This window comes from Diadema setosum, chromosome 21 (genome assembly GCF_964275005.1).
Source record: "Diadema setosum chromosome 21, eeDiaSeto1, whole genome shotgun sequence".
Taxonomy (NCBI): domain Eukaryota; kingdom Metazoa; phylum Echinodermata; class Echinoidea; order Diadematoida; family Diadematidae; genus Diadema; species Diadema setosum.
Genome location: NC_092705.1, coordinates 23345790 through 23409657, shown reverse-complemented (window position 1 = coordinate 23409657; position 63868 = coordinate 23345790). Strand labels below are relative to the sequence as shown.

Here is a 63868-nt window from a genome sequence, read left to right as displayed (position 1 = left end):
AATTGTTGCCAGCTCAAAAATTTCTGTCCATTTTTAGAATGCTCGGCTTCCTGCGTGAAGTACAGTGGAATTTTCCGCACGAAGAGTAAACAATGGTCGCTCTCGTTTGTCCAAATTATTCATGAATATATTGGTCTAATCAATATGGTCCACTTGATTCCAGCTTTATGTGAAAACAAATTGCAAATATTTGCAGCCTAACACCTTTGCATTTGATCGATAATTCCCACTGAATGTACACCCTGTCATATTACAGTATCGACGATAAACGTTTCGCCAATATATCTGATATTGCCGCAGCTCGCTTTATTAGATAGAGGTGGCAGATAAGCGTGATAAATGCAGCACAAAGAGTAAGGTGTGATGTAATAGGTTAATTGAACCAAAGTCCATTCTGACTTTTGTACAGAGGTTGGACAATCATTGGCGTCATAGTGGATAATTAGGCTGGAGTGTTATGTGATGTGGAAAGTGTTCCATTCTCCCCCAAAGTCCTGTGCTCTGCATACTACGCAAATAGATATTTTGTGGGTTTTTTGAATATGTATATGAACATAATATCATATATATATATATATATATATATATATATATTGTGAAAGGTGTGTTTTCAGTTGCTAAACGCCTCGGCCGTCGCATCTTAGTATTCTCATATATATATATAGGTGAGAATAACTATAACGCATATATGGTTGCCTAGGTATAGAAAGTATTCTCCTGTAAATTTCTATGTGCATTTTGTGCAATTCATTTCTTATAGAACGCATTGTTTTGACCAATTCTGGCTTCATGTTGTGCCTTTACTCTCTGAAATCTATTCATATCTGTATCTGGTTGAAATTTGTTTTAAACTGTTGCTATTAAAACTGCTTCTACGATAGGTACTACTAATACTAATACTATGACGATGCCGTCTATTTGATGTTTCCTCAAGCCGCTACCATTTATATATCTACATATATATTCTAGCACCATGAGTATTACTTTTCCCATTGCCACTGATCGTTCAGTTCAGCTCAGTTCAATTGAGATTTATTTCTATTCGTTCACCAAAAAAAAAAGCGTAATAAATATATAGCATTTATAACATAATTATTATTTCATCAGTTTCTAGAAATACATAATAAAAGTATACTCAGTAATGAAGCATGATAAACTTTACATACGTTGTACAATGCCATTAGATAAACAAATATATCAATGTACACTTGGAAGACCGACAAAAAAAAAATATTATAATGGCAAAAAGTGGCCCACTGAAAAGTAGAGCTTGTAAGATGTTGGTCACTTTAGCGTAATAACCATCCGAAATTAATTCATGTATAACAAAACAAAATAATCATAAACGTTTACATGTCGATGGAAATACGGCTTGGGTATTTTATTTTGGTGTGTGTGTGCGTATTTGTGGGTTTTTCTTTTACCATAACTAGAAGACTGTTGTCTAGAGCAAGATTATGTCTTTGATGATGAGCAGGTACTAGTAATTATGTTTGAAGATCACAAGACTACGTGTGTGGTGTCAAAATGATAGAAGTAAATCGGACAAGGGGAAAATTCTAGTGGCAAGAGATATACAGAAAAGAGAATAGTTACCCCTTCACAGCCTTCTTAGGCACAAGAATGGAACAACCACGTCTATATCTAACGTAGACAGTAGTGTTTGGGTAGCAACTCGGTGTAAGCGATCTGGAACGGCCCCGTTTTTATCAAAACTTACTGTTGATTGTAAGTACCATAGTAGCTACCCCAAATCATATATCATATTTCATACCTCCACAATCAAGCATAAATCCTTATTAACAAGAGATTCAAAATTGAAATCAATTAAAAGTCTCTTTTTAAAAATGAGATTTATATTTGATCGAAAGTTATCATGTCATGTTTGTTAGAGTCGAGATCAATTTCACTATCAATCATAACGCTCGCGTGATAACAGCTACACGGCCCTAATATGGATTAATAAGATTAGTAAGAATTCAAATAGTTGGGGGTTTTTCTGTGAAGACTGGTTTGGTACTGGAATTGTTTTCTTTATTTGTGGAAGATCTTATGAATACTCCCCACCATGGCTATATGATTAGAGATAATTCTTGATTTTGATATTTTAAGTAATGATAGAGAGAAATATAAATCTTTCAAAAAAAAAATCTCTCGCCCATGGTTAGATAATAACCATAATGATCTCATTTGACATTGCACTTTCAATTTCCCAATAGTATCAATTTCAACTTAAAACAGCACTAAATGATGCTATATTATCTAAAGAGAGATGAATTAGCTCTTCGTTTCCCAAAGTAGAGAATCGAGTCTGACACTTAAAATAAAGACAAGGTAACTTTTTTTGTTTAGGATAAAGTCTTTTACGTTACATGATATTATAGATCTGGGCAATCATGTGTATATTACATTGTTCTGGATTATCTTTTCCTCTTCTTTTTTTGATGCATTAAACCTTCAGAAAATAAAAATAACGCAATCTGATGTAACGAAATGTCTATTAGCTTACTTGCCACATTTTGGACAGATAGTCCCTATGACCAAAAAAAAAAAAACAAAAAAAAAAAAACAAATGAAATAAAACTTCTTTATTCAGTCCTTATTGTGTGGGCTTCTAATATCCAATTTAACACATAAGAATGATGATAGAAATTTGTCGGTTTGCGGTATAGCATCAAAGTGGCTTTCAAGAACACTTTTCGCCTTTTTTCTAATCTTAAAAGGAGGTTTGTATGTGGTCCAGTGCAGAAGACTCTCGACTTTCAATCGAAGGCCCCGAATCAAGTGGCTGCATCCTTGGACAACATGTGTTTTAATACCTACCACGTCTCTGTCGAGCTAGGTGTAAAAATGAATACTTGAAAGTATTAGTAATGGCAAAAACCCTCTGGGAGCGAAGAGGCAACACAAAAGACTGAGAATACCCCAGATCAACAAAGAAACATAGGAGAGTGGATCGTATCACCGGAAGCTTATTCTTTGTGGCTCTGAATTCCGTACTCAAGAGCATGAAATTTCGGCCAGAAATGTACACTGGACATTCAGAAAGTCCTGAAAACAATTACGAATTTTGCAAGATTACGCAAATTAATTTACTCCATTTGAAAATAGACGTTAAGTTAACCCCTCTACAAAAAAGAGGTATCTTTTAAGGCAGTGTAAAATCGCATTATAATTTCGGACACGTCTTTCGTAGTGAAATGTAATCGACATCTTTCACATTTCATTCACGCACCAGAATCCCACTTTATACCCACGATTCACCGCACACATTCGTACCCAGCGGACGACAAAGGGAAAGTCTGCAAGTGAGGCTCAAATTTCGTATTTTACTGTAAAAGGTTAAACATGAGCATTTCGAACTATTTACGCGCTAAAATCCTGTGATAAATCGATATCTTCTTCTAAATCTGAGGTGAAATGTGTATTTCTTTACCGTTTCTACATTTTTGAGTCGCATTTAGGCGGTTTCGGTCCATACAACGCTCTGTAAGGTAAGTCTACGAAGTCCCGCGAGTATTGTAAATGTCATTATCACGCAGGGATGTGCGCGTCCGGAATTACCTTGCCATTCGGTTATATCATAGTTGTATATGATCATATCACGGATTCAACACTTTTTTTTTTACAGAAACATTTGTATTTTGAAAGGTTTCCATGGTGTCCCGGTTCTTAATCACTACATATTATTTATACTGTTTTCCTTGTTTTAGTCTTGATTTGGCATCTAGTGTACTATTCAGTTACTATGCTCAATTATTTCTATTAACTATTCTCAAAAAATCCCCCCCCCCCGTTGCTGAACAATAAAATTGATATGTGCATAATATTAAAAAAAAGAGTCTTTGTAAGCACGCATTGATAAACCTGCATCAAAACTAAAATGCCGAGCATATAAATTGTTATATTCTGTACATGTTCTATATGAGTACTGTTTGGTTGTTGGGTGGTTTGTCTGTAGCTGTTTATGGGTGGGAGATTTGATGATATCTTTTTTTTTTCTTGATGCGAAAACGTAATCAGATACTAAGTAACTGTGTTTTACCCGTTGCCAAGAGACCCAAATTACCTCTACATGGTATCGTTTCAATGACGTTACTGAAACCTATGTGAAGCTCCATTGAAGTCATGTTAAAGTCAATGAGACGCATTTTTAAAAACACCTCCACAAATATCATGTTGTTAACGATTGAGTACGAACAACAATACCGCTTCTTCCTTTACCACAGCACAGCAGCTGTGATCGCAGTGATCACTTTTATTTTTCTGGTACGACTGCAATAACGTGCTATGTTACTGATACGCACACTGGAGAATAATAATGTCATAACTGATCGCATGATTAACTCATCAGTCTTCTATACTATGTGTTGGTTTGCCGCAGGTTTGCATGAATTGCACATTTTAATGTTCATGTATGCATTTTGTTGCTACTGATTCAGGTGGAATATGCGCATTGGCTGCCTCCATCCACTGTCGGATCAATTTCAATTGCTTCCGCTGAGGGTACCTCTTACCCCTGATGCACCCCATTGGATGCACGAAAACTTGCGTGGACAAACGACCCATGTAACATTTTTTTCTCTCCTCCTTCTGAATTCAATTACGACCAAACAGAGGGGGAGGGGTGGGGTGGTGAAGAAGGATGTTTGATGGTAAAGAGCATTGGGAGGCGACGGCGCTGCAGCTTGCGGACGAGAAACGGGAGCTCAACTTGATCGATGCCATATCATTGCTGAAACGTCAGACGTGTAGAATTTAAACGACACTTAATACCCTCCACCCCTCCCTCCCTGTTTATTATTTATTATCCAAATACTACGGGAAATCAAAGTGTGGAGTTTGGTGTAAATGATCGGTATTGGAGAGCCGTGACTAAGTGAGCTTTCCGTTAGTTTAGGCAAGGTGTGAGCGTTGTTTGCCCATCTCATAGTCGCTGGACGATTTTTAGTACCTCGTACTGGATCGCTTGTATTTCATTTGTCTTCTATCCATATTGCTATCGAAAGAAATAAAACAGCCATCGATGAAAAGCTTCCCAGCTGTTCTTCTTCTCTTTCTACTCTTTCCCCCTCTCTCTCTTTCTCTTTCTCTTTCTCTATATCTCTCATACAAGCAACACTATATGCTTGTTTGTTAAAGCTGCCGTTATAGTTTCCGTATACACCAGAAACGGATACATCCGCAAACAAATCAGACGCGTGTCGTCTGGTAAAGCGCTCATAGAGCACGCTCCCAACCTCATCAGTCCCAGTGGGATACCGGTTCATCACTTCTCCATCGGTGTCACCCCCCACCCTTCCACCCCAACACATCCTCCTTCTCCATGTCCTCCTCCTCCTCCTCCTCTTCACCGCCACCTCCAGTTTCCCCTAAAATGCATGCATCCTCGCATGTAGGCGAGAGGGGAAAAATTGAATAAAAAAAAGCCCAACAAAGTCGTTCGAGGAGGCGCGGTGAAAATCACTTCAAGCCCCAACACAAACACATACAATTATGAACTTGCATTTTGTCACTGATTGCATTTAGGCAGAATTTACCCCGTGTGCCTTAAAGAAAAAATGGAGGCACTTGAATAAACACGGGGGTCGATAGCAATCGTGGTGGACTGGCAGGGATTTTAGGTAACGCAGACCACGAGTTCCCTGGAGGAATATTTGTGGCGGGTGATATTTTTGAATGCCGTCTTTCTTATTTTCTCATTCGACAAACGCGTGATGGAAAGCCATGAGATAGACTTCTATAACTCTGACGGACAATCACTGCAAATTGTATGATCAGAGCGACAGGTATCCGGGTTAATTCCCAGATAATTATGCATGAAAAAAAAAAAACCGCCAGATCGTCGGTGATTATGTAACGATGATGTTTAAACTGCAAAGTGTATTGTTTATACGTTATCTACATCTTCATAGACGTTATCTACATCAGTGTTACGCTGTGGATTTTGAACGTCAAATGCAAAGATGGATGTATAAAACGTTTTACACGCTTTCCCGTTGTTAGATTAGATGCGGCGGTGCATGATTATATCTTGACGGCTAAGTCAGATTTTGTCCTATACATTTTTCTTTTTTTTTTTATATGATTTACTTCTAGTTTTTGATGAAATGAAATTAAAATGAATGAATTTTATACATTGATGATTACCTTAAAGGAAGAGGATTGTAATTCTTGAATGTTAATGACTTAAATCAAGATTTGAAAAACCATAATGATTCGATGGATATCATTGTGTCCTCACGTTAGCCTCCTCTAATATGTACCATAATACTGTAACATAACATCAATACACATTGAGGTTCTCAAAATCAAAAATCTTGCCTCAAGACATCTAGAAATAAGAACAATCATGTCAATCCTTACAATGTTTTTTTTTTTCAAGTATCGAAATGCATTCTCTACCAGTTGCAAATTGACTAGATTGTTATCAGATCCACAGGGAGGAAAGTCCATGAATTTGAATGCAATTGAATGCCCGCTATCAGTATCCAATTATATCTGTATTTTCCCCTCGTTGAGCAACATCCCAGCGTGAGTTTCAAGATGATCGCTTTCAATTTACGTAGGGTCATTATTTTCCCCCAAAACAACGTGTGTAATGACCACGGAGAGGGTGATAGAGGGTGATGATAGTTTTCCATGATGGAAAGTTGATATGGGAGGGGCACATCCAGACCTCGCCTTTACGTCTCAAACATTATTCCTTTAGCGCAAACGTTGCCAGATTTGTCAGCGTTGTGCGAGTTGCTGCTTACTTTGGCTAAATGCTGTGTTTTTCTTTTCATTATCAATCTCATTTGCTTCCAGTCTTCGCCTTCTTTCTCTCTCCTGTCTATCTATCTATCTATCTATCTATCTATCTATCTATCTATCTATCTATCTATCTATCTAAATATCTATATCTTTCTATCTATCTATGTATCTATCTAAATATCTATCCATCCATTCATCCATCTATCTGTCTATGTATAAATGTATGTATGTATGTATTGATCTATCCATCTATCCATCCATCCATTCATTTATCCATCTATATGATCTATCTATCTATCTATCTATCTATCTATCTATCTATCTATCTATCTACCTATCTATCTCATAGCTCATTATAACACAGGCTGTATATGGATTGCTTCTGGCACTTTTACCATATTATTTGACGTCAGCTCTCGCTCGTCTCTTTTTTTCTTACACAGGAATATTGTGAAAATAAACGAGGCGACTCACAAAAACTTGACCTAGCTGCAAACCGGATAGAAAGAAAAAAAAAATCCTTTTGAATTTAACAAATATGAGAAGAAAAAAAAAACCGAACAATTTCATCTCGATCTCTATCCTGTAGGCATCTGATAAGCCTTAAAATTTCGATCTTGAATGAAATTTCTCTTAAGTTATGGAAACTTAACCTGGTGTTTTATAGAATACGCGAAAAAAAATTTAACCGTTTGCCCATGGAAACCTACGTAGACTAGATGCTATTTCAGAGGTTGGTAGGGAAGAGCTTAAAGGAGAATCCAATACCCTGGAAAAACCCAAAATAAATTACACTGTAAAAGCATATGACGACCCAGGAGGTTCAAGAATATTACAGTAATGTAGCATGTATACCATACTGTTATGGATACATGTGCATTGTATTGTCATTTCTGGGCACTTTATTGTTCCGCGGAGGAATATGTAAATAAAGAGTTCGACAAGATGACCGAGATCGACCAAACACCTTGTTTGAGAGTCTGGGTATTTTTGGTGGTTATGATGGTTCGCTAGGCCAAGTTAACTCCCGTAACAAATTGGGGGCACGTCACAGGAGTTTGGCAGGGTTTCTGCGGACTTAGGTGATTTGGTCGGGCTTGATATGATCCCAGGAGTGTTTTTTCGTTCTCGCTTGGCCGATGAATTTCGGTGAGTAGCGTGGTGTAGCACTCTATGCTATGTCGTGGACATGGGCGATCGCGATACAGTTTACGTCGCGTCGCGCAACTACGTACAGTACTGTATGTAGTTTGCATCGTGATTGTTACAGTTTACTGTATGTGCAGGTGTTACGATTTGAGAAAGCATGATGCGTTTATGGCGTAGTGTGTGTGTGGACGCGGAGTGATATGTTATACATTTTGATGTAAATCGGTCGTCTCTCTGTGTCTGCGTGAGGGAAGCTCGCTCACGGTCGTATTTCTTTCGGGATCGAAAGGGTTAATTTGGCACGTGCATAGTGTTGAGGATGGTTTAGTCCAGTTATACGCTGCGCGTGTGTAGTGTGTGCGTGGAAACGTTGGTCAAACGGTGGTCGTTGGTCCCGTACGTGGTGGTTCGTGTGTGGTTCAGCATACGGGTTATTTTACGGCGGTTCGTATGTGGTTAAGCATACGGGTTATTCCACGGCGGTTTGTACAGCTGTATGTGGTTTAGCATACAGGTGATTTCACGGTGGTTCGTGTGTGGTTTAGCACACGGGTTATTCCACGGTGGTTTGTATGTGGTTTAGCATACAGGTGATTTCACGGTTGTTCGTGTGTGGTATAGCACACGGGTTATTCCACGGTGGTTTGTGTGTGGTTTAGCACGCAGGTTATGCCATTGTCGTTCGTGTGTGGTTGAGCACACGGGTTATTTCAAGTCGATTCGTATGTGGTGTAGCATACGGGTTATTCCCAGTCGGGTCGTGTGTGGTATAGCATACGGGTTATTGTTTATAGTGCAACTGGTTTTCTTCAGTTGAAAAGAGTTTTTCAGCTGGCTGACTGGTGAGAAGTCAGGTTTTCTTGTTGCACTATTAACTGTACATTACTGGTGCATAATGGAGAAAGATCAAGATTTTTCCATTGAGAAGTTTGTGGATTCACCCACAGTTGAGGAGTTGCTAACCTTGAAAAAGGTTGATTTGTTGCGTGTTGTAGAAAACTACAAGGTTCCTGCTGTGAAGAGTACAATGAAAAAGTCAGAGATTACACAGCACACAATCAAATTTCTTGTAGATGAAGAAGTATTTCCCCTCCAGGCATTGCGTAGCATATCAGGTAGTCCCCCTGGTGATGTGCAAGGGAGTGTAGAAGTACGTCTGAAAGAGCTTGAACTTGAGAAAGCGAGAATTGAGTTAGAGAGAGAGAGGGTTTCTCTAGAAAGGGCTCGTCAAGTCGGTGAGAGAGAGTATGGTGTAAGCGTCAGTGGTGGGCATTTTGATATCGCCAAAAATGTCAGAATGGTCCCTGAGTTCGATGAAGGAGATGTGGATAGATATTTCCTGCACTTCGAACAAGTGGCGGATAGCATGGAATGGCCGAAAGAAAAATGGCCTCATCTCTTGCAGACTAAGTTAAAGGGAAAGGCATGTGATGCTTATGCTTCACTTTCGCGCGAAGAAGCTCAGGATTATGCAACAGTAAAAAAGGCAATCATGAACGCGTACGCCTTGGTTCCTGAAGCGTACAGACAAAAATTCAGGAATAGTAGAAAACTAGATTCACAGTCATTCAGAGAATTTGCAAAAGTGAAGGAAATTGCCTTCACTCGTTGGCTGCAATCAGTAGGCGTGGCTACTGTTGAAGATTTGCGGGAACTTGTGCTACTAGAGGAGTTTAAGCGTTCACTACCTCAAGAGGTGCGTACACATATTGAGGAACAAAAAGCAAAAACTTTGTTGGTAGCTAGTACAATGGCTGATGAGTATACTTTGTCCCGTAGTCATGGAAACAGGTATGTAGGAAGCAAATATGCAGCTCCTAATCGTCTAAGTGTTGGCAAGACAAATTCTAGCAGTAAGACAGAGGTGAAGGCTGGTCTAGTGGTAGAAAATGAGACTGACAAGAAAGGTAGGAACACTGAGAAGCCTATTGTGTGTTTCCATTGTAGGCAACCAGGGCATGTGAAGTCTAATTGTCCCATTCTGAACAAGAAAAAACAGGAAAAAGACAAAGAAAAGAAGTCTCATCCAAATGGATTGGTGAGTCGTTCAGTTGAATTGACAGGTGATTGGTGTGAACAAGTTCAGAGTGTGATTAAGTCAGCTGATCAAGACAAGATTAAGTCTCAGTATGAACCATTCACTTCTGTAGGCTATGTGTCATTGGTAGGGTGTGATGAAGCTAGAAAGGTTACCATCCTGCGAGATACTGGTGCATCCCAGTCATTGATTCTTGACAGTGTTTTACCTTTCGGGCAAACGTCGTCCACAGGCACAAGTGTACTGTTACAAGGAGTAGAAGGAGGTTACGTTGAGGCCCCTCTTCACACGGTCGATTTGCAGTCAGGCCTAGTTTCAGGAAGGGTGAGCCTTGGTGTTAGGAAGTCACTTCCTATGGATGGTGTAGCATTGATATTAGGCAACGATCTTGCAGGAGACAAAGTGACTATTCCAGTGGTCAGTGCAGTCCCTTTGGATAAAGAAGGAAATGAGACAGCTGCATTGGTTCAGGAATTCCCTGAAGTTTTCCCAGCTTGTGTAGTCACACGTTCCATGTCTAGAAAATCAGAGGAGTCTGAAATGAAGGCTAGTCCAGAGGATATCAGTCTAGAAGGGAGTTTCGTCTGTCGGTTGGATGATGTAGAAGTAAGCAAACCCGCAGCATCAAAATCACATGAGATAGGGGATGAGTCTCAGCCTGTAGATGAAAATGAGATTGGGTTGAACAAGAGCTCTTTGATTGACGCACAGAAGAATGATCCACAGTTGGTAGCATTGTGTGATAGTGCTCTTGCTGAAGAAGAAGCACTGAGTGAAAGGACTTGCTACTATGTGAAAGGAGATGTGTTGATGAGGAAGTGGATGCCAGTTGACTCTTCTAGTGATGAAGAATGGCGAGAAGTTCACCAAATTGTCATTCCAAGAGTATTTCGTAAACATATCTTGAGTGTGTCGCATGAGTCAGCTCTTGGTGGTCATCTTGGAGTCAATAAGACGGTTGACAAGATTTTGAAACATTTCTTTTGGCCTGGCTTGAGACGGGATGTTTCAGATTTCTGTAGAACTTGCCATGTTTGTCAAGTGGTGGGGAAACCTAATCAGAAGATTCCTCCTGCTCCCCTGAAGCCCATACCAGCATTTGATGAGCCGTTTAGCACAGTTATCATAGACTGTGTTGGTCCTTTGCCAAAGACAAAGGCTGGACATGAGTACTTGCTCACTATGATGTGCGCTTCTACGAGATTTCCAGAAGCTGTGCCACTTCGGCGTATTACTGCACAGAACGTTAGCAAGGCGTTAGTGAAGTTCTTCACAACGGTTGGCTTGCCAAAGGTGGTGCAATCAGACCAGGGTTCCAACTTCACTTCAAAGATATTTCAGCAAGTGATGCGTGAGTTGGGTATCAAATGTGTTACCTCGAGTGCCTATCATCCACAGAGTCAAGGCGCTCTGGAGCGTTTTCATCAGACGCTGAAGAACATGATGAGAACATACTGCTTTGAGGTCGAGAAGGACTGGGATGAAGGCTTGCCGTTGTTGCTTTTCTCGGTGCGAGAGTCTGTGCAAGAGTCCTTAGGATTTAGTCCCTTTGAGTTAGTGTTTGGACACGAGGTTCGTGGTCCATTGAAGGTCTTGAGAGAGAAGCTGTTGGGTGAGGATGAGTCACCTGGTTTGTTGAACTATGTGACCACGTTCCGTGGTAGGCTGACTCGTGCACGTGAATTTGCAGCTGGACATTTGAGAAACAGTCAAAAGAACATGAAGCAGTTGTTTGATAAGAGGTCCAGGGAAAGAATGTTCAGTCCCGGTGAAAAGGTATTGATACTGTTGCCCATTCCTGGTAACCCTCTGTGTGCTCGCTTCTCTGGTCCCTATGTCGTGGAGGAGAGATTGAGTGATGTGAATTACATCATTCAGACGCCAGACAGGAAGAAAAAGAAACGGTTGTGTCACATCAACATGTTGAAGAAGTATGTTGAGAGAAGTGCAGGTGAAAGTGCGAAGCCAGTCATGTATGTGGTAGGAGCAGTCCAAGATGTCCCTGTTCCCAAGACGAGGAAGGAGCTGATGAGATTCATCGGCATGGCCGGATACTACCGTCGCTTCTGCCATAACTTCTCGGATGTTGTGGCGCCCTTGACTGATCTCCTGCGGAAGAATGTGAAGTTCCAGTGGTCAGCAGCATGCCAGTCTGCCTTCGACCAAGTGAAGGCGATCCTGTCGAGTGGTCCTGTATTGGCAGCGCCGGACTTCAAGAAAGGCTTCAGCCTAGCTGTCGATGCCAGCGATGTCGGAGCAGGCGCCGTGCTGATGCAAGCTGATGACGATGGAGTGGACAGACCGGTCTGCTACTTCTCAAAGAAGTTCAACGCGCACCAGCGGAAGTATTCTACCGTTGAGAAGGAGACCCTAGCGTTAATTCTTTCGCTCAGCCATTTTGATGTCTACGTGGGCAGCACAACTCAACCGATTGTTGTGTGGACTGATCACAACCCACTGACATTCGTCAACAGAATGAGAAACAAAAACCAGAGACTGATGCGATGGAGTTTAATCCTACAGGAGTATAACCTTGACATTAAGCACATTCGCGGAAAGGAAAACATTGTCGCAGACGCCCTTTCTCGTGCTTAATTGAGACATCTCAGTATTTTGTCTTGTTGCCAGATGCAACATTTGTGCAAATGTATTTTATGTTTGTAACACTTTCAACAGGTGTAATTTTGTTTTGCAAGTACACAGGACAGTGTGTGTACATCATGTATATGTACAAGTGGTACATGTATGCATCTTGCATATACTATAATTGTGATGCCAACAGCATGAATGGCACTTTGAATGTGTAAATAACAACATGGAAGTATCTTCAGACATGTTTGTGTTAATAAGGAAACACAGCAAGCTATATTTGTGCTTTGAGTCACTCAACAAAAGAAGACACTATGAAGGTTGTTTTAAGTTATGCTAGCCATCAACAGTTGTCAAGAATGTGAGTTGTTGGTAAATTGATTTCAAACAGGTAGTGTCGCTGTTTGTATAGAGAATGTGGTGTATCGAGTAATGTAGGTACAGTTCAGGTACTTGAAGTTTCATACTTGTACATGTACAGGTATTGGTTAAATTTGTTGTGGCATACACCCTAAGTTTATTGGATGTTGCTTTTTGGATTTAATTAGCATGTATACTGTATTAGGTACAGAAATTATATAGTTATACATGTACAAAGCTTTTGCTCATTATTATAGCTCAATCATAGCTTTGGCAAAGGTGTTCAGTATTTCACAGTGTATCCAACATACCAACAGGCATGTATTTAAGCTGACTGTGTTATACCAGGATGTATACAGGCAGGTATACACTCACTTATTAAGTTTAGGTGTACACACAGGTTGTCATCAAGTATATCTCATTCAGGTTCATTTGATGTTTTGTCAGGCAGGTCATACTCTTGGTGTTTTGTATGTTGACAGGAAAGTTTTCAGACACATAAGTAGGATATATGACATTTGTTGGTGTTTAAACGTTTCAATAGATGCTGACACAACGTGTACAGGTATATATATGTAAGTCGCATATCATGGAATATGATGTTTTGGTTGTAGGTAATATGATGTATATGATTACAACAGTTGGATTTTATGCAGTTGCTTGTGGAAGAGATGACGTGTTTTATAATCGTTGTACACAGGTTAATCATTTAATAATGACAGTGTAAAAATTGACATGTTGCATGTGTGTTCTAACGAGGAAACCACATGATTTTGGTACAAGTGTATTGTTTGTGCTGTATGCATGACATGATTGCATAAAGGTTAAGGTGTTGAGAAAGTTAACATTGCAGTATTCAGTGTTGCACAACTACATGCAATTCCAGTATGCTGTAACTCACAAGCAGCAGTATAACTCACGAGAGTGTTAGTTTGGTACACGTTGAATGGTACTAAAGTCATACATGTTTTATCACAGGTTGTGATAATGATATACTAGTAGCCATAGCATACTTCGTTTATGTGTTCTTATAATGATGCAACCATGGTAAACTCATGGAGTTATAAGAGTGAATTGGAAGAGGAATGTACAATGCTGTTCCAAAATATTGTGCCAACGTACATAGAGTCCATTTGTGTTAAAACGTTAAATGCACTCTTTTAGGGGGGAAGTGTTATGGATACATGTGCATTGTATTGTCATTTCTGGGCACTTTATTGTTCCGCGGAGGAATATGTAAATAAAGAGTTCGACAAGATGACCGAGATCGACCAAACACCTTGTTTGAGAGTCTGGGTATTTTTGGTGGTTATGATGGTTCGCTAGGCCAAGTTAACCTCCCGTAACAATACCATTTGCTAAACAACGTTAGTTTATATTTTATGCATGTTTTCTTCTTTTGTTCTGCTTCCTTGAGCATCAAGGCATGTATTCTTTTGTGAAGCTGCTGTGTCGTCATCCTCGTTCACTGTGATTTGTTATAATTTTGAAAGCATTCTAGTACCTCATCCCGATCACTACCAATTATGTAATTCTATAAGTAGTATAACCAATTTATAGATGTTCAAATGCTAAAGTCTCAAAATCGTCCGTCACCGGAAGTTTTCCCTGTTTACTGACGCTACCTAATATCTATGCACCGAATCACAGGTGTCTTCACGTGCTTCTTTAACCCACTTGAATTTCCCAGGTACATGAATGCAATTACCATGACTAAAGACGAATTATGCAAAGTTCCTCTCAGATCTAAATGGGTTACTAGAGCCAAAAGCCTGGAGGCTCGCGAGAGATTGAACCAAACAACAGACAAACTTATACCCTGCTGTGAAGCCACAACTGTGTTGCATATCTGTTAAAGTCTAATTGCCTTGCTGTCACTACAATACATGGACCCCGTTGTGTTGTTAAAGTGTTTCTTTAGAACGCTTACCAAGCTATTTTCATTTGGCCAATAATCAATTTTTGAACATTTTGACCAATCTTCAAAAGATGCTTACCCTGTTTCATGCTATAATCACTCACTTTATTAAATTTCTAAATTCATCACAATGTTCTTCTTGATTTAAAGGTTCACTCCACCAATAAGTAAAACGAATTTATTGGATAGTAATTCGAGTATCAACGGTAGAATGTACAGTTGTATGGCAGTCGAGCTTAGATATTAAAGATAGTCAACATACACACACATGAGCCGTCATTATGTTTGTATACACCCGAATATAACTCCCCACATATACTCATAATACTGGAAGCTGTCAATAATTGCTCAGAAGTTGACATTTATTTTGAACTCAAACTCTAAGAAAAGGTTGATATTTTATTTTTATTTGTATATTTCATGAAACTTTGTTAGCTTGTTTATTCAAATCCGAAAACATTTGAATTCCACGGTCTATTTCTCATAGCCGTTATCATCTCGGTATTGGTTATTTTCTTAAAAATTGGTTTTAGTTACATCACCGAAAATGTAGACATTGTTAGACTCCCAGATTATCACAGATAAGAAATGGTTTTTGAGAATCTATCATCCCCTTTTTGTAGCGAGGTTATTGTACACACACGCACACACACACACACATATATATATATATATATATATATATATATATATATATATATATAATTGCAAGGGACTGAAGAGTGTTCATAAGCTTAAGTATGGGCATTGTCAAGAGGACATGTGAACAGTGGATACGCAGAGGGTGGCCCAAACATCTGCTCTATCTCCTGTCCAAATATCATCGCATATCATTGTAAGAGAGGCAAGAATAAGAATAAGCAGGAGGAAAAGAAAAGGCATCCTTTACGCAAGGGTATATATCGCAATCACGTGAATGGCTGCTCGATAACGTGTGCGATGATATTTTTTGCTCAGCCATGTGCCGCTTGGCGCGCGCGGGGAAACAATACTCATCGCGTGCCCCGTGGGGGTAAGATTGGCTTCCCGTTTGACTGCTGCGCGGACCAGTGAGACTGCGCCCGGCAAGAAGAGGTGTGCACGTGTTAGATTGCACGCGCGCTCGCGATGGATACACCTGCAATATTACGCCATCATTTGCCGCTCGCAGATGATACCAGAACAAAGCAGCTTCAAGAGAGAGGCTGAGCAACAACAACAACGTTTCCCTTACTCCGTTTCCGCTGCGGTTTTTTTTTTTTTTTTTGTCTAAATTGATTCAAAACAGTATTTAGCATTCCAAATGATAAGTACCGAAGGTATAAACAGAATACACTAATTCTGCGACCAGGTGTAAGGGACGTCCACGTGAAAATGTCTAGGTCGTTCTCACGTTGCATACAACCCGTGCATTTATTAGTCCTGATGTGCAAAAGGTATATTTGATTTGCTTTGATAATTGAAACTACACAGGTCTCACACTTGAGACTCGATAGAGAGTTCCAGCACATTTACTTACATATTAGACTTCTATAATCGAAATTATCCAGTACTACAAAACAAAGAATATTATGCACACACAAAAACACACACACGCACACACACACATATATATATATACATAATATAGACATGTATTATATATTTATGTATATATTATATATATATATATATATATATATATATATATATATATATATATATATAAAGACAATCATCTACAGCATGAAATGTAACTTGCTTACATGAGAAGTCAACATAGAAAGCGATCTTACCAAGATGTGAACTCATTATGAAAGAACCGCACAAGCTGAGCCTGTTACTGCGTTTCTCGGAGATCGGACACAAAATAAAATACTTAGCACAAATCTGTGTCGAAATACATTCGTCATTGTGCTTTAGGCATTCATTTTAATCGATAGCTGTTATTTTAATACAGCACAGAGACAGAATACAATGCAGACGAGAATACTTTCACAGTTGCGTAGACATCGAGCGTTTAAGTGTTGTTGTTTTTTCGGCTAGGCGACGAGGACAATATCAATATGTTTTACACACGACACAAATTTCCAAATAATGTAATCGCAAAAGTCGTCGAAAAATGCTGCTTATCAAAAAGCTGCACTTTAAAGGGATGGTATAGTATTGGTGGAGATGAGATTTGGATTTTGACTTTCTTCGAGATACCAAGAAATCACTTATGAAATAGTAGAGAGCATAGAGTTCTAATAGGAATTCAAATTTTATTTGATGAAAGTCGGTTCTGGAATGGCCGAGATATCCAAAAACTAAGTAAAGCAAAGCCATCGTAATAAAAGGTCGGTCTCACTTTTTATTGCGATCGCTCTGTTTTGGATATCTCAACCATTTTAATGCCAGTTTCCATCAAATAAACGTTGAATTCCTCTTGGAATTACATGATCTTTCATATTTCATAAGACATTTTTCATTATCTCCCCAATAATGTTAGAAAAGAGAAGTTAGGTCTTAACCAAAACTATACCATCGATTTAATTAAAGTCGACGAGGCGGTTCTCATTACAATTTAACATGACTAACATGAAAATAAGAAAGAAAGTGTGTAGTGAGTTTGGAGCAAAAAGCCTCTCAAAATTTGCCCACGTAAGGCGGTCATGATGACCTGTACTTATCGTATTATTATCGCCTACTTCCGAAGTGAGCTGGTACCACTCAATACATTTTGTGCGCATGTGCAGACCTACGTAAGTGAAGATTTATCCAGCACTCCAACGTGTATCCCGCAATGTGAAGCAAACAACACTAAATCATGATAGGGGTGTTTCTCTCTCTCTTTCTCTCTTGTCTCTCCCCCATTCTACAACTTAAACATTCTGTGTGTGTACCATTGAGTGTGTGTGTGTGTATGTGTGTGTGTGAGGGTGTGTGTGTGCGTGTGCGTGTGTGTGTGCGTGTGTGTAATAAGATAATCACGCTGTTGGTTGATACTACCTGGTGCCAATTTCTCGTCGTGTATGATAATTTGCACGGGCTTGTTGAGATCGTTTACCTATTTGCATTTGTCTTTAGCCAATTCTCTCTATCTATGGTTATTTTCCCTGCAAAGTTCCTCTTAAAGATTCTAATCTGGAAAAGAAATAGACTGCTTTCCCCTTTCGTTTGGATGACAAAGTGTAACAGAAGCAGCAAGGTTGTGAAAAGGAGCCTTAATACGTGAATGTAACCATGCAAAGACATTATTTTCCGATGTCATGGGCCGTGACCATTACTGCTTATATGATGCCTTGCCCTCGCGCATTCAGCTAAGAAAATCAATGATGGCCTAAAAAAGTCTTGCAGGAATATTCAAGAATTACAACTTATAAATTTCCCTTCAACGACGTAATCAAACACCAATTATTTTAATGTTTGAGTAGTAGCCAGGTTAAATATCAATGGACATATATATTCTGGTTGGATTCGAACCCACGACCCCCTGATTGCTGGACAGGCGTTATATCCTCAAGACGACCAAGTCCGATAGCCAGTGGTAATTCTGACTGCTTGTAGTAGCGGGTACTTCGTATTTATTCAACTTAAAGGGACATTCCTGACGATTTTCATAATTTCACATCATGTAGTACATAAATCGACAACTCCATGTATATATTTGTGGAATTTATAGTGGTTCCTGAGCAGAGAAACAATACTGCCCTACTTTGGCAAAAGGAAGCAAGTGACAAAAGTGACATTTCTTGAAAAAGAGCAAAATGTGTCTATCATTTACACTGACGTCAATGGACAATCATGACGTCTTATCTAACATATCTCTTAGTAGGATAAGTGTTTCTGCATGAAATTTGGCCTGGAAGAAGAGCTCATTATGTGAATTATGAAAACATCAATAACTCAAATTTGGATGGTATGTCACTTGCTTCCTTTTGCCAAAGTAGGGCAGAATACTTTGAAAAAAATTAAACAAATTACACTGAACAAGAATGATGACATAGAAGGTTCACATATTTCAGAAATGTAGCAGTGTAATTCCATTACAATATCGCTTGCTTGCGGGTTCACCTGTGTATAATCTATGCATGCCTTCTTCTTTTCTTTTGCTTCCTTGAGCCCCAACTCATGCATTCTTATGGTGACTCTGCCATGTCATCATCCTTGTTCATTGCAATTTGTTCTAAATTTTGAAAATATTCTTATTCTTCATCCCAATTATCACAAATTCTGACACTCTGTCCTCAGCGTAACTAATTTATAGTTGTTCAAACGTAAAAATCTTTAATGGTTCGTGCGTCGAATTGCTTTTGTTGCAGCTAATTGACAAAGTATTTACGTCAATGAAGGGCAATCACTTGTCAGTTATACTTTCAATAAGAACAACTCGACGCAGGAGCCATGAATTGAATATCCAAGTATATTTCAATGCCCACCAAGACATTTTAAGACTAAAATGCAATCGTCACATTGTTCTTGTTATTTGTCGTTGTTGTTATTATTCCTGCTGCTGCTGTAGTTCGTTATTTTGTTTTCCTTGTTTTCGAGATAGTGATGACAAATAGTGCTAACGGATTCCATAGAAGTCTCTTACACGCATTCCCTTATGTTTCGCCCACTAGATTTCACATCGCCATTTTATCTCCTTTCCAGGCTAAATCATTCAAAGGAGACAGTCTCTATTACGAGTCTAAATGACATCTGCGGGGAAATTTGGAATATTCCAAAAGTGCATATCAAATATTGATTAACTTTCCCTATAGGCAGTTTTTTTTTTATAAAGTGATGATGGACGTTGATGCAATTGTTCAGAAAGCTTCAAACTTCTCCCAGTTTAGCACTCTTCTTATATCAACGTTTACTCTAAAGGCAGGCACGGTCGAAAAGGGCATAATATTATGTCTGTCCAGTTCTGTCATGTTTCAAAGTATACTTAGACGCTGGAAAAAAAATCCGATCATTTGAAGAAAAAAGAAACAGAGTTGTTCTGTGGGGAAGGAAAGAATATGTGACTAGACAAAAATAGAGAGAGTAGTAACGATTTTCAAAGTAGGAGGAAGACGCTAAGAATAGGAGTAATTAATTTCGAAAAGCCCGTGAGAGTGTGTTTGTGACGTTATTGAATCACCTGCCCCTTACCAAGACGGACTCTGTTCGCTGGAAATGTGCGAAGAGCGGGGTCATTGGAGGGGTGAATGAAGCGTTCTTAAGAGGACACTTCTCTTCAGATTCTTCTCCCCTTCCGGCGAAATTCTTGAAGAGTTTGTCACTCTATTAAAAAAGAAGCGAGCCTGATTGTTATCATTCGTCCGCAGCGATTTCGATTAGTGTTTGATTTTCATATATAACTTGATCCGGGTTAGATATATTAGTATGCCTTTCGGCTTCTCGGCTGACTGTATTTTGATGTACCGATAGATTGATTACAAGACGTTTGCCCGCCGAGTGCCCGCAAGGCTTTGGAGTGCTTGTGACGCAGAGTAGAGCTATGTATCTTCATCACCATCTCCCACAATTGAGAGGAGATTTCTCTCCTCTCGCGAGACATTCGCAGAGCCATTAAACCGGCCTTTGCACTCATTAAGGAAAAATTGTTCAGAGTTTCGGAAGTATTCTTCGATCATCTTGGGAGACGTGAAACGAATACGACAAGCAAACTCTCTTTCTTTTAATAATACAGTAAAAGTAAAGAAAAGAAGAAGAAGAGGGATATTATAAAGGTTTTATTAACACACGCTTTTGGGAATATAGATATAAAGAAGATTACTTCAATATTTGCCACCAACACAGGTGATAGAAACATATGCGAGATAGTTTGTGCTACAAAATATAGTGGGATACAAAGGCGGAATTGGACACCTGTGTCAAAACTTAAAGGAATGATGTCATATTGATTGAGGAGAGGATTCAGCTTTTAACTTTTGGCAAGATTTTTGAAGGACTTTTTTTTATAAAATGTTAAAAAGCATATCATTATGATAGGAATTCAAGGTTTATTTTATAAAAAATCGGTTTTGAGATTGCTGCGATATCCATAAACAAGGTAAAACAAAGCTACCCTGATAAAAGATTGATCCCGTCTTTTATTAGGATCGCTTTGTTTTGGATATCTCAGCCATTTCAAACGCGATTCTCATCAAATAAACCTACAGTTCCTTTCAGTATTATATGCTCTTTCATATTTCATAAGAGGTTTCTCATTATCTCCAAAAAAAAAATCGTCATCAAATAAGTTAGAAACCAAAAGCCCTATCTAAATCGAAACTGTACAATCCCTTTAATGCATGTTGTAATATACAAAAACAAATAGGATTTGTTGAGCATCCTCACAAAGTTGTTACAGTCACGCAACTGTAGCTGCGTATACCCACTACTGGCATTTTCCTACTTCATGAAATGTCATTAAAAAAAAATCGCATTTCCCTCTGAGGCAAACTTTTTTTCTTCTCATCATGCTCATTGCGTACTCCTCAAGACACAACAATACAGATCTTCTCAAACAGGACAGTTTGGCTAGTCCATACTGCAGGTAATTGTTGCTGTGGGTAAGTGGTCTCTTTTCAGTACGTTGAGGCACCTATAGCGGATTCTACGAGGAGGATATTTCACACATTTCAGACCCGTAAAACTACCAATCACTTTGAGAGATGGCATGCACATTATGACATCTCAAATAGAACTGACAGAAAGACTTCTTTTTTTGCGACAGCCACCCAATGAAAAAAAAAATGTATACAATATATACAATATTGTTATATATATATATATATATATATAAATATATATATATATAAGTACAAACAGCTTGGAAAGATTTCTACATAATGATGTTTTTTTATACTCTAGACTTATACTTGTATACGCTATACCAGTCATAACAATTAACCTGTGGATATAAGCTATATAGCAGGGGTATAGTATAGTGTAGCGTGACAGAAAACTAGTGTGGGGCCTAGCCTAGCGTGATGCGGACCCGGTGTCCTAGGGTGGCGCGACCTCGAAAGAATCGCCCTCTTTTAGAATGTTGATTAGAGGTATAATGGATCAATTTTAGGTAGCTGTCGCAAAAGGAAGGCTTTTAGAATTGAATTGACGAATAAATAATATTTGTAAATGATGTATGATGTATTTCTCTTCGTCATCACCGCCATTCCCACAACCACATTGGGACCCACATTCTACAAGCTTCGCTATTCAGTGGGACCCCATTTCTATCTTCTGATTGATAATCAATCACTATAATGCCTACTTCAATGGTCCTCTTCTAAAGTATAATCTACGCCCCCTTTATGTATTCATCACTTATGTTGAAATTTCCTTACTTTCACGCACATTGTGCGTATAAGTTATTGATATATTGAAATGGAGAAAAAATAAAAAAAATAACTTGAACTTGACAAAAGCAAGGTAATGTATCCATTTCAAAGAAGATAAGGACGGGTATCATGTAGGCTATAGCATATATGGTAGTGTGAGTTAATATCTTAGTATATACGGTATAATTTAGATATTTAAGGTGAAGCCCCATCTCAATCAAGCTATAATGATGATGGTCTCGTGTACAGATTTTTTTCTCCTTTACGTGTTATCGAAGAAGCGATTCTGCCCTTGTATGCTATAGTATAATATCGCCATCATGAATAGTGCTGCTACGGAAGATACATGTCCTATTTTGAGTATTGTATAACGCATTTACCTTGCCTAGTTTGGATCTGTTTTGTTTCTCCAATGGTGCCCGGGAATTCACCTCTCTTTTATTTATTTATTTATTTATTTTTTTGATTGTATAACGTATTTTCCTTGCATGCTTTGTATTGATTTGTTTAGTGTGCCTGGAGCCCCGGAATATAGAAATAAAACAAATAAATAAATAAATAGATAACTAAATAGATAAGGCGACATCAAAGAGACATGGATAGGTTGGATGTGCGTGTGTGTGCGGGTGTGCGTGTGTGTCAAGGAGTAATAAAAAGAACTCATAGATGTATAAACAGATCCACGTAAACAGATTAATAGTATAGAGTCCTTTTTTTATAGAGCATGGGCAGATAGGGATGCTCATACATTGGGAAAGACAAGCTACTTACCTACTACATGTATCATGCATTTTATAATAGATAAAGACAGTACAGACAAAGGAAGAAAGACATCAAGGCGAAGGTCGCCTTTAGCAGCTACAAGTAATGAATTTCAATTTGCGCTCCATCCTCGCTTTCAGAATTTTGCCATGGAAGCATCGACTATTCGCGGCGAAAGAATGTGAATGAGTGTCGGTTGTGGCAGAGAAGGCGGTGGTAGAGACCCAAAGACAAAAGAGATAGATAGAGAGGGAGGGGAAAAAGAGATTGGGGAGGGAGAGAGGGAAGGGGAGATGACGAGTTGACTTATAGCTTCCTATTGTCATTAGGAAGGTGTATAACGAGAACCACGAGGAATGAGAAGATGCTAGCCGAGATGCTAACCCCAGTTCGGCTGCGCCACCATCTCACGATATTCGTGTCGCAACCTCCTATACAATCCCTTCCGATACGTAGATAGAAACGTCTACCGTATGTCCCCCCCCCCAAAAAAAAAAACAAACAAACAAACAAACAAACAAACAAACAAACAAACAAACAAAAAACACAACGGGACTTTCTGCAGTGATACCTTTAAATATAGTGAATCAATCAAAATGCAATCTCAAGGAATGAAACTATAACTTATAACCGACATCTTACAGAAAACCATCCGATTTGCTTCAGTGGTCACAGAGAAATGGGAATCCTTATCGAGCATGTCAGGAATCCTTTTTCTCCAAGTTAAGTCTGTTGTGTTATGTATGCCAAAAGCATCCAAGTGCTAAACTTCGAAGAGACAGATCCACGACATGCTTTACAACAATCTGCATTGCTCTGTGACCACTTAACCAAATCGAATGTGGTCTTCTGCAAGATGTAGGTAAGAAATTACATTTTCATGTTCTGAAATAACATTAAGATTGCTCAATTATTTTGAAAGTTATCAATGCGAAAATCTGATTGTATTCTTTTTAATGCTAGCCTCAGTTCTACTACGCCATCACCTCACGATAATAGTGTCGGCACCTCCAATGCAGTCCCTTGCAATACGCTGATAGACAGCATCTATGATCCTGGATGCCCCCAGTCATGGTCAGAAGAAGACTGGTCAAAAGGATACTAACACCTCACCTCATTGACCATGCAGGTGCCTTTCATGAAGCTCTATTGTACAACTCTTCCGGATGAAATTACAGTCGTTCATGGAGCAGTATTAAAATTGAACCAGGATGGTGATTAATTCCGTGTGACTGTCCGCACACAGAGTGGGGTGTCTAGCGAACTATGCACAAAATAATTATTCCTCCCACTACATCGACAACGGTGTCCAGATTAGAACACTACACCACTCATACCACATCACAACACTTTATACACTGCACGCCAGTAAGGAAATGTGTATGGAAGAGTGAATGTATAGCTGTAAGAATGATGGCTGATGTGTTGTACATAGTGAGGAAGTGTATGAAAGAGTTCATACACAGCAGTGGGCTAGCTTGTGGGGGTAACGGAGGATGGACAATACACTGTAAGAAAGTGTAAGGACAGATTGAATCGCAGTCGAGGTCATAAAGCTGAATGAACTGCGCAAGTGTATTTAAATAATCGTATCGGACTCTCACTTGCGGCTTTCAAGGCACTTGATAAAATGTTAACATCTTTAAGAAAAAAGTGTGATATACTAGTTCCCTGATAGCAGAGACTGGTAAAAATCACGTCAAATTTACGTCTTTTTTTGGTCACGACATACGTCATATTCACGTCATATATTTACGTCTTATAGTAGACAGTTTGCACCAGCACAAGACGTAAAATAAGACGTCATATTCTGACGTCTTATTCACGTCATATATTTACTTCTTATAGTCGACAGTTTGCACTAGCACAAGACGTAAAATAAGACGTCATAACCTGACGTCTTATTCACGTCATATATTTACGTCTTATAGTCGACAGTTTGCACCAGCACAAGATGTGAAATAAGACGTCTTCTTTGTTTAAAAATGACGTCATTATGACGTCTTTATAGTCTTGACGTCTGACGACCAGAATTTTGCGTTCACCATCCGGTAAAAATCACGTCACATTCACGTCTTTTTTGGGTCGTGTTGCCGTCATATTCACGTCATATATTAACGTCTTTTTGACGACAGTTTGCACCAACGCAAGACGTAAAATAAGACGTCATATTTTGACGTCTTTTTTTACGTCTTTTTTCATATTCCATGAACAAAAAAACCGACTGGTAAGTGCCACACGTCATATTTACGACTAATTTCTTATCGTACCCTTTAGCTAGATCTATAGTGCACAACCAATGATGATGTAATGTTGGTTCCATGACATTTGCTCCGGCGACATATGCTCCGACGACAATTGCTCCGAAAAATGCGACAAATGCTCCGCGACATTTGCTCCGCGACAATTGCTCCGCCGAAATTTGCTCCGGCGACTAATGCTCCGCCGACATTTGCTCCAACGACAAATGCTCCGGCGATATTTGCTCCGGCGACAAATGCTCCGGCGACATTTGCTCCGCCGACAAATGCTCCGGCGATATTTGCTCCGGAGACAAATGCTCCGCCGACATATGCTCCGCCGACAAATGCTCCGGCGTCAAATGCTCCGGCGACATTTGCTCCGGCGATAATTGCTCCTACGACAATTGCACCGGGGACATTTGCTCCGGCGACAATTGCTCCTACCGCAAATGCTCCGACGTCATATAGGCCTAATGCAAAAGTCTTAAGGTACGACATGTACCTTCAGACAGGTACGACATTTGCTCCGGTGACAATTGCTCCTTCGACATTTGCTCCGACGTCATATGATGCAAAAGTCTAAATGTAAAGACAAGTAGGACATTTGCTCTGGCGACATTTACTCCAGCGACAGACGAAATTTGTTAAGAAATTGAGACAATTTCAAGAGTGAAAAATGCCCTCCTCACAATTTCTCCGGCGGAAAAAAAGATCTTCCTGGACTTCTCCTAAGAATTATACATGTTTTTGTTTCTTTGTTTGTTTTATTCATAGTTATTGCATATTGACTCTTTTTAAATTACGTTTGAAAGATCAAATGGAGAATCCTTAATAAAGATAACGAACCAATGAAACGAAATAACACAATAATTAAACAAGGAAACGCATGTCATTTTCTTCTTCTCACAATATAATTAACTCAAATTACGCTTTCACATACAGATCCAAGTCTCTGGAACTTTCCTGAAAGTGACACAATAGATTGAAGGTCAAGGTTTCAAGAAAAATGTTAGATCGTATTTTCTTGGTATTAATAATTGGTATTGCAGGAATGTAATCTTCGTATTTTGTATACTCCTTTACCCATAATCATATATATTGCATTGTTTTAAGCTGCGTAACGTGATAATTCAATCTTGTGATATATACATTTCCTCCATTATTGTTCGTCGTTGGATATTCAAAGTGTGTGCTTGTCAAGCTTTTGTTTCAGGACATTATTCGTAACGGTGTGGAAAAGACTATACGATTGTAAGATTGTAAGATCTTATTGACTCTATCGACGCCCTCTCGGGGTATGAGAGTACAAACATTTTTACAATTATATGAATACAAAAATATATTAAGTGATAATGTACATGTACATGTACATGTACATGTGAAAATAACAGATATGAATGAATATGTTTACAAAACAAGGCGCATAAAGGACGTTTAACTACTCTACCACAGCGTGTACAAACATTCGCATCTACTTTACGTGTCCCATTTGTCCCTCATTATAGCATTACATGTAAAACAGTTCAAATTTTCAAAATGTTTCCTGATTCTGATCAATTAAAAAAAAATGGGACGGTGTTGGTAAATGTGACATCCTATAGAAATGTCGGAAATGTCAAAGTTGGAAGGCGAAATGAAACATTGGCAATAAAAACAGTCAAACGGTAGGAGCAACTGTCGCCGGAGCAAATGTCCCCGCGGTGCAATTGTCATAGGAGCAATTATCGCCGGAGCAAATGTCGCCGGAGCATTTGACGCCAGAGCAATTGTCGCCGGAGAAAATGTCCCCGGAGCAATTGTCGCACATTATATAATAGGAGCAATTGTCGTAGGAGCAACTATTGCCGGAGCAAATGTCGCCGGAGCATTTGATGCCGGAGCATTTGTCGGCGGAGCAAATGTCGGCGGAGCATTTGTCGACGGAGCAAATGTCGGCGGAGCATTTGTCGCCGGAGCAAATATCGCCGGAGTATTTGTCGGCGGAGCAAATGTCGCCGGAGCATTTGTCGCCGGAGCAAATATCGCCGGAGCATTTGTCGCGGAGCAAATGTCGCGGAGCATTTGTCGCATTCTTCGGAGTAATTGTCGTCGGAGCATTTGTCGCAGGAGCATATGTCGTGTCACCGACTTTTCACAATGGGCCCAAACAGGCCACACCTCCTTTGTATAAATGCATATTCATGACAGTGTTGATTTATACCCTCAACATCACTTTTGCGGTGAAACGAATATCTAGAAACATTCCATATATTTTTAACGATCTTTTCTTCTGTTTTTCTTCAGATTACTTGGGAACGTCCACAAAAAATCCATCCAAACCAATCAATATTAATATTCTTGAGATGACCTCATCTGTCAATCATTGCTAAAGTACTGAAATGTTTAACAAAAGACATTGGAATGCACCTTCCCTTCGACTCAGCATAACTTGCATGTTCCCTCGCCATGTCTTTTGTTAGTCACATTAATATGACAATTTCTGTCATATTAATGTGACTAACAAAAGACATGGCGAGGGTGATGTTGAGGGTATCATAAATCAAAACAAATCAATGTGCATTTGGATTTCAGGGCCCCTTTAACTCTGAATTCTCTCTCCCTCTCTCTCTACCCCTTTCTTTGCCTCTTCCTCTCTCTCTCTCTCTCTCTCTCTCTCTCTCTCTCTCCCGCCTACTCTGTTCATTTCCGTGTAAGCACAGTTATTAGTAACTTCTCGCATCGTTCAAAACTTTCAATACTGCAGTTTTTAACTTACTCCACTTTAAGATCTTACCTGCGTACCACTGTTAACTGACGTGACACCATACAATACTTTTTCAACGATTGCACACTCTTGTGAACAGTACAGTCGTTTTGATAGATAACTACTATCACTGTGATGAGTCCAGTCTTGAATGCTAAGGGCTTAATTCCGGGATATCAACTAGCATATCAACCAGGGTATTAGCATCACCTCTGGAACAGCATTAAGCTCATCCTATATACGTAGGCGGGGCAAATATACCAACTTATTCGGCGTGAGAAACAGGTTTATTCGGAATTAAATTTATGCTGATTAATCCATTTCTTTGAGGCAAAATGAATGGACTGGTGTCGCCCTGGAGGTCAGCTTTGTACGTGGTTGTCGGCGCGCCTTAACATGTCGCCGCCATCGTATAAACAGGCAGGTACGGAAGCTTTTAAGTGTCACAGAGAAGACAATATAATTCTTCGCTTTCTCTACCTTTATGGGGTCTGGGAAGAAGGGAAGGTGAGAACCGATCGAGGTCCTGAATTTTCGACTTTTTGCGAGATCCGACATGCTTCGTCCTTCTCGACTTTTCGGGTCCCAGAAGGCGAGAAGACAAGTTGTGAGATGTCGTCATCTGAACTTGTCGGAGCCCTCGATCGGTCTGTTTATCCGTCTGTTTATCTATCTTTCTATCTTTCTATCCATCTATCTATCTATCTATCCATCCATCTATCTATCTATCTATCTATTTATCTATCTTTCTATTTATCTATCTTTCTATCTATATCTATCTATCTATCTTTCCATCTATCTATCAATCTATCTATCTCTCTATCTATCTATCTATCTATCAATATAATCTTTCTATCTATCCACATGTATCTATCTTTCTATTTATCTATTTCTTTATCTATCTATCTATCTCTATCTTTCTATCCATCCTTTCCTCATAGTTATGCTGTGTTTAGATCATACAAAATGCTATTTAGTATTTCCCTGGTCGTGAGTTCTTACTCGATATCATGCAACATGTGAGTATGGCTCATTCATCGTCAACGGTTGGTCAACGCACGTGTAACAATATGTACGTGTTGTGGTGTCTTTTTGTTTCGGTTTTTTTTTTTTGTCCCACCCCTCCGCTCATCACTACCTCCCCGACATAAAAGAACAGCGCAAATAGTCTCGACTCAATTATTATACGTTCAGGAAAATGACGATGCATATCCCTTTTGGAAAAGCGCGTGTCAGTAAAAGTGCAACTGGAACGTGCTACAATTGACCTTGCAACAACAAATGATTAAAATGAAACAAAACAAAAAATGTGTTTTCAATCTTGGTTGTGTGGTTCTAAATGTGAATGTCAGGTTCTCATTTACATTTCCTAATTCACTTCATTTTCACAGATAATAGATATGATAGATAATTATACTTCCGCACCCCCCCCCCCCCAACAAATATTCAGAAAAGGAAACCAGGCACTAGACACACGCATTTCCGGTTTTCCGGCAGCCGATGGCTACAATTGAATGTATGTGTAAAGCCTCTAGAAATCATTTCAAATCTGCAATGGTAGAAGGTGTGCACTATCAAAGCTTCGGAAGTATGAAGCTTATTTCTGTTTCGTATTACGGAAATTAAAATAACGAAACTCTTTCTTTTTACATTTTCGGACAAACGAATCTTCGAAATTACAAAACTTATTCCAATTTTGGAATAACGAACCTTGGGATAACGAACTATAACCAATGCAGTATTCCAAGCATTTTTATTTTCAGTCACTTATTGTTCGGGACTTATAGGTTTGATACAAAAGTGAGAGAATAGTTGTTTTCTCTGGAGATCTGATCTACAGGCATAAAAATCTTTGGTTACATTGTAGTCAGTACCTGCTAGTAGTTATATGTTTTGTAGTTCTGTTGTAGTTACAGGTTTTGTATTTGAACTTGAGTCACACACTTAAAAGGTGATGCGTGTGTGTTTATATGTGGAATGTTGTGATTGTGGGTGTGAAAGTGTGTGTGTGTGTGTGTGTGTGTGTGTGTGTGTGCCTATCAAAAAGTTAAGACATAAACATTTGAAATTATCATTCATATTTCTTTCACTATCTCACTGAGAGATTATGTAGGGGGCGAAGGGATAACTACGTAATTTTCGTCATTTTCTTATGACTTTGATCGATTTTGCTATGATTTCTAACAGGGATATATCAATTATTTGTTAGTATGCACCCTGTATCTCCATACTTTTAAATATATCATAAAGAAAGCAGAGAAAGGAAAGGAATTAGAGGTCAAATAATGATGAAATCCGACCTACTGTTATTTTGACAACTTGGTTTTACTCTCGTGTGGTGTGGCCAATCTATCAAAACTCTGTTTGTATTTCTTCCTGTCGATACACATTTTGATAAATTTTTGGGAAAAAATAACCTTTTAGGCATTTCAAAGGAGCAGAATACTTGATGGAGAGAACTTCCGGGTAACGCCATCCTAATTCATGGATGTGATCTTTAATTCTGTCTTCGATCACTGTGAAGAGAGTAGAGGGAGAATCGGAAGAACTGCATCATATGAAAGTTCATTGAAACACTCGCATGCCCTGTGCTCGCTAATTGTGAATACTGAATCTAGGTATAAAGAGCAGTTACGTGCCGATCGACAAACAAATAACCTAGCTCGACCACTTTATTGCCTCAGTGGCACCTCAATTACCAGGAGCATTTATCTTTACCCCTTCAAGAAAAAATAAACATGAAAAGAAAAACAGGATAAATAGAGTAATTTGTGTTGTTATGCATACTCTAATCTCACTTTGTCACCATTGCGCCATGTCAGTGGATCGATGGGAAACAGTAATATTGTGCATTAAGCGAATTACGTGCGCGGAAATGCAAATCGTGCATCAGTGACCGAAATTCCTAGAATATGAATATCAGTCAGGTGATTTACTGGGTAGCAAGCGAACAACAGGGCACAAATAGAATCTTTGCATAAAAATCAATTCGAGAATGAACTGATCGTGACCAGCATCTCCTTTTTTTTTCCCCTGGAAGCCGATGACTTGCTTGACAAATGGGAATGATTGTTCTAGCTTTCAGATCCTAGATGGAGTCCATTCTTTACCAAATCAATCGTGGTCCCATCCATGCAAGAACGTCGCATCTGACCATTGGCTGCAGCTATACAAAACGTCAATGAAAATACACAGAGTTACAACAGTGGAGAACGAGGAATAATGACCTGTGGAGATAAAATTGTCACGACTGATATATTTCAATAATACATCCAATGGAATTGTTTGGCTTTGTTTGATTTGTCGATCTGTATGTGCGTTCGTGAATGGGATGTGTATTAGAGACGCTTCTGTTTGTGTTTTTATTTATTTATTTTTTATTCCGTTTTATTTTCACAGGGTAGCCCTTTCAGTTAAAAAATGATTTACAAAGGGGCCCTTCATAAAAACAATACAAAATACAGTACATACAAAGTTGAATACAAAAGTACAGTAAGTACAAAAAATATTTAAAAAAAAATTGTTCTTGGTCAATTAATGGTTGCATAGTTCGCTCGTACGTGTTTGGAAATTTACTTATTCGTTTGTTGTTTGTTTGTTTGTGTGTTTATAATAGTATATTTATTGTAATTATTTCATTGTATTTATTGCCTATATTATTGATTCGTCTCTATGAAACAAGATTATCATAACTATAACGATTGCGTTCTCGTTATGAAGCCAACTTCTGCGATTTCTTTTCTTGAACTATACAAAGATACGACATAATGTCTTGTAAAAACCTTATCGAGGTCCATTCTACATAATAAGTTCTCTGGGGACTTTGTCCAAAGTCTGTGCATTGTGCTGCAGAAGACTGGGCTAAAGGCGCAACTTTAACAGTCATCTGATCGGCTGATTAAGATTGGATCGATTCCAGGCTGAATATCCCTGCCGATAGCAGCCCTCGAGGGTGCCGATATTATGTTGTTTACAAAGAGCTACTTTCGCGAGAAAATGCTTCGCGCCTCTTCGGTATCGCCCCTCTGTGCTCTCATCAAACCAGCGTAAGCCGTCTCGAATCGGCTCCCAACCAGTAGGGAAAGCTTCTATTACTGATTATTGGGGATCCGGATGCTCGTCTGGTGATATCCAATCAGAATGCGATACGAGTGACAAAAGGTAGTTTTTGTTTTCGTTGAGAATTCATTATAATGATTTTTTTTTCCCAGTACTTCCACTTTTAATCCGTTCAAAAGGTGATGCGAGGTCACTTTCTGATTATACAATTACGTCGTGACCTAAGCCGGGAGTGGTTATGTCATCAAATGTCACGCAAAGGCTTAATTTGTTACCAATGACCCCTTTACCTAAAAAGCAAAGAGAAGAAGTATGATTGTCCCTTTAGAAGTGTCTTGTATTTTCGTTTTATGGAAACAATCAGTGCTGCAGAATCCATCCAACACAGCTTATAGCTTGTTTTATGATCTAGAAAATGGGCCTGTTGTTTATACCTTGTGGCTAGCTCGTGGGCTGTATGACTTGTGGGTGTATGACTCGTAGACCTATGTTTAATGTCTATGTATAGCTCGTGGGCCGTGTGACTCGTAGGTGTCAAACTAATGGGATGACCCTAAAATGCCGAAGCCACGTCACAAGATCTGACAACGAGACAAGCCAGCCCACCCGATGTCACGTGATGCAATCCAAAGACAATGTTAAAATCTTATTAAAATACATTTTCCTGCATAGTTTACCATACCAAAGTTATAGACTCGACATTAAAACAACAACAAAACAAGCACAATAGGCTGTTTTAGCAGAACAAAAACGAATGACAACAAAAAACAGAGACACTCGTCAGAAGTCGGCGGACGCAAGAATATCGGAGGAAAAATGCACAGATCTTACCTTTTAAGTCAGCTTGCCTGCCTATTATTTGCTTTAAAATTCAACGCATCCACAAAGATATTAAGTATGCATCTTCGCATTGGGAGATACTAGCCCGGATATAATGGTCATGTGAATGCAGGCAAGGTAGAGAGGCTTATGAAATATTCATTCAACATCAGTGATATGTTCGTGTTGAATAGACGTCTCTGCCTCCAGCTAAGTCAGGCTTAAGCCCTCCCACTTGGTCGTGTTGTAATTCTCAGCGGCTCCTGGTATATTGAGGATCGAACAAGGACAAAAAACAACAACAGATAAATCCCAGCGAGAGAGATGGGGAATTGAAGGCAGCAAAAGAAATGATGGTTTCATTAGTATTTAAAACCGCTGTCTTTTCCCACAAAGTATGAAAGGTATATCTTATCTCAACTGCTGCATAGATTTGTCGTTTCGCTCGGAACACTATTTCTCTTGGTCAAGCAAAATCACACGGCCAAGTCGAATTTTTTTTCCTTGTATCACTCCAGTCCGAAAATAAAGGAAGAAATGTGCGTGCGTGCGTGATAATCTTTTTGTTTGTGTAAAGAGACCAAGAACATGCCCCTTGTTGAAAAAAGGAGAAAATAAAATGATAATGACGATATCAAAAATGCAGAACCATAATACAAATATACAGGACACTTCTATCACAGAGAGTGACAACCAAATACTACGTGTAAATCATTGTAAATGCAATTGTTCGTACACAGTTGCTAGTCCACGTCATTTACAATAAACAATTAAGACAAGCTCAAAAGCAATAGGACAATAGGACGTGTTAATGTATTTTCGTAGATATGCACTGCATGCGTGTTATATACTTTGTACGCCTGTACGACGTACGACACAATGTTTCCACGTAGCTCCAGATCAGGTTTAAGTTGACTCTACAACGAACTAATAATCCTTATTTCATTTTGTTTGTCATTTTTCTGCTCCGTTGATTTCATCAAAGACAGATATGATGTGTGTCATCTCATTCGACAGAGAAAAGGAGCCCCTTTATAAGGATTGAGAAGATGACGAAGAGGTTTACCAAGGTTTATAGACCGGGGGGCGGTTGGTAAGGCTGACTGGCCAGATAGATTTCGGATCGTGTGGGTGCTTAATCAGCCTTGTCATCTTCAGGAACATCCCGTGGTAGCGTCATTCGGATCGATTTAGAAAGGCATGTTGTATCTCTTTCCCACGAGATGACACAAAAAATAGTGGGGAGCGCTGTGGGATAGTGGATAAGACTCCCGACGCCCAGTCGGAGGACCCGAGTACGATTCCCGCCCAGTGCTTACGTCCTTGGACAAGATGTTTTTATCCACAATGTCCCTCTCGGCCTAGGTGTATAAATGGGTACCTGGCAACGTGACGGTAGTATTAATGACAAGGTCCTCTGGTAGAGCAGTGACAACACTGAAGAGGCTACACTGGATGAATAAGTCCTTATTATTATCATCATCATCTTGATGTGCCTTGCAGTGATTGATGAGTGACCAGGATACTGATAATGAATTAATGATGATGATGATGATTACAATCATGATGATAACTATATCAATAAGGCAACTACAACTGTTTGCCTCGTATTTTCTTCATTTTTTCACCAGTTTCTGATTGTATCTACGTGTTTCTTCATGTAATTGGTAGCATGGCCGGCGAAGCCGTGGGGGCCGTGGGGGCTCGGGCCCCCACACTTTTTGTGCACCATACAAAGGAATACATAAGGTGTTATCACTTTGGGCCCCCACACTTTTTTTTAACCCGGAAGTACGTAAGTGGCACTAAAATAGAAATAGATAGGGATCTTGAAGTATGGCGGCGGTAACGTGACTTTTTTTCTGAAGACCTTTTTTTTTTTTTTTTTGCTTGTCAACTGAAGAAACCCGGAAGTGGACGGGGAGAACGAGCCTTTTTTTTTTTTTTTTTTTTTTTTTTTTTGCTTGTTAGCTCATGAAACTCGGAAGTGGGAGCCCACACTTTTGAAAACACTGCGCCGGCCCTGTGGTAGTATATAAATGCAGTAATGCAGTAAACTTGTTCTGTTGAAGCGCATGTTATGTCATTCCTTTGAGTAGTTGCTGCTGAGGATAGACAAATACATATTTTTCTTTTTTTTTTTAAATCAGGGTGAACAGGTGAATCACACATGGGAATGATAATGATTATAAAAAGCTAACATGTAGGACCTATAATCATCAACCTTCCAAGGCACTGAAGACACTAACAATCTCTGACTCGCCTATTTTGCCATTATCATGTCTTCAGGCATTTTTCGTCTGTTGAGAATGAGAAGGGCGTTAACTTGTCTTGAACACGGGTTTAGTGGCAACTTAATGCCCTTCTCATTCTCAGCCGACGTTTTGTCATTAGAAGGCGACATGAACGGTTTGTATACGTTAGATTAGAAGCAGGGGCGGATCCAGGAATTCCGTGAAAAAATAATTAAAAAACAAGATCTTGGTGAATCGTCGTGATATCCTGATGAGGATATGTAAATGTTCTGTGTTATGATGGAAATGAAAAATGAAAGGATTTATTGTGGGGTGCAGTACCTCAGACGATACTGTTGTTAGACGTGCTTTCTATGTTGTGTAAATGCTAATCTTGTGTAAATGTAAGTGTAACAACATTTTAAAAGATTGACAATTCCGACTTCAGGTAATATCCTGTACTAGTGAAAAAAAAAAATCTCTGTAGGCAATAAAATAAGCAAAACAAAAGCAGAAACAAAAAGGAAAACCGAAGAAAAAAAAAGAAGAAAAACAAAAAATATATAACAATGTTAGAAGCAAAAATGTAATGTAAAATGTAATAACATTGTAATTCCTTTTTCATAAGGAATAATTTGTCGCAAACTTTCACCTAAATCCTTTATTCCAATATCAGACAACAATATTAATAATTCATCGTGTGCTGCTAACACAATTAGTGTAGCATATTCCGTTGGATCGAATCATACTTACGAAATGTAAGAAAAGGCAGAAAAACCGAACATATATTGCAAATTGCAACCATGCACTGACCCATGTCGATATCGAGCCCCCCTTTTTTTTCTTTTAACTCACAGGAAATTCGCGCGCCTGTCTGTCCACTGCAAACCGTCACGCCTGCCATGAAAGATTAATATCAGTATCAATAGCAATATTATTGGAGACGAACTTTTGTATACGCAGTTCCATAATCAATCTAACAAATCATCTTCCTCTTCCGTAGCTCTACGTCTTTGTTTTGCTTTTAATTGGTTGCTATCTATTCAGTCGACTTTCCAGTAAAATGGATGGTATGGACAGCAAAAAAAAAAAAAAAAAAATAGTACAAGCCCTCATCAATAATAATAACTATAGTGATGATGGTAACAATTATTATTATTTTTATGGGTAATAATAATAATAATAACAATAATAATAGTAATAATAGTAATAGTAATAATAATAATAATAATAACAATAATAATAATAACAATAATAATAAGAAGAAGAAGAACAAGAACAAGCAGGGAAAGAAGGAGAAGAAGAGGAAGAAGAAAAAGGACAACAGTTATAATATTACTTGCCAATATTGATTTTATTGTTGTTGTTTTTGTTTTGTTTTGGTTTTTTTTTTTTTGCTTCGCCGTTGTGTACATAGTGGATGGGCACAGATTTGATTTTTATTCATATTCGGAATTATCGAGTGTCAGATTATTTATATGATGTCATCTCAACATTGTTTTTCTGTCAAGGTGTTTTTCAAGGCAACTTGAATAAATCTTGAATAAGTTTATACATGAAATTCAGTCAAAGTACACTTATAATGCTGTCTTTTATTCAGAAAATCAAGTTCAGCAATGATTATTGATATATTGATATTGATACTGAATAGAATATGTAGGCCGATATTATCGTACTGATGCGGTATTTCAAATGAAAGTATCCTACAGTCATGACATATCGAGGAGATTTTCTTGGCAACCACAAATTCTATCTTCAACAGGCAGATATGTTCGATATCAAGTTTGACACAATTTCAACGATGAATGAAGAATATCGGCAGCTTACCTTTTATAAACTCTCTGTAATCGTCGTATAAAGTCGTGTTACAACTGAAAAAAAAAAAGAAAAATAATGAATCAATGTTACTGAAAAATGATAGGAATGTAAGCTACCGACGACCGAACAGTCTCTGAGGGTAGTATTTGAAGATACTAACTTTTATGAAACTGACAACATTCTACCTGGTGAAACTTCACATTTTATTCATGAGAGTCATTTTGAACATGGGTACGCAATCTCGGTCGCTTAAAAGAAGAAGATCCCCCCCCCAAAAAAAAAAAAATAAATAAATAAATAAATAAATAAAAAAAATAAAAAATTGAAGACTATTTCAGATGACAAAGTTGGACCTGCGTGAGTGTCTGTGGGAGTCTATTTGCACCTGAACCCCCCCCCCCCCAATAAAATATGGTAAATCGAGATCTTGAGTCAAGAGGGGTGACAGTAGTGTGAGGAAAACCTGACAGAAAATGTATCTGCCCGCTATTATTATTACTATGAGACATATGGAAGTACTATTTTCAGATATTCCACGGTTGTTTTAGGGGGGTTATTCGGCTATTCTACTCTCCAATGAAAGACACAAGTTGCGTCGATACAATGGACAAATGTATATACTGCGCCTATCATTCTTATAATGATCTACTCCCACGAGTTACCATTCCAATTTAGTTGCATCGATCGGAATATCTGCTGAAAAAGAAAGGGGAAAAGCCCAACATTATTATCTTACGATGTTTTGCAACTGATTGCTGGTACCACTGACTGCCGGAGGAACCTCATTCTGTGGTTTGCTGAGAAGGAGACAGCAGATAGGTAACCATGGCAACAAATCACACCTACGGCAACCGAGTCATTGGATACCTTTCAAGCTTTTAGTTCTCTGTCTCCACGGTACTCTGATGCAAACTGAGACCAGAAGTGGTCACGATCGATCAAAACTTCGGAAAGTTTGTTTTTGTTTTATTCATTTCCATTTGTTGAGATAGGCAATAGATGAGTCAACATACAATGAAGTAATCCCCCCCCCCCCCCCCGCCGGAAAAGGAAAATGGATCAAGCAAACAATCATTGCAATTCTCGTTTTGTTTTGCAGCGACCCTTTATATTACCCATAGACGACATTAATTGCTAGAAATTAAGTTTTATAGCTTTACGAACTCACTAGGGTTGTAACAAACAAAATAGATATGATTCATTTTCCCTGATGACCTGTGATCGTTGACAATTACGGACATTGCGAACGGTTCGTCCACGGTTCCCCCGCACTGGTCAATCGATTACCGAAAAGACCCGATACTCAATCGGCCCGATAGGAAAGGACTCGTGGTACTCGAACCGAAACGAAAGCATGTTTCTTGTAAGGTTTGCGGGAATAGGAAGAGCGTTTGATGTCATCCACTGATAAAGACGCGTATAGTTTCCGGTAATCTTAATAAGATGAGACAGGATTATTTTTTTTCTCCTTTCTCTATTAACATGAAGGTACCTGTGTAGCGTACCTGTGTAGTGAAGATCTAGCAATATCAGCAGCATTCTACGACAAGTATATGGCGGATAGCCCCTAACCCCTCCCCCTCCTTCCTCCCAATGTTCCATTGCTTCAATCAGAGAAATTAATCTCGTGGTGACGCACATGGTCAAATATTCATAACGCCAAAATTCAAGGCCCTTCCTCCCTCTCTTAATATCCTTCAAAACAAAGGTCTCTTGACAATCAGTGTGTTTTTTTGCAAATCATACTTCCCGAAACAAGGACATCCTCGCCGAAAGAGAAGAGGCAGTGTTAGGATGTTGCGGTACCTCTGCGGACAGTTGTAAATATATACACGCGTCATTTTCCCGCTGCCGCTTTGGGATGGAAAGACTCGGGTTTGTTTCCTTTTGACAAAGAAAAAAGAGAAAAGAAGATAAAGTCGCGCTGGATTCGGGCGAAGAAGGAACTTAATTACTTTCTGATCTCGGGGAATGGGGTTTCTCCCTTAGCAGTGTTATCTTTCCTTTCAATCTGTTCTCCCTGTTGGCTATTTCTTTCTCTCTCCTTCTTCTCTTTCCCCTCTTTACTATTTCTTTCATGTTATACACACACACAGACACACACAGACACACACAGACACACAGACACACACACACACACACACACACCCCAACACGATTATGCATACACGCACGAACACACAAATATTTACCCATTATGTATATATGCATAATATGTTAATACTACTGGAAAACAGCTTAGTGAAGAATAAGAATTGTTAAAGTAAAGCAAGAAAGCTGCAAACGGATTTGCCGAACTTTCAGCATCAATGAGCCAGTCCACACTTCCTCTTTGCGCATGAGCAGAAAAAAAAAAGGTCATTTGACTTAACAGAGTAGAAGGTTGGATCTAAAAATAAAATTCACCGAGATGAACATCTGTGATTTAATGATTATTCATGTATCCGTGTAAATGGTGCTTGCGTGCACATTCGTCTGACAGCGAGCCTGATATTAAAGGTCCAGTTTACCTTTGGGAGCAGTGATTTCAAAAAATGTTCAAGATATCACATTTGATGCATACTTTGTATGTGTAGGTCTGCTGTATCATAAAACATCCTACAATATGAAATATTTGCAATGAAACCTAAAATATAAGGAGATATCAGGGTTTTTCTTCATAAACCGTAACTGTATACGGTTTAGTCTGGAAACATGTTTATTATAACTATTGTTCACATTTTGTGTATTAAACAACACTTCGATTATACGGATTCAAATTTTGACAGTGGTCGTTTCTATCCCTAACTCACATTTTAGAACTATTTTAAAGCACTAATGCTGGGTCTTTGTTTCATCTGCAAATGGTAAATTATGCCTTTAAGCAATACTAAGTAGGAAAAGTTTGTTAAAGCATTCAGTGTAATAAAATGTAATGGATGTTTCCCCATGTGTAAATTGACGAGACATTTATGATAATCACCTGTTTTACGCAGGATAATTAATTCTTTGTTTGAACATGAATATCATGATTATATATTTACGTCGGGCAAGGTTTCGCATTATGTCTCTTTGTCCACAAATGGAATGCCTAACCAACTGAAAAAAGGAGAGAAAGGTCAGTTTTCAAAATATTATGCACATGAGCTAATTACAAACTGTTTTATTGTAGGCGATGGTTCACACATTGGACACTATGGCCCGAATTCACGAAGGTGGTACAAATGAAACCATGGTTTAAACCATGGACAAAAACCATGGAGCGCCAAGTGTCGCATGGAATACTTCGTTACGAAATCAGTCATTTCGTCGATGAAATTATTATTTTATGACGAAATGATAACATTTTGTAACTAAATGAACATTTCGTCCACGAAATGATAATTTCGTTAACGAAACGGTCATTTTGTCGACAAAATGACCAATTTCGTAACGAAATATTCCGTGCGACACTTGGCGCTCCATGGTTTTTGTCCATGGTTTAAACCATGGTTTCATTTGTACCACCTTCGTGAATTCGGGCCTATAAGGCCCAGAGCCGTGTTTTATGAAGAGATATAATTTATTATATTGTTGATTCCTATCATAAGTCTATGGCAGCCTGTGTGGTAAAGAAATTTATAATCGATTATATCTTTTGATAAAACGGGGCCCAGAAACATCTGAACTCCACAGACATGTCATCATATAATCCTATATACATCGAATTCAAACATGATAGTGAAGGCAGAGAAATAGCTAGCTAAAGCCGTTCTAGTAATCACGAGTCTACTCTTGGGGTTGCTATTGAGCCTTCTCCATCTTGATCGGCGGCTATTGATCATTTCTTTTTCTTTTTCTCTTTCTTTATTTGGAGAGGGCACGATTGGATCATCGAGTTATGCAGCCTACGAGTTATACAGCCCACGAGCTAGACACGAGGTGAACAACGCCCATGAGCAGAAAGTCAACTAAAGATAGGCTCACGAGCTAGACGTTATAATAGACAAAGTCCAATGAGGCCCATGAGCTCGACACTAGGCAAGCAAGGCCCACGATCTTGACAGTGGCAAAAAAAAAAAAAAAAAGGTTCACGAGTTCGACATTGTATCACGGGCTTAACGTACACAGTGTCGAGCTCGCGGACCTTAAATATTTGCCTATAAGTGTCGAGATCGTGGGCTTTGTTAGCCTTTACCCTAGCTCATGGTCCTGTTTTACTTAGTGTCTGGCTAGTGGGCCTGTTTCACTTGGTGTCTAGCTCGTGCGTTATGGACTACATGACTCATGGGATGTTTAACTCGTGGGTGTATGACTCGAGGACCTTTTTACACTGTCTACTTCCTTGGTCGTATGAGTCGTTGGTGTTGAGCTCGTGGGAAGACACCGTATTAAATGTCCTAGATTGGGACCGAAAATGTTCATTCCATACGATTAATTTTTATGGAATTAAAACATTTTTGGCAAATAAGGTCATTCCATTAACTTCTTTTCGTTGAAGTCGTGTTAAGACACTCTCAAATCAAATACATCAAGTGCTGAATAGGATTGAGAGGATGATCTCTGTTGCAGCTCGTGGAACATGACGGGTATCATTCTGTTGTAACGCAAAGAAATAGTATATATCTCCCCTTAAAGGGATGGTATAGTTTTGGTTGTGGTTCGAATATAAGGTGGGACCCAACTTTTATTAGGATCATTTTATTTGGGGATATCTCAACCATTTCAAAACCAATATTCATCAAATCACTAATAAGATATTAAAGATCATACAATTCTAAGAGAAATTCAAAGTTTATTTGATGAATATATCTTTTGAAATGACCGAGATATCCAAAAACAAAGTGGTCATTATAAAAGGTGGGACCCATATCTTATTAGGACCACAACCAAAACAATACCATCCCTGTAATTCCCAGCTCTATACCATGAGATTTTCATAGTCCCGAACCATTAACCTCCGTAAAATCCATGAACTAACCTAGTAATGCCTTCTTTTTTCTTTTTTTTTAACTCCTCCACCTGCTCCAGCATCAGAAATAATACTTTAACTCCTTCTTTTTTCCTGTTATTGCAACATTCAATCTAGAATCCAGAGTCACGTTGGTACTGACGGTACAAAGTCAACATAATGACTTGTTTCTTCCAAGGAGCAATATTCATTACTAAAACATTAGTTATAAAGTTGTTACAAAAAAACCTGCTCGCTTATTTTTTTTTTTTCTAAACGGTTAAAAAAACACTCTCATCCTCAGGTCTGCTTTTCAGTGAATCCGTGAATCGGTCGTTTGCAGCACAAAACAACACAACGGTTTACAGCTGAAAGGTCACGACAAAGAGCGATTGGAAAATGAATTTTCTACCACTTTGAGCGTTATGGTCACTTCTGGTTGCAACTGATAAATGGGAAAGAAGATGATGTATAAAACGACAGCAATTTCTGCAGACACACGACCAAAAAAAAAAAAAAAGTAAAAAACTGTAACCAACACTGTTACTTTAAACTTCTACAGCTTTACCAGATTTCATGAAACCATATATACCAGCCATGGTCATAATGTATACTTATAAGACTACTCAGTACCATGTACAGGTAATTATGTCATTGAATGCTTCAAAGCTGAAATGCTTAACCCTCTTCCAACGACAATATAAAACTCCGCAAAGACTTTAAATACATGAGTCACCGGGTTCCCGCTTGAAGTGGGTTAAAGATCTTCATTTCCCATGATATCGCAGCATCTCTATGGCTGCTCTCAAGGCCTACGTTTTATTGATTCTATAAATGGATGCCCCCACAAAGCAGATTCAATCAGATGTATATGGTTTCGATCGAAGTCATATAGGGCTCACAACTGTAAATAAAATGGAATGTCCCAGACCCCTTCACAAATTCTTACCAAAGATACCAAAACAAATGAAGAAAAATTGATAAAAAATCAATAATGCAGTTTGGCAAAAAAAAAAATGAATTGCTGCAGATATTGAGTATGAATTCCTCTACAAACTGCATTTTGGTTTGGAGATGAAAGCTTTTCTCATGGAATTTAAGGGGACTGTTTCATTAGGTGCATGTATAGAAAATAGGTGATATTTTGAGTGAAAAGAAGTCGTAGTCTGGCTTTGCGGACCCTTGGACAGAGTTTGAGCCGAAGAACCCGCCTTGGGAATTTGATGGATGAAAGGATATATCTCACTTGTCCAGGTTAGTGAAGATGAAACACCTCATTTCTCCCAGGTATTTTAGAGATTTTTTTTTTTTAATTTTGAATTTTAACACACGTCTCTATACATATTGCTATAGGGAATTATTTACCCTTATGAGCCCTATAAAGGAGCGATTTTGAGCATCGCAAGGTTAAACTGTTTCTCGGTATGTTTCTTGAGTTCAAGGGGTTTGTGTGCCTGGCATGGTGTCAGGATGTATCATGAACACGTGATCGATCAATGGAATGTCAAATTTTGAGTCCTGCATCTTGAATTCCGATTCATTGTGTTCAAGACCTCGCAAGGACTCTAATTTCTTCTTCTCATTTTATCGTTCTCTTATATTCTCTTTCCTATATTTTTTTCTTTTTTTCTGGTCTTTTCATTTTCATCTAATCCTTCTTTTTTTCTTTTTTTCCCTTTCTCACTCTCCATCCGCTTCTGCTTATTCCGATTCTAACTTTTCTTCCTCCTGTGTTCTTCCTTTTGCAACCTATATTCTTGTTTTCCTTCGTCTTCTTTTTTTCTGTTTGGACATTTCTAAGACGCATTTGATATAGAAATCATATACGTGGCCTTTCATCCGTATAGCCGAATGAAAATAACGTCGTCAATAGCTGTTATGACACAAGCGCGCTATTGCCATTTACCAGTATTACCCAACCATTCATCGCTACTCACTGTAAGGTGCTCTATACCCGCAAGGCGACTCTTTGTATTTATAAGATAGCATTCTCTACTCCTTGGGGAAAAGAAAAAAAAAAGCCATGCTTGCAAAAGAAGACGGGTAATCGGCCATATATACTGTGTAAAGTCATGACTTCGCGTCGCCGTCTCTGTAATGTCATTGATACTTACCCTATCTTATTATCCACGCATGAGGACAATTATTGTCACGGAGCTGATATCATACAAAGTCGCTGCTGGGTAGAATCAAGTAAAGGAGCTCAGGACGAAGAAGAAGAAAGGAGACGACACTAAAAGAGATGAATTGTTGAATTATCTGCAGATGTTCATATTCAAATTCAAATAATGTTATTTCCATAATACATGTACAAAGAATCATACATAACGCTAACATGAGTAAATATATGTGTGCGGTGTTTTTTTTTTGTTTTCTTTTGGCAGAATTTCAAACAACATAAACTTCAACAATTACATTGCACAATCATAGTAATATCATCTTTGTATTTCGATAAAATCAAGAAATAAACAACTACAATTTTACTTTTCACTGTTATTATAGAAAACAGATATTAACAATAGAAGCATAGCTTGTAAATTTTGTGAATACTCTAGGAGACAAGGGCATCTCAATATCCGTCAAGGAATCCATGCATGAAAATATATGCTTCTCCACACTATTGACTGTGATATAGAGGTAACGTGCTTACTATTCTTGGAAATGTGGAAATAAAGCTACCCCAGTGAAACTTTTAATTTCAGTTTATAATGATGATGATGATGATAATAATGATGATGATAATAATAATAACAACAATAATAGTGATAATAATAATAATGATGATAATTATTATTATTATTATTATTATTATTATTATTATTATTATTATTATTATTATTAGTGTTATTATTATTGATATTATTATTATTATCATTATATCATCATCATCATCATCATTAGTGCGCAATCATTATCTTTAATTGATAATATATTTATAAATACAAATGTAGCGCAAAGTCAATCCGGTATTCTTTATAGTGAGATTTCGGATCATCTCCCCATTTTTTGTATCTTATTTGATGTACAAAGATATTCCAAGAAAACAAATAAGGGAAAATTACGTAGGTTTACAACCCAGAATATTAACCGCCTGAATGATGCTTTATCTTCAGAAAACTGGGATGACGTACTTGCTTGTGATGATGTGGATAAAGCATATGAATTATTTTGGAATAAATTTTATTATCATTTTGATAAGAATATCCCATTGCGAAAAAAACAAACAGGAAGTAAAAAAATAAGAAATCCGTGGATTACAAGAGGTATTTTGCAATCGACATCAAAGAGAAATGAATTATATAAGTTGCAATTAAATGATCACTCTGATGAAAATGTATATGAATATAAACGGTATAGAAATAAACTGACAACAATAATACGAACGTCGCGTAGATTGTATTATAAAAATCAATTTGTGAATGCACAAGGAAAAATGTCTACCACATGGAAAATTGTGAAAGAAATATTAGGGAATAATAAGCAGAAAATTATTCCCAAAATATTCAATCTTAATGATCATTGTGTTAAATCTCCACAAAATATAGTTAATGCTTTTAATGAGTTTTTTGTAAAAATTGGTCCCAATCAGGCCAAGAAAGTTGATAGCCATGGAACCAATTTTCATCAATATCTTCATAATGCGTGTAATCATTCACTTTTTTTAAAGCCTACTGATTATATAGAAATTATGCATATAACGTCATCTTTGAAATCAACACATTCTACTGGTTGTGATGAAATCAGCAGCGTTTTGCTGAAACAGATCATCGGATCGATTATTATCCCCCTCTCTCATATCTTCAATCTTTCTTTATTATCTGGAGTATTTCCTACTCCTTTCAAGATAGCCAAAGTTATTCCTGTGTATAAAAAAGATGATTCTTCGAATATTAGTAATTACCGACCCATTTCTTTATTACCTACCTTTTCTAAAATACTTGAAAGAATTATATATAATAGATTGGACAGTTTTTTCACCAAATACAATATTTTGAATCCTGATCAGTATGGGTTCAGAAAATCACATTCAACTGACCTGGCGCTTGCACAATTGTATGATCGAGTATCAAATGCCTTAGCTGACCGAAAGCATGTTATTGGTGTCTTTATGGACTTAAGCAAGGCATTTGATACTCTTGACCATTCTATTTTGCTATCAAAGCTACATTTTTATGGTATAAGAGGAACTGCTCTGAAACTGATCGCAAGTTATTTAAATGATCGAAAGCAATTCACATGTTTTGATTTCTGTAATTCGGATACATTGTTGATCAAATGCGGTGTACCACAAGGGTCCATTCTTGGGCCATTATTGTTTTTGTTATATGTTAATGATTTACCTAATGCATCAAGTTTATTACAGTACGTTATTTTTGCTGATGATACCAATGTATTTCTCTCAAATTCAGATTTTCAATGTCTTATTAGATCTTTAAATAATGAATTACCAAAATTGTCTCAGTGGTTCAAAAGTAATATCTTATCTTTGAATCTAAAGAAAACAAATTATATGCACTTCAAACATCCAAGGAAACTGATTTGTAGTGACACTGAATGTATTCTAAAAATAGACGGCATTCCTCTTGAGAGGACAACATCCACTAAATTTCTTGGAATTGTAATTAATGAAACTCTTACTTGGAATGATCATGTGAAATATATTTCATCTCCTATTGCTCGTAATGTTGGAATATTATGTAAACTCAGACATTGTTTATCTTTTGATATCTTGATTATGCTTTACAATGCACTCATCCTACCATACATTTCTTATTGTAATATGATATGGGCAAACTCGGTGTCTGCTAACAATACTATATTAAAATTGCAAAAGAAAGTTATTCGTATATGTGCAAATGCTGGTTACAATGATCACACGGATCCCCTTTTCTTCTGCTTTAAGATCTTAAAGGTGAACGACATCCACACTTTACAAAATGCACTTTTGATGTTCCGCTTTAATATTGACTTATTACCCTCTTCATTTATTGATATGTTCCAGCTGAACTCAGAAATCCATTCTTATCCTACGAGGCAAGCAATGGATGTACACTTGAGTAACCCTAAAACACTCCTAGCACACAAATCAGTAAGACATACTGGCCCAGATATCTGGAATAGACTTCCACTTGAATTACGTAACATTAAGTCTATTCATTCATTCAAAAAAGCAGTAAAGAAAATGTTGATTTCACAGTACCGGTGATACCTTCTGTAGAAACACTTGATGACTCATTCTTTGTTCATTGTTGTATCTATTATGTTTCTTTCTCTCCGAGTCTCTGCACGTGCGGATGCACCTGCAGTATACTGTCCTCCTCTGACCCACTGGGATTCATTCCTTCTCTGTTGTTCATTATTCATGTTATGTCGGGCAAATCATGGTTCACTATAACGTCATGCCCTGAAAGGGCACGTAGAAATTTATGCTGTGTATATAGATGATTGCTTTTTGTCTTCTTCTCTTTTTCTCTCTTTCTCATTCAATGTAACTTTTACAAGACAAAAGCAACACTTATTATGTGAATACATCACTGTAATTTATTAGTATAAAATACAGTATGTGCATGTATGTATGTGTCTAAGTATAGAGGTATGTCGAGTTGATCTGGCGAGACTAGTATCCGGAGGTTTTTATCATCTCCTCCCCTTCCTTTCTTCTTCTTCTTCTCTCTCTCTCTCTCTCTCTCCCTCTCCCTAACCCTTATTCCACGAGCATCATGTTGGACCCTCTTGTTTTTCTTCACTATAATGTTATTTGTTATCGGTTGCCAAACAGTCAAGCGTTGTGCTTATTATTGGCAATCGTTCTGTATGCAAATTAATAACACGTTACTCATGTAATTATACTACAGATGTATTGCATAATTGATGAAAATGATGAAAATTGTATAAAGTATACTACCGGTATTTTGTACTTTGTTAATGAAATTGCAGAAAGTCGATGTATTTGAAAAAAAAAATGGCATACATAGAATAAATAAATCAAATCAAATCAAATTACTATTATCACTACCACTACTACTACTACCATCATTATTGACGTTTCGCTCGCTACTGGTAACTGGCTATACTGCTGAGCTTTGTCAAGTACAATGACGAAGCTCAGTAGCAGCAAACGAAAAGTCGTACACCTTACTACGATTTTCTTCGCGAGACAAAAGATTTATTTGTTCCCCTATCGTCGTAGAATTCACCGCGATGATCAACATCTTCCCAAGAATCATCACTATTGTTATTACAGCTGTACTATTAATCATTCGGTATTCCCAAAGAGCAATATATAACAATCATCACAAAATATACATCATATATAATATATATATATATATTATATACACCAAAGTATTACAAGATCAGGTCTCGCCTAGTGCTCCCGTGAGCTGTGCCATGGTCCTTGGGTCTTTTCAACCAACTTAAGGAAGCACATCAAGGAATATCTGAAACAACGAAAATTGTTTGAATGTTGTTATAACCACGGTTTCTATTGTATGTAGTACGATTATACCACCAATATGGTTACATCACCAAAACAAGTGAAATCCCGGAAAAAAAAAAAAAAAAACAACGCACTGCAGTTAAAATTGTAATTGCCGTAATCATTTTTCGGTCTGTCACTCACAGCAACTCATTAGGCGGATCAATTAGTTGTAGAGTGGTGCCGATGACGTCATCCGGAGTGCGCAGCGGCGTTGAGATTCTAATCATTCGTCTCCTACTTCCACAGCTTACTGTCGCGGCTGGCACGGATTTTTGTACCACTAGTGAGGTCACTACTCTACAAGTTCCCTGTCTTTGGTAACATTGAATTGAATTGAATTGAATTGAATTTATTTGTTCAGCATAAAAAACATCAAATAATGACAATGACAAAGAATCATGACAAAGCATAGAATGCATAAAGACGGATTACATGGAATACATAATAATAAGCTCAAGGAAAACAGCCAACGAGGAATTAAAGTTTCCTTAAAATCAGGCCGACCCAAGTAAGCAGTAAAAAAAATAAAACAAAAACAAAAACAAACAAACAAACAAACAAACAAACATTGGCGGTAATTATTTTCATGTTTTGTTTTTAAACAAAGAGATGAACCAATATACAGATGGAAGAACAGAACAACAACAGCAAATGATATACAGCCTACACAAGTTATTTATAATCATTATATGAAATGTAATGCTACCAAAAAAAAATGTCGAGAAGTTATGAATGATAATTAATTTTTTATGGGTAAACCAGTGTTCTCTATCGATGCCTTGTACAGACTGAGGTGACACGGGCTTAGCTCACTTAAAGTCACTCACAAATTGTTTTCATTGTTTTCCAAATAAACTGTGTGCAGCATTATTTAGAGGAAGCCCTGAGAAGGATTCATGACTGTGGTCCAACGTAGAGAAAAAAAAATGATAAAAAAATGAAAGCTCACAAACCCTCGCCTAAAAGAGGAAAACCCAATCAGAATATTATAAAATGTCCTGACACTTAACTTGTTTCAAAACCATCGGAAATCTGCACTGCTCAAATTGCGTGTGATATCAAAAGTATTATAAACATTTGGTCTGAAAGCATGTAATTACTTATAAACAACCAATACAAATTAATAAGAATAAAAGAGCAAACATTTAAGATTTTCCCCTCTGCTGACATATTATATGGAACTCACGTAATAGCTTAAATCAGCCTGTAAGATTTGTAACATTAAGGCTCTCAAATGAAGAAATAATAACAGGTCTTCATAAACACCAATTGGTGATTGGCCATAATATTGTAATCACGTGATTAATGCAGCGAAAATTGAAATCGTTTTATAGCGAGCAGTCACATCACGTCAGGTAATCACCTCCAGAATGCTACTGACTGCAGACGGGGCTGGAATGAAAATGATGTGTATTAAGGTAGACCATACAACAAAAACTTGCCTTAGTTGTCTCCCATACTAATGTAATACTCGACAATCCCTTGTGAGTTTCATTTGTAATAGACAGAATTTTTTCTCCGTTCACAGCTTCTGGGACTCATATAAAATCTCCTGGGGATAATAATATAATTCCCGAATATGTCAAGGGCTATGGTCATTATACCTCTGACGAGGCAATATCTGTTAAAGGTATGTATCCTTCATGCATACCTCCACCTTTTCATTATACAGGATAGTAACCAATATAAAAGGTATTTTTAACCATCATAAGTGTCAATCAAACAGCTCGAGTAAAACTGTGAAAGTTATACCTTCTGGTCTGTCAAAGTAACACTGCATAAAAGACTTAAGCAACAAAAGCAAAAGCAAAGACCGAGTAAAATCTGGCGAATGTTATCATGTACACGTAAGTACGAACCTACGGAAAAGTTGCATCCTGGTATAGAATCTTGGATGGGTTACTCTGTGGGCATTTTGAGAAATAATTGACAAATGCCAAATCACCCCGGAGTTAGATTATTGTCAAATTTTCAAACCAACCATGAAGGATGGAATACCGACAATCGCAAGGTCAATGCCGTCTCAATAATATATGGTAGATCAATCATATTTTCGCTGATTTATTGCATCCTTGAAAAGGTCACAATTAAAAATTAATGTCTTTTTGGAATTCATCCTTTTCTGATAATGATTGATCTTACCTCTGATTTTTGTTTTTGTTATTTTTTTTTTTCAGATGAGAGACCATTGTCCATGATGAGATATTATTATTGTTTGGGGTATTTTTTTGGGGTATTATTATACAGTGAAATATGGCGTACGACATGCATCTTTCAAGGAATGTTGATTTAACAAGGTTTCATCATCTATACGCTGTGACGTATCAAAGATTCATAGTTGTGTGTTGTTGACCATTACTCGGGTGTGCATGCTCTGCTTTATTCTTGATAATGATGATACTACTACTATTACTAATAATAATAATGATATTCATATATCATGTTATATTATATTATATTATATTATATTATATTATATTATATTATATTATTATATTATATTATATTATATTATGCTATATTATATTATATCATATTATATTATATTATATTATATTATGTTATATTATATTATATTATATTATATTATATTATATTATTTATGTTATATTGCTCCAAATCCACACTGTAGAGTGCTCAAAGCGCATTTTACATAGTCTCCATCATTACCCCGGTTTCTGGATACATCATTTCCCGCCATCATTTCAGCCAGTCCCAATTTCACGAATTCACATGCTGATCAACCAACATAAACATTCTCATCCTACCGGGTATACCCAGTTATACTCCTGGGTGGAGAGCAGTAATGTTGATTAATCATCTTGGTGAAGGGCAAACGTGTCAGGCTTCGTGGGGTTCGAACCCACGAACCTAAATCACGCTTATGTGATTCAGAAAAGTGCGTTCTTATCCACTCGGCCACGACACCTCCATATTCTTACGATAACCGTATATGTTGCCATCATAGCCATTGATACTTCACTGTCGATGGATATCTGCAATTCATCTTGACCTTTCCGCCAAATGGCACTGAATATGATCTCCTTTTAAAGGGTCCCTGAAATCCAAATGCATGTTGATTTGTGTTGATTTATGATACCTTCAACATTACTTTTGCGGTGAAACGAATATCAAGAAACATTCCACATATTTCTTGCATGTTTCTGTGATATTAATGTGACTAACAAAAGACATGGCGAGGGAACATGCAAGTTATGCTGAGTCGAGGGGAAGGTGCATTCCAATGTATTTTGTTAAACATTTCAGCACTTTATCAATGATTGACACAATGATTGTCATGAGGTCACCTGAGAAATATTGGTTTGGAAGGATTTTTTGTGGGCAATCCCAAGTAATCTGAAGAAAAATAGAAGAAAAAACTGTTTCCATTGATGCTGCATCATACGCAAGCTTCCTTCTATGAAAGGAAAAGTCTCTGACACTAAATTGTTCAAACAAGTCTCCATCAAACTTACATTTGACGTATTGTTAACCTCTAGCAGTAATCTTCTTATTCATATAGACGAGACATATTATTATGTCATATCGGCATATCGTTTATCCATAAAGCATGGCACTGCAGTGCGTATGCCTGAAGCGTGTAACGAAAACTAAAGGTACAATGTATTTGACATCACTTTATACGAGCTCTCCCCGTCTTTGAGTATGGCACTATAAGCCCCTACGTTTAACTGGTTACAGTTCGTTATTCCTAAGGTTTGTCAATCAGAAAGTTTGGGAATTATGTCGAAGGTCCGTTCATCCGATGGTTCATTTTTCCGAATGTTCGTTATAACGAAAGTTCATTGATCAAAAAAACGAAGTTGGATTTTCCAATTAATGGACCTTATTCCCTTTTTCGGACCTTATTCCCTTTTTCGGATTAACGAAGCTGCAGAATAACAAACCTATTTTGTTTTCGAAATTACAAACCTTCAGAATAACGAGCCTTCAGAATAACGCCACAAAATAAATGTTCGAAACGAGCATCTTCGTCTAGGGAATTTTTTGTGTTTCGGAATAACGAACTTGACTTCGTTTTCGGATTAACGAACCTCCTTAATAACGAACATCACCCGTTCAACTAAGTTGAATTTCGTAGACAGAATATGTGATCTTTTTTTGTTTTTGTCTTATGTCTTATATAACTGATCCTGCATTATGGGGATACACCCATTGGAAACAGCTATAACGGGATCTTTCTGTAATTACCTTATTGAAAGTGACATTACACATCGAACATGATTTTTACATTGATCAGTCTGCATTTTTGTTTTTGATACTATGGCTTAAAGGGTGTGTACAGTTCTGGTCAAGGTGAAGATTTAGCTTTTAACATTTTGTGAGATATTCAGAAACCACTCTATGAGATGTCAAAGAGCATGCCAGTTCTAAGGGGTATCAAAAGTTTATTCGATGAAAATCGGTTTTTAAATGGCCGAGATATCAAAAAACAAGGTGAAACAAAGAGATACTAATAAAGTTGGGGCATGTCGCCTTTTATTATTAACACTTTTTTGGATATCTCAGCCATTTGAAAACCAATTTTCATCAAATAAACATTGAATCCTTCTTAAAATTACATGCTCTTTCATATTTCATATGAGGCTTTTCATTATCTCACTTAGGAATGTTCAAAACATGAATCCCTACCTCAACCAGTACTGTACAGTCCCTTTAATATCGGCTTTGCATTTTACATGTGAGGGAAAGAATGATAGCAGTTTGCATAACCTGATTTTGTTCTTTTTTATAATTAATGTCCAAACATTCTGTTGTTGCGCTTTTAGTCGAGTAAACATGTAGTACTGGAAAGGGTTACATACGGGCTTATGAGTTTTAAAATAATGTGATAGTTACGATATTGTGGGTCGAGAAGCATGCAAGTAAAAAGTGTATTAGGGCAATTACCCCCCAGAAGATTAGGGTTAGGTTGAGGGTCTAGAGTTTGGGTCAGAGTTAGGATAAAGTTCAGGATTAGGATTAGGGTTAGGGTCAAGGGAAAGGTCTGGGACAATCGCACAGGGGTTAATTGCCCTAGACCCGTAAAAAGAAGTCCTAGAATTAAGAAGAAACTCTATTCAATTCTATCACAGTTGTTCAGAGATCTGACAGGACAAAATGCCTTCGGTATTTAGTCGAGATTGAGCCGAAAGAATATCGTTTGTTTTAGTCTGTTTTTTTTTTCGTTTTATATTCGTGTATTACTTATATGGGCCTAACTAAAGGATATTCTAGTTGTTATAAATTAGACTGATTCCAGGTTGAAGGTTTGCTTCGATCGATTTGTTTAAACAATGCAAAACGTTACCTCTTCAAAATGTTTCTGAGTGTAATCTAAAAAGTTAATACAATTTTTAACAAGGTATTAATTTCTGTAATATGAATAGTACACTGAGAAACATCACAAAAAGAGTATGAAGCGATTGAAAACAACATAAAAGAAAATCAACACGAACACCCACCCACCCACACACACACACACACACAAGAATTTAATAATCAAGGTCTCCGCGATTTCCTGTATGGTACGTTGCGGTAGGCGGCGAGGTTGCTAAGTCAGCAAGACCAGCAATTGCATCTGAATATGGGATATCCAGCCATCTTGTCAGATTGAAAAACGAAAGTCAAAACAAATAAGTGTAACGTCTATGAAGTTATAAGTTTATTGACGGTTTCCGACGTCAAGTCTAATAAATGACATATTATTCGAGGAGCCTCATAATCTGTTGTGTGTCCTGACCGGGTATCACACGGCCCAAGCAGTAAATAAACTACACTCAAAAAATGTGTGAGGTTGAAAATAGGTTTGACAAATAACTGTCCAAACAGAGCGCATCCATACAGATGTGATTCCTTAAATACGGGGCCCTGAATGCATGTGAATACATACATTATGATAGACATTTATTTAAGAGAAAGATGGATAGATAGATAGATAGATAGATAGATAGATAGGGACAGAAGGGGAGGGGGAGAAACAGATACGATAATGCTTTGCTGTCTTCAGTGGGGACATTGTTATCAACCACAGACGACCGGTATGTCATTACCAATTTGGGGTTAAAGGGGCATTCCAGACGATTTTCATAATATTTCACATCACTGGATTGTAGTACATAAATCCACAGTTCCATGCATAGATTTGTGGAATTCATTGTGGTCCTTGAGCAGAGAAATCAATATTCTAAAAACCTGAAATAAATTACACTGAACAGTGTTGATGATATAGGACCCTCACATTATTTCAGAAATGTAGCAATGTAATACTATTACAATACCACGTGATTAACAAGTTCACCTGTGTAAAATTTATGCATGCTTCCTTCTTTTGTTCTGCTTCCTTTGAAACAGTTCCTACTAATGCATTCTTGTAGTGAGGCTGTCATGTCATCATCCTTGTTCATTGTGATTTGTTATAAATTTTGAAAACATTCTTATTCTTCATCCCAATCACTAAAAATTCTGAAACTCTGTACCCAAGTATGCCCAACTAATAGTTGCCCATAATTATGTAAAAGTCTGAAAATCATCCGGAGGTCTCCTTTAAAAGGGCATTTTACCGGTTTTTTATTTTCTTATATGTTGTTCTTTTGATTCTAAAAGACCCAGCGATGCAAACAGAATCACAATTTCATAACGATTAAGTCCGTAATTTAATGTTAAAAATGGAACTTTTTAGCATAGCATATTTCAAAGTATTCTCTTATATTTGAATGAAATCAGTAATCGAGAAGTATCAATATTGACGCCGACTTTCAAGTCGTCACTCAAAAAAAAAAAAAAAAAAATCACTCTTCGCGAGAGATCTTGGCGAACGCAAGATGCACAATCTAGAACTGAAGTTAGCCGACTAGTACTGTGCGAACGGGGAATTTACGCGAGAACTAAACTCAAAAGTGTAATGATTTTTGCGACTTGTGTGATATAGGAACTACATTTTTCGGTCAACTTACCACAAATAACTTGTAAATTTATTTATTGCCCCCGATTACTTGAAAGATTTATCTCATGATATTAAATGGCTAACTTCAGTCTGTGCGTGCGCAGCAGATAGACACTCTAGGTAGGGCCTGGCCGCAATCACTCATGTTAGTCGTAGAGCAGATTATTTTTAGCGACGCCGACAGGAAAGTCGACATCTACACTTACGCTTCCCGACATGTGATTTGTTTCCAATTAATGTGAGCTGTTGGATATGAATCATAAAGTACTTCCTGTGAGTTTGGTGCCATATGGCAAGGTGAATTTTGAGATATCTACATGGATACGGAAGTACGCTAGCACTATACCTACACCAGCGCTGGGATCGCGAAGCGGCGACACTGTGTTAGAATCTAGGTGGTCAGGGCACTCTTCCGAGATATGGGTCCTAGTAGGCCTACTGAAACAAACTGTTAGATCTAACATTAGTCCTTGGTGTAAAGAACACCACTATGAGATTTACTCGACTACAAAACATCGGAAATCCATAAAACAGATACATTACCTGAAAAATTCAGCACAGGAACAACAGTGCCTGCAGGACAAGGGTCCAGATCTAGATCTGGGGTCTGGACTTTCGTCTGGACTTTCTTCAAGTTCTGGCAGCAGGGTATGTAACGTTCCGCTGTGCCTTAGCGCTGTGCACATAGGGCCTACAGCTGCAATGTCGACGGTGAGTGTAGGGCCTACTCATCAAAACTTGGACTGCCACGTAGAACCTACTCCTTGACAGTCAGACCGCAACGCTGCTGTTAATGAGCTCAAATCAAAAATTTATCGTACGCGCAGGTTTTTGCGCATGTCCTTCTCAACACCCGAGATTTTGCGAGATAATTCAGAGACAAAATGCATGGTCTACGAGATTCATTTATTGACGACATGAAGATCTACTCTCCGTGACTAATTGACATGATTTGTGAATATTTGATATTAATCAGACTTTTTAATGCTTATATCATGTGAAATAAACTTATGATACCGTTATTCTTATCACCGCATCCTACTGACATTTTTCAAAACGATCCTAGAACATATTATGACAAGGCTTTCTATTTATTGATCACCCGACCCGTTCCAAAGTTGAATCAACTCATTACTGATATCCAACGTTCTAGAGATTCTTGTTATAATAGCACAGTAAGAACTGAATTGGTCCCTCGCTTAGAAAACTATAAAAATTGAAAGTCTCGTCGAGTGAAAATCGTGGAGTGGCAATTTGAGATACATGCATAATCATGCGCTCCCACGGTATCATTAGTTAAATCACTCAGCGATGTATACAGTGGAATTAGATGGAATAATTATTGTAATTCACAATAGAGATCCCCAAAGAACTATGTGTGTTATGTTGTCATCCTTGACACAAAGAATAATTCCTTGACAGGCGTGATTCAGCAGTTACGAGACATTTATTTAGGAGCAATACTTGACGTAGCTCTGTGCCTATGAGTGTCTCTGAGCCTCTCCACTCAGTATTACAATTTGGTGTACATCCGAATATATGTCAATTAGTACATGACATAACATCCCCTCTTTCAACAAAGAAGATGAGGTCTTTAACCGAGTCAGAATAACTGCTCAACTTTAAAAAACACATTCTATTCAACGAACGCCAAATTGGTATCTTGATCATAACACCGTGTAACATTTATACAGTATCTGCCACTGAATGTGACACATATGCAAGTTCAATATATTTATATGGAATAGCAACTTGCATGTTGTAAGCAATTTATCTGTGACCTGTTGTTAAAGCAATTATCTTCAGTAATGTAACAATTCCACATTGTCTGAAGTAAATTAATTGCCTAAAATGAATAAACTAATTGCATGCACATATATCACTAGTATTGTTCTTGTGACTGATACATAAAGATTGATTAAAGACTGTATTAATTTTGACTAATTCCAAAATGCGTAGATTGAAAAGCTTTTACTCATTTCTAGTATGTTATAGCATGCCAAAAGTTCAATCTATACTATTTACGGGTGAAGCTAGAGTGAACTATGGTAATTTCATACATTGTACATACATAGCTCATTATCACAATTGAATGCTAATAAGAATTAGCTTTCATAAATTTGGTTAACTCATGAAGTCAATATGCATTTCTATCAACAGGTCTGACTAAACATGTATATCTCGGCATTGGGTGTTATATTGTCACGTTACATCAGTAAGTTTCAAAGCTTACACCACATAACTTCTCCCTTTTTCCATAGATGTGAATAATTTGAAGTTCTTTGCCTCATGCATCTCAAAACAAATAATTTTCAAATAAAAATGGAATAGTCACAAGGGCTATTCTTAACACATAAAACAGTATTTACAAAGCAGAGTATGTGTTTGCTACTCTGTGATAAGCCTCTTTGGTGGTCTTACAGTGCGACCACTTCTAGTAGTGTATACACCTGGTTTGTCAGGGGTGTTCTTACACTGGCTTTTCTGGGGTGTCAAGATTTCAGGGGTGGGGGCAAAGTGGACCCGCATTTTTGTGGTACCGAGGTCTCTCAGGTCACTACGGTTTCTGCGCAGTGTGTGCCCATTGGGGGTCTGTACCAGGTAGGAGTTTGGTTCGGCACATACGTCCTTCACGACCACCGGTGTCCAGAGTCCTGTTCTGCTGTCCCTCATAGTAGCTTGTTGCCCTATCTCTAGGCTCGGCAGTTTCCTTGTACCGCGTACATCATGGTTTTCTTTCTGCTTGGATTGACGGTCACAAAGCATCTGGCGGATCTCATCGTTGTCTGGTATGTTACCACGGTTCAGAGTGTCTTTCACAGGAAGTGCACTTCTAGACTTCCTCCTGTACAGTATTTCTGCAGGTGGCGGAAGCTTGCTATCTATGGGGGTATTGCGGATGGAGAGCATGGCTAGAAACTCGTCTTGGCCGCCTTCTCTAGCTTTGGTCAGGGTTGCTTTCACAGTTTGTATTGCTCTCTCCACTTGACCATTACTTCTGGGATAGTGTGGGCTAGAGGTGACATGTGTGAATCCCCAGGATTGGCTGAATCTCTTGTATTCCTCACTAGAGAATTGTGGCCCATTGTCACTTATCACTTTCTCTGGGATTCCATGCTCACTGAATACTGCCTTTGTCTGGCGGATTACAGCCACACTTGAGTACCGGGCAGGTAATTTCCTAACGAACGGCATCTTAGAGAAGTAGTCCACGATGATCAAGTATTCGTCGTTACGGAAGTGAAACAGGTCAGTACCGACAACTTTCCAAGGGCCTTGGGGTACCTCATGGTTTGTGAGTGGTTCCGCAGACTGTCTTCTTTGGTGTGCTTGGCATTGAGTGCAGGAGCGAGTCATATTCTCCACATCTTTGTCTATGCCAGGCCAGAATACACACGAACGTGCATATGCCTGCGACTTGACTATGCCTTGATGTCCAATGTGGATTTTCTCTAGGACCTCCTTCCTCATCCGTGGGGGTATGAAGATCCGGTCTCCCTTCATGAGAATGCCATCTTCGATAGAGAGGGAGTCTCTGCAAGACCAAAAATTCCTGATCTCCTTGGGTAGATCCCGTGCGTGTTCGGGCCATCCTTCTATCACTATTGTGGAAAGCAAACTCATGGTCTTGTCTTGCAGGGTCTGCTCTTTGATTTCTTGGAGCCTTGTGTCAGAGCAGTGTATGACATGGATTGTCTCCTCTATGTCCAGGGTCTGTCCTGAGATTGGGCTCAATCTCGAGAGTGCATCAGCAAGTAGCATCGTGCTTCCTGGACGGTACATGATGTGGACATCATACGGTTGAAGCCTTAGCATCATCCTTTGGAGTCTTGGTGGGGTGTCAGCAAGATTCTTGTGCTGGATGTTCTCCAAAGGTTTATGATCTGACTCGACAGTAAACCTAGATCCAAACACATATGTGTGGAAACGTGTGCATCCGAAGACTACTGCTAGTAGTTCACGTTCAATGTTGGCGTACCGTTGCTCGGTGGGGGACAATGCTTTGCTCGCGAAGGCAACAGGCTTGTTGTCCTGAAGGAGGGCGGCTCCTAGGCCCTTCTGTGATGCGTCTACTTGGATGACTGTCGGCTTCAATGGGTCGAAGTATGTCAGAGTTGTCAGCTCTTCAACTTTCTTCTTGAGAGTCTCGAAGGCCATCTGGTGCGAACTTGACCACTGCCATTCTCTGTCTTTGCGGGTGAGATCCCGAAGGTCTGCTGTCAGATCAGCTAAGTGGGGAAAGAATGGTGAAAGGTACTGTACCATTCCGAGGAATTGCTGTAGCTCCTTCACATTCTGAGGGGGAGACAGTGCCTTGATGCTGGCCACTTTCTCAGGATCAGGGTGGATGCCATTTGCATCATAGTAGCACCCAAAGAACTTGACAGAGGCGATCTTGATGTCACACTTGTCTAGGTTGAACACTAGTCCGTATTCGCGTGCTCTCTGCATGAGTCTATGCAGGTTGTTGTCGTGCTCCACTTCGGAGGAGCCAAAGACTACAATGTCGTCGGCGATTCCTATGACACCAGGACATCCTTCCAAGATCACGTCCATCTTTGCCTGGAATATATCTTGCGACACATTTAGCCCGAAGGGAAGTCTCTTGAAACAGTATCGTCCAAGCGGAGAGTTGAATGTGGTTAGGAGACTGGATTCATTGTCCAGGACGATACTCCAGTATCCATGACGGGCGTCAAGTTTGCTGAAGACCTTTGCTCCGCTCATCTTGAAGGTGATCTCTTCAAGTGTAGGTGTCTTGTGATGGGTCCTTCTGCATGCCCTGTTTAAGTCCTTGGGGTCAAGACAAACACGAAGCTTTCCGTTGGATTTACGGCTCAGGGCTATTGAGGATACCCAATCAGTAGGCTCTGTGACTTTTCTGATAACTCCAAGTTCCTCCATCCTGTTGAGTTCTCCTTGGAGTTCCTCCTTCAAGTGGATGGGGAGTCTTCTTGGGGAGTGAATGACCGGCTGTGCATCATCTTTTAGATCAATGTGAAATTCACCAGGGAATTTGCCGATGCCTTCAAACCTGTCTGGATACCTTGTCTGTAGGTCCTTGGTATTCCTTACAGGTGCCTGTGTTGATGCCTGCACAGCGCAATTTAGTGTTACCAGTTCCATCTCCCTTGAACTGGGTAGACCAAGGAGTGCTGGTCCGGTAGTATCAACCACAAAGAATGTAGTTTTGTGCCACTGCCCATTCTTGTATCTACACGATAGGTTCACTGTCCCGTGCTGGGGAATCTCTGCACCATTGTACGCTAAGAGTCGTGTGCTGCTCCTGGAGATCAGAGGTTCGCGCGCGGTATCATCCCCGTCAGTCCATTCTGGATGAATCTGCTTGAAGATGCGGGTAGGCAGTATGTTACCCTGTGCTCCTGTATCAACTTTCACTTTGAGAGTGTGATCTCCTCGTCTATTCGGAATGTCTACGGCTAGTGTGGCAAATACCTCATCGCGTACATCAGCAGTTAGGCTGTCGAATAACAGGTCCCTGTTAAACGTCAGAGTCTCAAGTTTTAGTGAGTTGAATTCACTTGTTGCATGTTCATCATCACTTGTCATTTCAAGTGGGTGGACAGCTTTGTTACCGTGAGTCCCTTTTCTCTTATTCCATCCTTTTTGATGAAACTGTGATTTCTGTTTGGATGGTCCACGGCGGTCATAGTTTTTTCCTCTGCTACTGCTCTTGCTCCGGCACATCTTCTTCCAGTGACCTTTTTTTCCGCAGTTGTGGCAAGTAGAGGAGTAGGCGGGACATTTCCCTTTCGGGTGGATCGTGCCGCAATTCGGGCAGGTGCGGCTTTTCTGAGCTGTATGAACATTAGCATTGTTCTCTAGTCCTCGAAGCTGGGACATGTGTGCTGTGCTCGCTTCATGCGTTCTCGCGATATCCAGGGCTTCTTTCAGAGTCATTTTGTCTTTAGCGAGAAGCATTTTCTGGACTTCCGGATACTGAACTCCAGAAATCAGTACCTCAATTATGCGTTCTTCTTGGATGTCTTCATCCCGAAAGAGGCACTTGGCTGCTTTTGATTTGCATCGAACAACAAAGTCATCAATAGCCTCATTATTCAGCTGTCTGTAGCGCTGAAATTCCAGTCGGTGGATACGAAAGTTTTCGGTAGGCTGGATGTGACTCTCCAATCTACTCCAAATGTTCTGAGGATCCTTCAACTGCTCTTCAGTCAGATTCCATGTATTAAAAACGCGAAGACCATCGCGACCTGACCACATTATTATGTAATTGTATTGGTCTTCTTTCTTGATTCCCTTTACGTTAAACCACATTTGGGATAGCTGTTTGAACTCTTTAAATGCCTGAGCTTTGTCTGGGCAATCCCAGTCAAAAGTTGGGGTAGGGAGGGGGCCAGCCATGGTATCTAGTTTACTGACAAAATGCTGTGAAAAACATCAGTACGGTACATGAAAATAAAATTGTCAACTTAGCATGACATAAAACGCAATCACATAAAATATATTGTATGTTCTTTGAATATCAATTGAGAAATTAAAGACTGTTTAGGAAATGTATGTGCCCAGTTTAATTATAATATAATCCTTTTGCAATGTTAGGGAAATATGCAATTCCAGTTAATAATAAACACCATTATTCAATTGAAATAGGCACAAATATAAATCGAATGCTTCCATACACATGAAAAGAAAATGTCGGTATGAGTACTGAATAAAATGTTCAAATACAAAATATCAGTATCTGAATACACTAGAGTTCTATGTTAGAAACCTAATTACACATCAATCAGTTTAAAAACCTATTAACGTTAGAGGTTACATTATTTTTTTTTTCATTTTTTTTTTTTTAAATTCCAGTGAGTGCGGTAGGCCTATCTAACGTTAGAGCATGCTGCAAGCAAATTGATGCTAATAATAGATTGAACCAAAATTCAATTCTGAATTCCACTAATAGCACTATTACAATGTTAAATAATTCCAATAAATCACAAAATTTATGCAAATTGAAAACAAAATCAGCTTAGGTGATATTTACGGGCATGTTAAATATAACTCAATTCTCACACTCCAGTTATTGACAATCAATTTCTTGTATTAGGTACGTCTATATCTAGACACTGTTCTAATTTACATTTTACTTTACACATAAAAAAAAAAAAATCTTTAATTGATGTAGTTTGGCCAACTTACAATATAGATCTAACGTTACAATACACCAAACCAAATAAGATCTTTATTTTTTTTTTTTTTAATAAACAATGTAGCCAGAAGTTAACCCAGTCTAACCGTTACAACTTCATTTTAAATTGATAAAACCAGAGAGTTAATCTTTTAAATTAATAAAAAAAAAAAAATCCTGGATTTAAAACAAAGGTTTCAAATTCAACAGAGTAATTTCCAGCTCTCAAATTTCAATCTCATTTGCAGTCATACGACTAAGAATTTCATGCTTTCACTTTCAGGTCACTGTTTTTTAGTTTATAACTTCAGCACTGTTGTATTTGACTTGAGCTCGGCCTTGTCCTCGCCCTTGGCTTGGGGCTGCTCGCTCTACGTTGGTCGCTTGGTGAACATCCGTACACCGTCGCCAGTTGTCCTACTCCTAGCGTTAGACTGTTGCTTGAACGGCAGAAAATAGTTCCTTCATAAGGCTTCAGCTCCGATTCGATTGCTCATCCACGTCACACGTACGTCGATGCGTTCTCAACTGGGCTGCCAGTACCGATCGGCGATAGTGTCAAAATGTCAGATTATTCTCACTAACTTTGGCAGTAGGCCTAGCCCCGGAGACCGCGCCGCTATGCGGCGGGGTCCTGGCGGCTACCTCGCAGTTTCGCTAAAGTGAGAACCACGAACAACTCCCTATTGCCACATACGGCGACTTCACGAATAAATTATGGGTAAATTTCTATTATAAACACAGTGACAATAAAAAATGAAGTACACATTACCCCATTGCCTTGGTCCTTTTCACCAATTTATCTGGAAACTGCAAAATTTTCCACATTTTTTAGGAGTAAGCGGCCTGCCCTAGTGGGAGAGCCGTGCTACCATTTTGAACGTGTATATCCATTAGTAAGCATCTGCGCATGTAGCGAGTAATACGTAGCCTTTTGTCAAGGCCCTCTCGCTGCGTGGTGTAGAGAGCCCAGCCGAGTAAGGTAGCGCGACTCGCTTCGCTCGTCCGTTCGCTCGTCCGTTACAGCGAGAGGGCCTTGCCAAAGGCTAGCATGCAACGTTAGTGAGCATCGGTGAGCTGAAGATAATTCGCCTTATAAGACAACATTTTCTGCATCATAAGCAATGAAATGCATCAAAAAGTCGCCGATTTGAATCATTTAGGTTTAATCGACCCATGTAAGTATTCCTAGTAGTTTTTGTTGAAAAATTAAGGAAATATAGCGCCGCAACGGCACCCGTTTTGTACAACATTAAGATCTGAATGCGAAAACGGCGCAGCCCCAACGCTGCACGTTGGGGCTGGTCGCAGTTAGCAGTAGGCCTAACTTAGTTTGGACTAGCCGTGAGAACGGCTGTTTTACAGACTAACCTGTGTGGCGGTGGCAAAATTTGTCTTGGATGTGTGCTGCAAAGCGTCCAAAACCATTATTTAACTCAGTCAGTGTCACACATCTCGAGACAGAACAGGTTTGCAAAACATCATTCCATCAAGGACAAAACATTCCAATGCAGAGTCGAAACAATGCAGTTTATTCCATAGCAGCGAAAATCTTCCGTAGATATGGAGTTGTTTTACTCACTTGCGTGCTGGAAAGCGTCCGAAACTCACGCAGTATGACGG

General features: G+C 38.5%; 1 protein-coding gene and 1 long non-coding RNA gene across 2 annotated transcripts; one reads left to right on the top strand and one right to left on the bottom strand.

Annotated features, from left to right (window-relative positions):
• The first annotated feature begins 9655 nt into the window (after nt 1–9655).
• Nucleotides 9656–12538, top strand: LOC140244413 (uncharacterized). Its single transcript, XM_072324051.1, has one exon. The coding sequence runs from the start codon at nt 9656–9658 to the stop codon at nt 12536–12538; it is 2883 nt and encodes a 960-aa protein (XP_072180152.1).
• A 23245-nt stretch (nt 12539–35783) lies between these two features.
• LOC140244689 (uncharacterized) lies at nt 35784–63652 on the bottom strand. Its single transcript, XR_011902303.1, has 3 exons — nt 63617–63652; nt 36757–36800; nt 35784–35826 (listed from the first exon to the last, which is right to left on the bottom strand). It is a non-coding gene; the product is annotated as an uncharacterized lncRNA (long non-coding RNA).
• Nucleotides 63653–63868: the final 216 nt, after the last annotated feature.

Bases quoted from the DNA above. Each gene is read 5' to 3' on its own strand.
- LOC140244413 (XM_072324051.1), top strand. From the start codon at position 9,656: ATGGCTGATGAGTATACTTTGTCCCGTAGTCATGGAAACAGGTATGTA.